This window comes from Chelonia mydas, chromosome 6 (genome assembly GCF_015237465.2).
Source record: "Chelonia mydas isolate rCheMyd1 chromosome 6, rCheMyd1.pri.v2, whole genome shotgun sequence".
NCBI classification, from domain to species: domain Eukaryota; kingdom Metazoa; phylum Chordata; order Testudines; family Cheloniidae; genus Chelonia; species Chelonia mydas.
In genome coordinates, this window is record NC_051246.2 from 17,929,888 (window position 1) to 18,000,234 (window position 70,347).

A 70,347-nucleotide genomic window follows, 5' to 3' on the forward strand; every position below is an offset into this window, starting at 1 on the left:
TAAGCCAAGCTGGTCGCCTGCCATATTTACTATTCTTTCTACGCATCGGGATGGTTTGTCCCTGTAACCTCAATAAGGATTCTTGAAAATACAGCCAGCTCTCCTGGACTCCTTTCCCCCTCATGTTATTCTCCCAGGGGACCCTGCCCATCAGTTCCCTGAGGGAGTCAAAGTCTGCTTTTCTGAAGTCCAGGGTCCATATTCTGCTGCTCTCCTTTCTTCCCTGTGTCAGGATCCTGAACTTGACCATCTCATGGTCACTGCCTCCCAGGTTCCCATCCACTTTTGCTTCCCCTACTAATCCTTGCCGGTTTGTGAGCAGCAGGTCAAGAAGAGCTCTGCCCCTAGTTGGTTCCTCCAGCCCTTGCACCAGGAAATTGTCCCCTACACTTTCCAAAAACTTCCTGGATTGTGTGTGCACTGCTGTATTGCTCTCCCAGCAGATATCAGGGTGATTGAAGTCTCCCATGAGAACCAGGGCCTGCGATCTAGTAACTTCCGTTAGTCGCCAGAAGAAAGCCTCGTCCACCTCATCCCCTTGGTCCGGTGGTCTATAGCAGACTCCCACCACAACATCAACCTTGTTGCTCACACTTCTAAACTTAATCCAGAGACACTCAGGTTTTTCTGCAGTTTCATAGAGGAGCTCTGAGCAGTCATACTGCTTTCTTACATACAATGCAACTCCCCCACCTTTTCTGCCCTGCCTGTCCTTCCTGAACAGTTTATATCCATCCATGACAGTACTCCAGTCATGTGAGTTATCCCACCAAGTCCCTGTTATTCCAATCACATCATCATTCTTTGACTGTGCCAGGACTTCCAGTTCTCCCTGCTTGTTTCCCAGGCTTCTTGCATTTGTGTATAGGCACTTGAGATAACTCGCTGATTGTCCTGCTTTCTCAGTATGAGGCAGGAGCCCTCCCCTCTTGCGCTCTCCTGCGCATGCTTCCTCCCGATATCCCACTTCCCCACTTACCTCAGGGCTTTGGTCTCCTTCCCCCAGTGAACCTAGTTTAAAGCCCTCCTCACTAGGTTAACCAGCCTGCTTGCAAAGTTGCTGTTCCCACTCATTGTTAGGTGGAGACCGTCTCTGCCTAGCACTCTTCCTTCTTGGAACACCATCCCATGGTCAAAGAATCCACAGCCTTCTCTCCGACACCACCTGCGTAGCCATTTACCTGTTTGGACAAGAAGGAGCTTTGGTCCCCCCACATGATACGGCTATAGATGGGGTGTCTGTTCCCGCTTTTGTGTGGGTGGCAAGGCCCATCCCCTGCCCTGGCTTATGAAGCTAAACCCTGATGAGAGAGCGCCTGGCAGCAGAAGGCTCAGCCACCCCCAAAGCAGTTGACGGATGGTGGGGGAGTGTGCCTGGGGGAAGCTGAAGGCAAGAGAGTGCTGCCTACAAACCCATCACTTGTTCCCGGGGGGTACCGCACACTGTGCAACATGCACCAGGACGCAGGCGAGAGCTGTCCCCAGGGGTGGGCCGATGTCTGTGCTGGAGTACAGAGCCCCTGCTGTACCCTGAGCGGACAACTTGTTTCTGGCGCTCCTTTGTCCTGCTTCTGCCAGCAGGCGGGAGCGCGAAGCATAACACACATACCCGCCCCGTGTGGGGGAAGCTCTGTCCTGCAGCCACCAGGGTGACGCTGCTGAACTTCTGGGCTTGGTCCAGCTCCTGGACACCTGCAGAGAGAGGGAGACTGAGCCCAGGCTGCTGTTAGACCCCGGGAGGGGGCAGCGGGGACATGGCACCACCTAGAGGAGTTTAATGAGCAGAGGAGCAGCTGGTGCCATCACCGCCCTTGGAGAAACCAGGCATTGTTCCCACAGGGTGGGCCCCAGCCCAGCTCCTGCCTCACAGGAGTCCCCATCTAAAAAACTCCAACCCCAGCTGTGCTAACCGCCTGTCCTTGGCAGCCTCAGCAGAGCGGCATAGTCGGGCCTGCCCCTCTCTGCCCAGAGCAGGTCCCCCTGGGCAGGCTGGTGAGGGGCATTGGCAGAAGGTGAAGCAAGAGACGTTTGATCTGCAATCAGTTCCATCCCCTGGCTGTGCGTCCGTCCGTGGGGCTGGTCCAGTCGAGCACCCCCTTCCCACCCCCTGCGGCCTCTCCCTAAACTGCTGTCCCAGGTCTTTTGAGCCTGCAGAGTCTGAACAGAGCTCAGACACTGCGGTCCCTCAGCACACGCTCGGGGCGCATAGCCTCTATTCAGCACCCCATCCTGAGAGCTCTGACCATGCAGCCCCCTGCCCAGCCCCTAGAACAGTGGTCTCCAAACTTTTGAGGGTCACCCCACCCCTGTCCTCATGTTCGTGCCTCCCTTCCCCCCCTTCCCCCGAGCCAGGGCCAGGAGCAAGGCCAAGGCTCTTGGGAGGGGAGAGGAAAATGGATGCAGACAGGTGTAAGGGGGCCAAGGTTGGGGCTACAGCTGGGCATGAGTCTGGGTCCAGAGCCACAGCCAGCGACCAAGGCTGGGGACGAGGACAGGTGCACGGCTGGGAGCTGGGTCTGCGGCTGGGGTCGGGGCTGGAGCTGAGCTGGGGGTGGGGTGGGCCCTTCCTGGGTGGTGCTCCCTCCTGCCCCCCTCTCCTCCCTGGGGACTTGGGTTCTGAAACATGGATCCGTCTCTCCTCCAGCTCACCCCCTAGGGCTGGCCCATCCCCTTCCCCTCTGCTGTCCAAACTCCCTATGTGTGCCTCTCCAGCCTCCCTCAGGAGTCCATTTATAACCCCCAGCTTAGTCACCCCTCTCTCTTTGTCCTGCTTGGGGAATTTCCGCTCCCCAAAACCCCAGCCTATCGACTTATCCAGATTGGTTTCCCAATGCGAGCACCCTCATTAGCATAACTATTGCGTTGTCCGAGCACAGTTGTTAGAGTTAAGAACTCCCCATTGCCCTTGGTCTGGTGTGGATCCTTTCCACAATGGTGAATACTAGGGCTGTCAAGCGATTAAAAAAATTAATCGTGATTAATCGCACAATTAATCACACTGTTAATAATGGAATACCATTTATTTAAATATTTTGTATGTTTTGTACATTTTCAAATATATTGATTTCAATTACAACACAGAATACAAAAAGAACAGGAGTACTTGTGGGACCTTAGAGACTAACAAATTTATTTGAGCATAAGCTTTCGTGAGCTACAGCTCACTTCATCGGATGGCATGCCGTGGAAAATACAGTGGGGAGATTAATATACACAGAGAACATGAAACAATGGGTGTTACCGTACACACTGTAACCATAGTTACACTTAAGGTTACACTTAAGGTGAGCTATTACCAGCAGGAGAGCAGGGGGGAAAAAACCTTTTGTAGTGATAATCAAGGTGGGCCATTTCCAGCAGTTGACAAGAATGTCCCAGAACATTCTTGTCAACTGCTGGAAATGGCCCACCTTGATTATCACTACAAAAGGTTCCCCCCCCCAACTCCACCCCCTGCTCTCCTGCTGGTAATAGCTCACCTTACTTGATCACTCTCATTACAGTGTGTATGGTAACACCCGTTGTTTCATGTTCTCTGTGTATATAAATCTCCCCACTGTATTTTCCACTGAATGCATCCGATGAAGTGAGCTGAAGCTCATGAAAGCTTATGCTCAAATAAATTGGTTAGTCCCTAAGGTGCCACAAGTCCTCCTGTTCTTTTTGTGGATACAGACTAACACGGCTGCTGCTCTGAAACCTGACAGAATACTAAGTGTACAGTGCTCACTTTATATTTATTTTTTGTTACAAATATTTGCACTGTAAAAAACGAAAGGAATAATTGTAGCAGAAATATGCCAGAATAATGTAGTGGGCGTCCAAAGGAAGAGTAACCAGCTGAGGACAGTTAGAATAGCACTGAGCACAAAACAGGTATTTAATGTTAGATGCAGCTACATGCGGCAGTTTGGTCATACAACTGAAGAGAAGGGGGAATTCCAGAGAGCGCTGGACCATGTGACAAGTGCCATGTGATGGGTTCGGTCACAGAGACCCCCTTGGGACTGTCACCTGATGTGCTGCGTGACTGATGTGACTACCTCTGAGCCCATTTTCTTTTCCAGCCTGGTACTCCAGAACCCTGCCTTGCTGAGACAGACACCTGAGCCAGCTGCAAACACAGACCCAGGTCTCGTCCACACCCCCAAAGCTGCAGACTTTAACCAAAAACTGCTTAGCAGGTGTCATAAATATAAAGGGAAGAGTAAACACCTTTAAATCCCTCCTGGCCAGAGGAAAAACCCTTTCACCTGTAAAGGGTTAAGGAGCTAAGACAACCTCGCTGGCACCTGACCAAAATGACCAGTGAGGAGACAAGATACTTTCAAAGCTGGAGGGGGGAAACAAAGGGCTCTCTCTGTCTGTGTGTTGCTTTTGCCGGGACCAGAGCAGGAATGCAGGTCAGAACTCCTGTAAAAAGTCAGTAAGCAATCTAGTTAGATATGCGTTAGATTCTGTTTTGTTTAAATGGCTGATAAAATAAGTTGTGCTGAATGGAATGTATATTCCTGTTTTTGTGTCTTTTTGTAACTTAAGGTTTAGCCCAGAGGGATTCTCTATGTTTTGAATCTGATTACCCTGTAAGGAATTTACCATCCTGATTTTACAGAGGTGATTCTTTTACTTTAATTAAAATTCTTCTTTTAAGAACCTGATTGCTTTTTCATTGTTCTTAAGATCCAAGGGTTTGGGTCTGTGTTCACCTAGGCAAATTGGTGAGGATTTTTATCAAGCCTTCCCCAGGAAAGGGGGTGTAGGGCTTGGGGGGATTTGGGGGGGAAAGACGTTTCCAAGTGGGCTCTTTCCCTGTTATATTTGTTAGACGCTTGGAGGTGGCAGCAATAAAGTCCAGGGACAAAAGGCAAAATAGTTTGTACCTTGGGGAAGTTTTAACCTTAGCTGGTAAAAATAAGCTTAGGGGTTTTTTCATGCAGGTCCCCACATCTGTACCCTAGAGTTCAGAGTGGGGAAGGAACCTTGACAGCAGGTCACCTATCTCCAGCACCCAGACACCCAGTTCCCAATGGGGTCCAAACCCCAAATAAATCTGTTTTACTATGTATAAAGCATATACAGGGTAAAAATTGTCCGCCCTCTATAACATTGATAGAGAGATATGCATAGCTGTTTGCTCCCCCAGGTATTAATCACTTACTCTGGGTTAATTAATCAACAAAAGTGATTTTATTAAGTATAAAAAGTAGGATTTAAGTGGTTTCAAGTAATAACAGACAGAACAAAGTAAAAAGAAAAGGAGTACTTGTGGCACCTTAGAGACTAACCAGTTTATTTGAGCATGAGCTTTCGTGAGCTACAGCTCACTTCATCGGATGCATAGCATATCGTGGAAACTGCAGAAGACATTATATACACACAGAGACCATGAAACAAAACTTCCTCCCACCTCACTCCCCCGCTGGCAACAGCTTATCTAAAGTGATCATCAAGTAGAGCCATTTCCAGCACAAATCCAGGTTTTCTCACCTTCCCCCCCCACACACACACACATACAAACTCACTCTCCTGCTGGCAACAGCCCATCCCCCTTTGAAACCCCTCTTTATAATGCGCATGATAATCAAGGTGGGTCACCTCCAGCACTAATCCAGGTTTTCTCACCCCCCCCACACACCCCCCTTTTTCCAAAAACCACACACACAAACTCATTCTCCTGCTGGCAACAGCTCATCTTACAATGTGCACAGCAATAATCCAAGTTTAACCAGAACGTCTTGGGGGGGGGGTTTGCAGGAAAAAAACAAGGGGAGACAGGCTACCTTGCATAATGACTTAGCCACTCCCAGTCTCTATTCAAGCCCAAATTAATAGTATCCAATTTGCAAATGAATTCCAATTCAGCAGTTTCTCGCTGGAGTCTGGATTTGAAGTTTTTTTGCTTTAAGATAGCGACCCTCATGTCTGTGATTGCGTGACCAGAGAGATTGAAGTGTTCTCCGACTGGTTTATGAATGTTATAATTCTTGACATCTGATTTGTGTCCATTTATTCTTTTACGTAGAGACTGTCCAGTTTGACCAATGTACATGGCAGAGGGGCATTGCTGGCACATGATGGCATATATCACATTGGTGGATGTGCAGGTGAACGAGCCTCTGATAGTGTGGCTGATGTTGTTAGGCCCTGTGATGGTGTCCCCTGAATAGATATGTGGGCACAGTTGGCAACGGGCTTTGTTGCAAGGATAGGTTCCTGGGCTAGTGGTTCTGTTGTGTGGTATGTGGTTGTTGGTGAGTATTCGCTTCAGGTTGGGGGGCTGTCTGTAGGCAAGGACTGGCCTTTCTCCCAAGATTTGTGAGAGTGTTGGGTCATCCTTCAGGATAGGTTGTAGATCCTTAATAATGCGTTGGAGGGGTTTTAGTTGGGGGCTGAAGGTGACGGCTAGTGGCGTTCTGTTACCAAGCAAAATAAAACAAAACATGCAAGTCTAAACCTAATACATTAAGAAACTGAATACAGGTAAATCTCACCCTCAGAGATGTTCCAATAAGCTTCTTTCACAGACTGGACTCCTTCCTAGTCTGGGCTCAATCCTTTCCCCTGGTACAGACCTTGTTAGTTCCAGCAGGCATCTTAGGTGAAAAGCAGGGGATTCCACATGACTGGGACCCCTTTTTTCTGTTCCACCCCATTTTATAGCTTTGGCACAAGGCAGGAATCCTTTGTCTCTCTCTGGGTTCCCACCCCTCCTTCTAAATGGAAAAGCACCAGTTTAAGATGGATTCCAGTATCAGGTGACATGGTCATATGTCCTGTGAGACCCCAGCCTTCATTCTTCCAGCGCTGACCTGCACGTATCCAGGAAGTTTTGCAAGTAAACAGAGCAATCTACAACCAATTGTCCTAGTTAATGGGAGCCATCAAGATTCCAAGCCACCACTGATGGCCCACACTTTGCGTAATTACAATAGGACTTCAGAATAATACTTCATATTTCTAGTTTTAGATACAAGAATGATACATACATACAAATAGGATGACCACACTCAGTAGATTATAAGCTTTGTAATGATACCTTACAAGAGACCTTTTGCATAAAGCATATTCCAGTTACATCATATCCACACTCGTAAGCATATTTCCATAAACATATAGAGTGCAACGTCTCATGCCATAACCAAGCACTCAGCCTGCGGTATCAGAGACGATCTCCACAGATGTGTGGCAAAACACTGTGAAGGCTCTGACGATGGTCACGGAGGCCGAGGCTTTGGAACAGGAAGCGAAGCTGGTGAGGATAGCTTAGAGTTAGCCAGAGCCCATGGCCTGAGTCTTGCCAATACAGACTCTGTAAAGAGGGAGAAGCTCTTAATTACACACCAGGGTGGTGCCAACACATCCCAGCTCAACAGCTTCCTGACAAGAGGAAGAGATCTAAAAAGCAGGAAACTGTTAGGTGATGCCAGGAGAGCAGATTGTGGAGCGACGTAGACAGCTTGTAATGGATGTCTGGGTGAAAAGTCTAGGGAAGGGCAAGAAACAAGCTGTGGAACAAAGGACAGAGTGATGGAGGTTCACGGATAGCGAAGTTAGTCGAAGATATAAGGATGAGCTTCTGCGGAGGTTGGACAATGACCACAACGATACCAAAGAGGTTTTGGGGGAAAATATCAGATTACAGGAAGTGTACAAGCTGCCTCTGTCCAAAGGAAAGGAGGGAAATTTCATGGTAAGGAGACGTGGCGTCCAACAATGGGCAGGAGGCAGGGAGGAAGAAGAAGAAGTAGGACAGGCAGGCTTAAGCAATAGCAAAAAGTCAGACTGGTGGAAAGTGATGAGGAAATAAGCTGGGAAAGAAAAAGGTGAAAGTGGGGGGGGTGGAAGCTAAAAGTCAACCATTTAAAGGTTTTTATGCAGAACTACTAACAAAGGAAGGGGGGAAGGAATATATAGATTAGCCAAGATTAGGCAAAGAAGCACAGAGCATTTAGGAGATGAAAAGGGAAGACTGCTTGTGGAAGACGGTGAAATCACTAGGCAGAGGTTTTATGAGAAAATGCTCAGTGAAGAGACTGTGAAGAAGCTGGTGAGGGAAGTAGGCTCAAGCGACAGCCTCACAAGACCTGTCACCACGATGGAGACTCAGCTAAAGATGGTGAAATGGGGCAGCACAAGAGTAGGGAGAAGTAACGGCGGCTCCAGTGAGTCATTCGCTGTGGGGGCAAATTATGACTGGGGGAGCACAAAGCTAAAGCACAAGCTAAAGGGGACATATGCCCGCTCCACATGTCTCCCCTGCTGAGTGACCACCACACACACCCCTGCTCAGCCCGGGGCTGCCGCATTCTCCCCACCCCACATTACCTGCAGGGAGAGGCCCCGGGGAGGTTCTGTCTTTCTTTCCCTGTGTCTTCCCCCTCCCCCAGGCAAGTTTGACCCACTCTCCCTGGCAGCCGGGCAGGGAGCGGGACAGAGCTGCTTCTGCATGAGAGAGCCTGGCTGGGAGTCAGCTGGGGCTTGGCTGCAAGGAGAGGGAGTGGGGCTCTGGCTTGCTCGGCCCCTGTCCCTGCAGCAGGGCCCAGATAGGGGGTGGCCCGCTGCCCCCCCAGTTGCCAGGGACAGGGGTGAGCGAGCCAGAGTCCCCTCCTGGGCAGAATTCCCTGTCTCGGTTGTACTGAGCATGCTCACAGGAACTGAGCCGGCTCAGTAACATCTGCTGATGCTGCTGCCCTCACTCTGCCCTTACTTCCACTCTGACTCTGCTGCCTGCTCTTTAGAGGGTTTAAAAAGGGGCAAAGACGGGGGCCAAGTGAGCTGGAGTCCCCTCTTCCCCCATGCAGCCGAGCCCAGGCAGGGAGCAGGCTACCGCTGCCTCCCAGCCTGGCTCTCTCAGGCAAAAGTGGCTCTTTCCTGCTCCCCACCCAGCTGCCAGGGAGAGCAACCAATGGGGGGAGAGGGGGCGCAGGGAGAGAAAGTAGAGCCCCGCCCTTCCCTTGGCAGGCTAATGGGGGGGCACTTGACCCACATCCTGCCCCTGCACACACACACACACACACAGATTGCCTCTAATGGGGTGATGCAGACTTGAGCTGGGAAACGCTTGGACGATGGAATCGAGAGCCAACCTGGCTGCATGGCAACCAGACACGGCAGGGTGAACCCCGAGCTATCATCTCTGGGTACACTGACTCCTTGTAGCAGGGACACTCATTCAGTCCGTATAAAGAGACACAGGCCAGGAGTGCAGGACTGCCCCCATTGCTAGACTGGAGGCTGAAACCAGAGGCAAGTCCTACCGGAGAAAAGGGGATCTCAGTGTTAAACAGGCCCCAGGGCTGTTCCCTGCAGGAATTAATCAGAATTCCCCTATCATAGAATCTCAGGGTTGGAAGGTCTCAGGAGGTCATCTAGTCCAAACCCCTATTCAAAGCAGGACCAATCCCCAATTTTTGCTCCAGATCCCTAAATGGCCCCCTCAAGGATTGAACTCACAATCCTGGGTTTAGTAGGCCAATGCTCAAACCACTGAGCTATCCCTCCCCCCAACCATCCCTCCCTCCATCCCTCCATCCATCCCAGGGTGAGCACTTCCCCCCGACTCACAGCTTTATACTGCAACCCATATCATTCTCCTTGGGTTTCCGTGGCAGCCACTGCCCACGAGGGCATTCAGAAACCCTGGTGCCAGGATACAGGGCACTTTTCTTTGTGACTGGCCCCTGTCCGCGGGCCAGGGAATCCTCACCCCACCCTGAGCGGCTTTATGACTCTGGCACAGAGCAAGCATTTCTCCCCTTGCTCCCCACCCCACCCAAAAACACAGCTAGAGATTTTCTGAATACAGGCAAGTAGGCAAGACACCTGGAAGCCTCCTCTTCCAAGCACAGTGCTGTGCTCTGGGGACACGTACTGGAGATCCTAATGACTATAATCCACCCTCAAGCTGCATGGCTTCAGCCAGACACTGAAGGGGTCAGGAAAGATTTGTCCCCCACTGATGCTCAGCTGTAAACTAGGGAATTTTTCCATCTTCCTCTGAAGCATCAGAGATCTGGCCACTGCTAAAGATGGGATCTTGGTTGGGGTGGGCTGGTGGTTTGAGGTGGTGCAGAGAATCCTCTCTCTAGATGCCCCCCATCAGAACTTCCCCCTCCCCCCAGTGCCTCCTGCCTGCTGGTGGGCCCCACTAATCAACGCCTCTCCCTCTCTCCCTGCACCTCCTGCCTGCCGTAATCAGCTGTTTCTCAGCACACAGGAGGCTCTGGGGGGATGGGGGAGGAGTGAGGACATGGCACACTCTGGGGAGGGGGCAGAAGGGGTGGGAAGAGGCAGGGTGGAGGTGGGGCCTTGGGGGAACGGGTATAGTGGGGGAGGGGTCTGGGGCAGAGCCGGGGGGGCACATTATAAAGTCAGTGCCTATGCAGTGTGTGTCCCCTGCCAGTGAGCTGATACAGGGGAGGCTGGTTGTCTGTGGCCCCCAGGGTTGGGGGCGTGATGACAGCGGGGCTGGCTGCCAGTGGGAATGCCCAGAAACTTCCCCCACACTCCGGGGAGAGGGCACAGCACAGTTTCGGGGGAAGAGGCATTGTGGGGCAAGTCCGTGTGCACTGTGGGAGCTGGCAGTGACCCTGGGAGGAGGTAGGAGAAGCAGGATGGAGTGGAAGAGGGAGGGAGGGAGGGGAGAGTCTGACTTGAAGGTTGGGGGTTAGCTCTGTGTGGGGCAGTAGAAGGGAGGAAGGTGACAGCCCTGGGGTGAAAGTGGGGGGGTGAGCGGTAGCAGGGAGATTGAGGAGAGCTTTTGTGTGAAAGTGGAGGTTAGTTGTGTGGGATGCAGACAGTAGGAGGGATAGGAGGAGAGCCCAGATGTGAAGGTTGGGGTGGGGGCTTGAGGCTAGATTGTGGTAGCCTTGGTGTATGTCTCACTGGCCCTTTCTCCCTGCAAAAAGGGCACCAGCAATTTTCCTCCCCACACTCCTCCCCAGTAACTTTACTGTTTCACTTGAAGTCATGAGGGGTGGTGAGGCAAAGGGAGAAACAGGCTAAAGAAACAAACTTTTTAAAAAGTTTTGTAAACATTATTTACCAAAGTAGAAAATCCAGCTTTCAAAAAATGTATTTATGAAACATAACTTTGGGTGGAGGAGGTGGTGGTGATGGTGGGGAGTTGCAGGTGCAACTCCGCTGACTGCTCCATCCGGGCTTAATATGGCTCATAAATGTGCTAGCTGAGCACTTGTGTTCAGGGCCCCAAGCAGGCCCTGAGTGTTTAAACAAAAAAGACAAAACTAACAAACAACCCCCCTCCCACACAAATAAAACAAATTCAAGAGTACTCTGCATATACTGATGCTAGCCCAGTTTGTTCTCTATGGGCTGAGTGGAGGTCTCAATCAAGTGTGGCTTCAAATATCTGATTTTGTATGAATAAAGGTTTTCATCCCCATCCCCACAGTGCCGGGTATACTACAGCGGCATTGCACCAGGCCCACACTTGGAAGGGGCCCATAATGACTATATGGGGGCCCACAAATATGTTTGGCACCGGGCCCACAAAAAGTTAATCTGGCCCTGTGTGGTTTCCCTTTGAAGTCCCACAGCTGGAGCAGTTTTCCCCACCCAGCCCAGCTTTGATGACAAAACCACCCAGCACTTCTCAAGCTGAATTTTACTTTAGGATCCTGAATTGGGAGCTGCTGCCTGAAGCGTCTGGAAAAGGGGGAAAGGGCAAATGAGGAGACAGGGGAGGAGAGGCAGGCGGAAGAGGCTAGGAGAGGTCTGGAGTGGGGGAAGGGGGGACATTAAACTGCTCTCTTGCCTTGTATCTCCTGAGCTTTGATGGCCCAGGTGCCACTTTCAGCTCTTGTTTCCTATTGAAAAATTTTTCCTCTCCTTCCACTCCGTCGTTCTCCTGTTAGGGACTATTTTTCCTGGAGGAAAGACACATTAAATAAACATCCCCACAATTGTTTTCTTAATTAAAGTATCATTTTTGATTAATGAGCCATATTCTAGTACCCACAAGCTACTTCAAGGGGTAGATGGGCACGATCCAACTTCTCAGGTGGTTAAAAACGAAAGACCAATGATGAAGCCAACCACTAACATATTACGAGCACCTTCTCTATTAGCTTTTTATATATACCTCGGTATAGAACTCTCTGGTTAACAACCAGGCCAGGTGCCCGCAGGCCCCTTTCTCAGATATCCTGTCTGGACAGATCTAGCTTCTACAAGGCTGCAAGTCGTTGTCAGGCCCAGGAGCAAGTACAGCTTGGAAAATAAGGTGGGTTTTTTTTCCAAAGATAATTTTAATTTTCAGCCGCAATTTGAATACCAACACATTTTGTTTGAAAACAGAAGAACAAAACAGCTGAAAAATGAAAATGTTCAATTTGGAAATGTTGTCCCTGTGCATCAGGGGAGTTGTGGTTCAGACACCTAATGCTCCCATTCTCCTCCATAGGCCAGGTCTCCCAATTGGTCTACATCTCCCATGTTGCACCATGATCTCCCCTCATGATGAGGGGAGGCAGTGCATCATGGGAGTCCCTGGCCCTGATGCATCATGGGGGATATAGTCCAACCAGGGAGCACAGCCCATAGAGGACATGAGGCCACAGAACATCTGCTCCCATGAGGCACCTTGGCAGCATTTCTAAATGGCAATATTTCCATTTTTGGCCAAAATATTGTGGTGTTTTTCCAACCCAAAAAAAAAATTAGTTTTTCCATAGAAAGCAGCCACTTTTTGTGGACAAATTTCATTGAGTCAAAACCCCCAATTTTCCATTCAAAACAGTTTCAATGGAAAATTTCCTACCAACCCTCGGTGTACGGTGAGGCAGTCAAACCTGTGGCAGTTAAGCACCCCAGCCCCATGGGGGCTGTGAAGAGTGACCTGAGAAATCCCATGATCCAAGCCAATGAAGAGGGAAAAAAATGTTAGAAAATACAGCAGCACTGGGACTTCCCGCGTCCTTGCTACAGCTTGGGAGAGTCTCTTGGTCATTGCTCTGTTTCTGGGGAGCTTAGTGCAATGCTCAAAAGGCAGCAAGTATAATTACCCAGGTCCCTGGGACTTTGCTGGAGTGGGTGAAGAAAGGTGGGTAAAGTTTATAAAATTGCTATCATTTCAACTGACTGCAGTGAAAAGACCCTATGAAAGTGACATCAGCTAAGATTTGAAAGAGGGGTATGAGACTTTTACATAGACCCATGCTGAGAACTTTCAGCTCAGCTCACCAATATTTAAAGAGAACATTGTTTTCATCAAACAGAGTCACAATAGGGTTAATACTTTAGAGATTTCAAAATGTGTTTGTTTATAATTATGGTGCTGTTCCCTTCTCTCTTGTGCTCAGCATGGGGAATGGACCCAGGGGCATCCACTGCATTAAAGGCTAACGAGCTGCCATGGGCATTGATCGAGACAACAGGCAATGACTGAAGTTACTTAATAGTAAGTTTCCAGACTTGGGAAATGAGTCTCCAGGAGCATTGTTAGGCATCTGGGAGGACTCTGCTGGGGAGAACGCTTAACTCATTGCAATAATGATGTCTGAACTCCTATCCCAGCTCATGCAGTAATATCATTCACCAACACACTCCATTCCTGACCTGCAGTACCCATGCTGATCCAGACCTGCCCCTAACTCCCATATGATGACACTGCTGATTCACCTTATTTCTACCCCTCAGCACCCCGTGCTATTCCAACCCTGGGACCCCCCCCCACCAGCCCCATCCCAGCTCTGCCAATAACCCTATCCTGACCCACAGCCCCCTGCTATCCTAGCCTTGGGCTCCCCATTTTAACTCAGTCCTGACCCACAGCCCCCTGCTATCCCAGCCTTGGGCTCCCCATTTTAACTCAGTCCTGACCCACAGCCCCCTGCTATCCTAGCCTTGGGCTCCCCATTTTAACTCAGTCCTGACCCACAGCCCCCTGCTATCCTAGCCTTGGGCTCCCCATTTTAACTCAGTCCTGACCCACAGCCCCCTGCTATCCCAGCCTTGGGCTCCCCATTTTAACTCAGTCCTGACCCACAGCCCCCTGCTATCCTAGCCTTGGGCTCCCCATTTTAACTCAGTCCTGACCCACAGCCCCCTGCTATCCTAGCCTTGGGCTCCCCATTTTAACTCAGTCCTGACCCACAGCCCCCTGCTATCCTAGCCTTGGGCTCCCCATTTTAACTCAGTCCTGACCCACAGCCCCCTGCTATCCCAGCCTTGGGCTCCCCATTTTAACTCAGTCCTGACCCACAGCCCCCTGCTATCCTAGCCTTGGGCTCCCCATTTTAACTCAGTCCTGACCCACAGCCCCCTGCTATCCTAGCCTTGGGCTCCCCATTTTAACTCAGTCCTGACCCACAGCCCCCTGCTATCCTAGCCTTGGGCTCCCCATTTTAATTCAGTCCTGACCCACAGCCCCCTGCTATCCTAGCCTTGGGCTCCCCACATACCCAGCTCTGTGGTGCACCTCAGTCCTGACCTGTAGCCCCACTGCTACTCCAGTCTTGGATCTCTGCACACAGTCAACTCTGCCATTACCCTTCCGTCCTGCCCCGCAGCCCATCCTCCACACCTACACTCGTCCAGTCCTGGGCCTCAACCATGCCTGCAGCTTCCACTTCCCTTGGGCTTTGGGTGTTGGAGAGAGGAGCAGTTTGGGTTTGTCTGAGCTATCTTGACCTGCGCAAGCTGCCCTGCATTTCCTCAGTTCACTAGGGGCAGGACGTGGAGCTGAGTTCAGTGCATGGTGGTCCGTGCCTGCCGCCCTAACGAGTCTTCCAACGTGTGTGTTTTGGGGAGTGCAAAACCACCTTTGCTTGTAGCACCTAGAGAACAAGCAGCCTGCAGAGAGGAAAGGTGGGCTTGGGGTTAACACACTGACCGAAGACTCGGGGGACCTAGGTTTGCCACAGATGGTGCAGGATTTGAGTTGCTCGCATAGTTTCTTTGCGCCTCGCTTCCCTTTCTATAAAATGGAAATAGTGAAAGAATGCTTCCTTTTACTTCTCTCTTATCTGTCATGCCTTCGTAAGTGTTGTGCCTAGTACACTGGGTGCCTCTAGCGGCTCCTGTGATGATAATAGCTTTCATTTAGTCAAAGTCATTTGCTCACACGTGACAGATCCCTACACTTCATAGCACAGAAGCAATGACAGCTGATAGGGGCCTTGCCCCTTTTCTGCCAAGTGGCTAGTCAAAGTCTGGAGCCTCTGGGCCTAGAAATTGGTGCTACCTGTTAGAGAGCTTATTCCTTCACTCTCCCACTTCCCGGGCCCTTCTCGCATGAACTGAGAGCAGCCATACCCGAAGTCCGAAGGTGCAAACCATTCGATGTTCGTTGGGGTGAACTTCCAGCAAGCTTGAATCCAAGTTCCTTTTTCCTTATTTTCGAATCCCAACTTACTTCCTGTTTGCCCCTAATTTATATAGTAATATTCTTAGCTATACCTTAACCAATCATTCTACTGAAATTTAACTAACCAATCCTAACATATTGTAACATGATTAGCTAACCAATTATATCCCACCACCTTAATTAGTTTACACCCAGCAAAATTAATTATACAGCAGACAGAAACAATCACAGAACCAGACAGAGACCATGCCAATAAACAATAGCAAAGTGGGAACTATAATGACAAAACAATACAGAAGTGAGGATTTCACAACTACATCTATAAAGACATAAGCGTTTCCCAGCTCTGTCTATTGATAAGTGAGTTCTTACCAGACAGAAAACGATCAAACTAAATTTCCTTTTACATCTTCTAGGCTCTTCCCTTTCTCTGGAGGTGATAGATCGGATCACCTTCCTAACAGCCCCAGATTGACTAGTTTGGAATGTGAGGATGTGACCGGTCGCGTCCCAGCTTATGGCTGCCTCTGCTGCTTAGCCAAAGGCATTGCCCTAAGAACAGGGCCTCAGACTGTCACAGTGAGAGAAGGCCCTTACACAGATTCTTTCTTGTATACCTCTATTACTAGCTAAATAATAAACATATACCTACATTCTTAGAGTATAGGCCTTTACAGACAGGCCTGAATATCTATATCCTAACACTCCACCCCTTTTTTTCTTTTGGGATCCTCCTGCCCAGGTATCCCTGGAAAAGCATAGGACATATGGCGACACACTTTCTGATAGGGCCAGGCATCAAGGTGGAAGGTGTCGATACTCCATCTGTCCCACTGCCCCTTGTGTAGTACCATGCCCTGCACCTTCTCTCGTACGGGCATACCACACCTATTAAAATTAGTGTTCCAGACTTCCCAGTATAGTGGGCCCGAGAAGGTTGGGTCCGGGTTGTCTAGTACACTGGAGGGGCTTACTACATTACTTATAGGTTATAATTAGTGGCTGTTCTCTAGGGGATGTGCCCCCCTTGATCGTTTCCATATGCATACTATATAGTTAACAATACATCAGCTGCTACGATAATCCACAGCAACACCGAGAGTCCTGACCACTGCAGTATGGTCCAACATTCTGGCCACCACCAAAAACACTGCTTCTCCTCCTTTGATAAGGTTAAAATTTTGTCAGTGCCATCCTGTAGTGTATTGTAAGTGTGTCCAACTGTTGGCGCTTGCAGCAAGTTGCTCTTGTAATCTTTGTGTACTTTTGTCCATATTGTGTGTCCGTTGAATATCCACAGTGAAATTTGGTATTGTCCAAACCAATTCAACTACTTTGTACAGTATGGGGTAGTAGGTGCTGGTTCGATTGTTTACAACGATTAAGTCCACTGATCCATTGGTGCACCATAGTCCAGGTGGCAGTGTATAGAAGTTCATAATTTGGTCATACACTGGAAGGATTTTGCCTCCTAGGATATGTCTACACTACGAAATCAGGTCGAATTTATAGAAGTCGTTTTTTTAGAAATCGGTTTTATATATTCGAGTGTGTGTGTCCCCACAGAAAATGCTCTAAGTGCAATAAGTGCATTAACTCGGCGGAGTGCTTCCACAGTACTGAGGCTAGCGTCGACTTCCGGAGCGTTGCACTGTGGGTAGCTATCCCACAGTTCCCGCAGTCTCCACCGCCCATTGGAATTCTGGGTTGAGATCCCAATGCCTGATGGGGCTAAAACATTGTCGCGGGTGGTTCTGGGTACATATCGTCAGGCCCCCGTTCCCTCCCTCCCTCCGTGAAAGCAAGGGCAGACAATCGTTTCGCGCCTTTTTTCCTGAGTTACCTGTGCAGACGCCATATCACGGCAAGCATGGAGCCCGCTCAGGTAACCATCACCGTATGTCTCCTGGGTGCTGGCAGACGTGGTACTGCATTGCTACACAGCAGCATCAACCCTTGCCTTGTGGCAGCAGATGGTACAGTATGACTGGTAGCCGTCCTCGTCATGTCCGAGGTGCTCCTGGCCACGTCGGCCAGGAGCGCCTGGGCAGACATGGGCTCAGGGACTAAATTTGGAGTGACTCGACCAGGTCATTCTCTTTAGTCCTGCAGTCAGTCCTATTGAACCGTCTTATGGTGAGCAGGCAGGCGATACGGATTGCTAGCAGTCCTATTGCATCATCTTCTGCCAGGCAGCCATGAGATGTGGATGGCATGCAGTCCTTCTGCACCGTCTGCTGCCAGCCAAAGATGTAAAAGATAGATGGAGTGGATCAAAACAAGAAATAGACCAGATTTGTTTTGTACTCATTTGCTTCCCCCCCCCCCCCGTCTAGGGGACTCATTCCTCTGGGTCACACTGCAGTCACTCACAGAGAAGGTGCAGCAAGGTAAATCTAGCCATGTATCAATCAGAGGCCAGACTAACCTCATTGTTCCAATAAGAACAATAACTTAGGTGCACCATTTCTTATTGGAACCCTCCGTGAAGTCCTGTCTGAAATACTCCTTGATGTAAAGCCACCCCCTTTGTTGATTTTAGCTCCTTGAAGCCAACCCTCTAAGCTATGTTGTGAGTCGCCCCTCCCTCCATCAGAGCAACGGCAGACAATAGTTCCGCGCCTTTTTTCTGTGCGGACGCCATACCAAGGCAAGCATGGAGGCCGCTCAGCTCACTTTGGCAAATAGGAGCACATTAAACACCACACGCATTATCCAGCAGTATATGCAGCACCAGAACCTGGCAGAGCGATACCAGGCGAGGAGGCGACGTCAGCGCGGTCACGTGAGTGATTAGGACATGGACACAGATTTCTCTGAAAGCATGGGCCCTGCCAATTCATGCATCGTGGTGCTAATGGGGCAGGTTCATGCTGTGGAACGCCGATTCTGGGCTCGGGAAACAAGCACAGACTGGTGGGACCGCATAGTGTTGCAGGTCTGGGACGATTCCCAGTGGCTGCGAAACTTTCGCATGCGTAGGGGCACTTTCATGGAACTTTGTGACTTGCTTTCCCCTGCCCTGAAGCGCATGAATACCAAGATGAGAGCAGCCCTCACAGTTGAGAAGCGAGTGGCCATAGCCCTGTGGAAGCTTGCAATGCCAGACAGCTACCGGTCAGTTGGGAATCAATTTGGAGTGGGCAAATCTACTGTTGGAGCTGTTGTGATGCAAGTAGCCCACGCAATCAAAGATCTGCTGATATCAAGGGTAGTGACCCTGGGAAATGTGCAGGTCATAGTGGATGGCTTTGCTGTAATGGGATTCCCTAACTGTGGTGGGGCCATAGACGGAACCCATATCCCTATCTTGGCACCGGAGCACCAAGCCGGCGAGTACATAAACTGCAAGGGGTACTTTTCAATAGTGCTGCAAGCTCTGGTGGATCACAAGGGACGTTTCACCAACATCAACGTGGGATGGCCGGGAAAGGTACATGACACTCGCGTCTTCAGGAACTCTGGTCTGTTTCAAAAGCTGCAGGAAGGGACTTTATTCCCAGACCAGAAAATAACTGTTGGGGACGTTGAAATGCCTATATGTATCCTTGGGGACCCAGCCTACCCCTTAATGCCATGGCTCATGAAGCCGTACACAGGCAGCCTGGACAGTAGTCAGGAGCTGTTGAACTACAGGCTGATGCAAGTGCAGAATGGTGGTAGAATGTGCATTTGGACGTTTAAAGGCGCGCTGGCACAGTTTACTGACTCGCTTAGACCTCAGCGAAACCAATATTCCCACTGTTATTACTGCTTGCTGTGTGCTCCACAATATCTGTGAGAGTAAGGGGGAGACGTTTATGGCGGGGTGGGAGGTTGAGGCAAATCGCCTGGCTGCTGGTTACGCGCAGCCAGACACCAGGGCGGTTAGAAGAGCACAGGAGGGCACGGTGCGCATCAGAGAAGCTTTGAAAACCAGTTTCATGACTGGCCAGGCTACGGTGTGAAAGTTCTCTTTGTTTCTCCTTGATGAAACCCCCCGCCCCTTGGTTCACTCTACTTCCCAGCAAGCTAACCACCCTCCCCTCCTCCCTTTAATCATTGCTTGCAGAGGCAATAAAGTCATTGTTGCTTCACATTCATGCATTCTTTATTCATTCATCACACAAATAGGGGATGACTACCAAGGTAGCCCAGGAGGGGTGGTGGAGGAGGGAAGGAAAATGCCACATAGCACTTTAAAAGTTTACAACTTTAAAATTTATTGAATGCCAGCCTTCTTTTTTTTTGGGCAATCCTCTGTGGCAGAGTGGCCGGTTGGCCGGTGGCCCCCCCACCGTGTTCTTGGGCGTCTGGGTGTGGAGGCTATGGAACTTGGGGAGGAGGGCGGTTGGTTACACAGGGGCTGTAGTGGCAGTCTGTTCTCCAGCTGCCTTTGCTGCAGCTCAACCATACACTGGAGCATACTGGTTTGGTCCTCGAGCAGCCTCAGCATTGAATCCTGCCTCCTCTCATCACGCTGCCGCCACATTTGAGCTTCAGCCCTGTCCTCAGCCCACCACTTACTCTCTTCAGCCCGCCACTTACTCTCTTCAGCCTGCCACCTCTCCTCCCGGTCATTTTGTGCTTTCCTGCACTCTGACATTATTTGCCTCCACGCATTCGTCTGTGCTCTGTCAGTGTGGGAGGACAGCATGAGCTCAGAGAACATTTCATCACGAGCGCGTTTTTTTTTCTTTCTAATCTTCACTAGCCTCTGGGAAGGAGAAGATCCTGTTATCATTGAAACACATGCAGCTGGTGGAGAAAAAAAAAGGGATAGCGGTATTTAAAAAGACACATTTTATAAAACAGTGGCTACACTCTTTCAGGGTAAACCTTGCTGTTAACATTACATACATAGCACATGTGCTTTCGTTACAAGGTCGCATTTTGCCTCCCCCTACCGCATGGCTACCCCCTCAGCCCTCCCCCCTCCCCGTGGCTAACAGCGGGGAACATTTCTGTTCAGCCACAGGTAAACAGCCCAGCAGGAACGGGCTCCTCTGAGTGTCCCCTGAAGAAAAGCACCCTATTTCAACCAGGTGACCATGAATGATATCTCACTCTCCTGAGGATAACACAGAGAGATAAAGAACAGATGTTGTTTGAACACCAGCAAACATACACTGCAATGCTTTGTTGTACAATGATTCCTGAGTACGTGTTACTGGCCTGGAGTGGTAAAGTGTCCTACCATGTAGAACGCAATAAGGCTGCCCTCCCCAGAAACCTTTTGCAAAGGCTTTGGGAGTACATCCAGGAGAGCCGCGAATGCCAGGGCAAAGTAATCCTTTCACATGCTTGCTTTTAAACCATGTATAGTATTTTGAAAGGTACACTCACCGGAGGTCCCTTCTCCGCCTGCCGGGTCCAGGAAGCAGCCTTGGGTGGGTTCGGGGGGTACTGGCTCCAGGTCCAGGGTGAGAAACAGTTCCTGACTGTCAGGAAAACCGGTTTCTCCGCTTGCTTGCTGTGAGCTATCTACAACCTCATCATCATCATCATCATCTTCTTCTTCGTCCACAAAACCTGCTTCCGGGTTGCCTCCATCTCCATTGAAGGAGTCAAACAACACGGCTGGGGTAGTGGTGGCTGAACCCCCTAAAATGGCATGCAGCTCATCATAGAAGCGGCATGTTTGGGGCTCTGACCCGGAGCGGCCGTTCGCCTCTCTGGTTTTCTGGTAGGCTTGCCTCAGCTCCTTAAGTTTCACGCGGCACTGCTTCGGGTCCCTGTTATGGCCTCTGTCCTTCATGCCCTGGGAGATTTTGACAAAGGTTTTGGCATTTCGAAAACTGGAACGGAGTTCTGATAGCATGGATTCCTCTCCCCACACAGCGATCAGATCCCGTACCTCCCGTTCAGTCCATGCTGGAGCTCTTTTGTGATTCTGGGACTCCATCATGGTCACCTCTGCTGATGAGCTCTGCATGGTCACCTGCAGCTTGCCACGCTGGCCAAACAGGAAATGAGATTAAAAAGTTCGCGGTTCTTTTCCTGTCTACCTGGCCAGTGCATCTGAGTTGAGAGTGCTGTCCAGAGCGGTCACAATGGAGCACTCTGGGATAGCTCCCGGAGGCCAATACCGTCGAATTGTGTCCACAGTACCCCAAATTCGACCTGGCAAGGCCAATTTAAGCGCTAATCCACTTGTCAGGGGTGGAGTAAGGAAATCAATTTTAAGAGCCCTTTAAGTCGAAATAAAGGGCTTCATCGTGTGGACGGGTGCAGGTTTACATCGATTTAACGCTGCTAAGTTCAACCTAAAGTCCTAGTGTAGACCAGGGCCTAGTGTTATATTGCAGGATTGCATACATTCCCAACAGAATACACTGTACCCCATATACATTACCCCTAAATGCCCCCCCTTTGCAATAGGCCATTGATCCTGCTCCTCCATAGTCACAGGAGAGGGGCACATCCATACTCCTCCTCTGGATATACAACTGCTTAATGTGATGACAGTCCAATTTACCCCATTCCACCCCCCCACCACCTATTTCCTAGTGGCTCCCAACGCACTCCCCCTTCCCTACATACTCCCATAGGGTTCAAGGGAATCACCTTATTTGCATTTCCTTCCCATGGTATCATAGTAACCATTACACAAGAACTGTCCCCACAGGTCGGGGATGTTATTTTCCAGGTAGATGGGTATGTTTTTGCAATTGTGGATAAATATGGGCTAGCCTCCCGATTTAATACTGAAGGCCATTGTTCTGACCAAGCATCTCTCATAATATCCATTAACATTATTACCTGAGCATTTTGAATACCTACGCACACTTCTCCCCATGTTAGTCTTCTGAAGCCATCCCCTACCCATGTCACCAGGTCCCCTGCCCAACGAGTTAACTGCAAATTTACCTCTACTGCTGTCCACCCTGTGGCAACTGCCGATTGTTGCTGTGCCATTAATTCATTAATTTGTTGTTGAAATTTCATATTTTGGCTTACTAATTGTTTGGTTACCCACTCGTCCCCCACATTCCATGTTCCCCGCTGCCAACAATTCCCTTTTCCGACGACGATTCCAGGTGTGTCCCCTCACCCACCCATTGAATTGTTGTTTCAATCCTTTTATGTACATACTACAATTAGGATGGATTTGGTCCACCCACCATTCCTTGAGGCGTACCACCCATGTAATAGAGTGAAAGGACACGTCAAAAAGTGCTGGCTGCACCTGCTCCCACAATGGCTCCCAGACATTTGCTCGTCGGGGAATATTCTTGGTTCCAGGCTGTGGCCACTTTAAATTTGGATTCTTCCAACTTGGCATCCATATCACCTGTAGGGTTACATTCTGTAAAATGGTTAACTCATCATACACCCAGCGTCCCAAAGGGGATTTTACGCCTAATGTAATATGTACATAACAATCACACCTTCGGGGATTATCTTCCATGGAAGTACCATTGTGGTTACATATGGTAACATCACACCCTAAATGTGGGGCCCTATTTTCCCAAGAGGGTTCATTTGCTCCAGGAGACCAGAGGGTTATATTCTTTGGACCCTCTGTAACAAACCACATAGCTGGGTAACTGTGTTTTCCACTATCATTAATCATGGCAGCACCCAGGGAGTACCATGCGATATTTTCTGATAAATTTGATATTCTCCACCAGGTTGGGATTCCCCCATCTAATCCATAAACTATATACCGACACTGCCAAATTCCTGTTGGAGTATTAGTGGTACGTCTTTCTATGGGGAGATTCTCATAGTCTTCATTAGCTTTATTGTCACAGGTTGCATGTGTAGCCATCCATGTGTTTCCTCCTTTTGACACTTCACATCGTGGGATCTGAATAGAATTTGTAAATGTGACAATTGTGATTAGCACTAGTAATTGTTCCATCCAGGGCCAGGGAATTTTCATCCTTTTCTCCTTTTTGAATTAACCTGTAATACACACATAACAAAATTTACACGTCCCCTTTCCCAATCCCCTGTTTGTACCTTTTTATTTGCATGTAGTGAACCCACTTCCATCCTCCATTCTCTGTACCCAGTAATAGCAGACTGGGCCCTAATTGGTCAAGGACAAGGTAGGGGCCCTTCCTTTTAGGAGCTGGGAACGGATGGTGTTGACCTGGAATCTTGTACATCACTAGATCTCCCACCATGGGTAGATTACGCTCCCCAGGCAGGTCATACCATGCTTTGACTCTTGCTGCTCCTTGCTCGTCTTGCCAGGCCACCACCTGCTGTACTTGTTTTACATGTTCGATTAGAGTTAAAATCCATTCTTGTGTTAAGCCGTGTGTAGTGACTTCCCCAGGTACTGGGGTAAGTAGATTTTCCCACCGTTCCATGGGCCTTCCCATGAGAGCTTCATATGGAGAAAATCCTGTGCCCTTTGATTTTCGGGCCCTTATTCTCATTAAGACAAAGAGCAGTAACTGTGACCAGTTTTTTCCTCCCATTTCCACTCCCTTTCTTAGCTCACTTTTAATGGTGCGGTTCATGCGTTCCACTTGCCCCGCAGCCTGTGGGTGATAAGCAATATGGAACAACTGTGTGATTCCAGTGAGGGCTGATAGCTCCCCTAACAGATCTGACCGGAAAGCTGCTCCTTGGTCTAAGTCAATCACCTTTGGGACCCCCCAGCGAGTGAATATCTCATTTACCAGTTACCTGGGCAGTTTGATACTTTGTGGGGAAAGCTTCCACCCACCTGCTGAAAGCATCCACTACCACCAACATGAATCGGTTTTTCCTGTGATCTGGTGGTAGGGGTCCTGTGTAGTCAATCTGTAGTCTTTCCCATGGTCCCCTTGGGGCTTGTCTCATTAATTCTCCCCTTAGCACCTTGTGAGGTGGGCTGTTCCTGGCACAGTCCAAACAACGTTCCAGATGTGATTTTAAATCAGCTGCCATTCCTGGCCACCAGCAAAACCTTTTTAAAGTTCCCAGTGCCTCCTCAAACCCGGGGTGTCCCCCTGCCAAGCTTCCATGCACCCAGCTTGTCATAAATATAAAGGGAAGGGTAAACCCCTTTAAAATCCCTCCTGGCCAGAGGAAACTCCTCTCACCTGTAAAGGGTTAAGAAGCTAAAGGTAACCTCGCTGGCACCTGACCAAAATGACCAATGAGGAGACAAGATACTTTCAAAAGCTGGGAGGAGGGAGAAAAACAAAGGGTCTGTGTCTGTCTGTGTGATGCTTTTGCCGGAGACAGAACAGAAATGGAGTCTTAGAACTTAGTAAGTAACCTAGCTAGATATGCGTTAGATTATGATTTCTTTAAATGGCTGAGAAAATAGCTGTGCTGAATAGAATGAATATTCCTGTCTGTGTGTCTTTTTTGTAACTTAAGGTTTTGCCTAGAGGGATTCTCTATGTTTGAATCTAATTACCCTGTAAGGTATCTACCATCCTGATTTTACAGAGGTGATTCCTTTTTACTTCTATTAAAAGTCTTCTTGTAAGAAAACTGAATGCTTTTTCATTGTTCTAAGATCCAAGGGTTGGGTCTGTAGTCACCTATGCAAATTGGTGAGGATTTTTACCAAACCTTCCCCAGAAAGTGGGGTGCAAGGGTTGGGAGGATTTTGGGGGGAAAGACGTTTCCAAACTACGTTTTTTTCAGGAACCCAGATAAAGTTTGGTGGTGGCAGTGGAAGTCCAAGGGCAAAGGGTAAAATTAGTTTGTACCTTGGGGAAGTTTTAACCTAAGCTGGTAAAAGTAAGCTTAGGAGTTTTCATGCAGGTCCCCACATCTGTACCCTAGAGTTCAGAGTGGGGAAGGAACCTTGACACAGCTTAAGAAAGCCGTCCAACTTCCCTGAGGGCACAACATTACTGGTCCCTCAGTTGTTAAGACACACCAAATCCCTTCCATTAGTTCCACCTTTGGCACATGCCTGTCCCCAAGTTTCATGATGCCTTCCAGTCCTGGGTCAGATTCCTGCAACTCTCGAATTCGCCCTGCCTGATCTGTATCCACCCCGCTCCTTGTTAACACTGCTACAGGCACACTCTCTTCTGGCTCCCAGGGCCATGGGGGTGCCTCTGTTGCAGCCTGCTTGGCCTCTACATCAGCCAGATTATTTCCTTTGCTTAGGGGTCCTGTTTTCTTGTGTGCCTTCACCTTTATCACATTGATCCTGTGACTGAGCTCCTCCACTCGCTTCCACCAGGTAGCATGCTTGATTGTGGAGCCGTCTGTTGCCCTGAAATGATTATCTGCCCACCATCTCAGCATTAATGTGGCACCACGAAATACATAATCTGAATCTACCACCACCCAACATTCTGGCTCAAATTTGGGATCCACTTCATTTAAAGCTGTTAGCAAGGCTGCCAGTTCTGCCTCCTGAGCTGATCTTGCTTCTAGTGAGAAACCAATGGTGCTGACTGTCTCATTGCCTCTGATTCCCACAACAGCTAAGCCTGCAGTTTTCCGTCCCCCTTGATACCTACAACTTCCATCCAAAAATCATACCAGTGTCCCTTCCTTTACCTGATTGGGGTTAGCCTCCCGAAACACCTGATGTTGGGTTTTACCTGGGCTGGCTTTACATTGGTGTGGGGTGCCAGCCAGATGTAATCCAGCTACCCAGACTATGGGTTCCTTTAACACTCTGCTTTAATGTTTTCTGCCTGTAGAGCCAGCAACCATTGGGCAATATGCTGCCCACTCACTTGTCCCTGTAACATTGTGTGCATGTTTAACAGCCGCAGGGGGTCATGATGAGATCGGACTATTACTTTCTGCATTCCCGTAAGGTATTTAAATTTCCCTACCCCCCAGTAGGAGCACAACAGCACCTTTTCACACCATCCATACTTCAGTTCCACAGCACTCAAAAGTCGAGAGGCAAAGGCCACAGGTCGGTCCTTTGCTCCATACTCCTGTGTTAATGCACAACCAATGGTAGTGTCCGATACCAAAGGGTACAGATAAAAGAATTTCTCCCCATCCGGGGAGGCCAGCACTGGAGCACTGGCCAGGTTTTCCTTTAGCACTCTCACTGCCTCAGTACACTCTTCTGACCATTCCCAAGTTGAGGCTCGGGTTAGGTCAAATAGAGGCTGGGCTATTTCTGCATAATTGACCACAAAATCCCTGCAAAATCCAGTTAGACCCAGAAAACTTTGCAAGCTTTTAACATCCGTAGGCAGTGGCAGGGACTGGATCAGTTGCACCCGTCCCTTATCGATTTCCCTTCCCATCTGAGACACTTCCACTCCTAAGTAGGTCACTCTTGTCTGTCTCATCTGAGCCTTTTTCCCATTGACCTTCAATCCTGCTCTTGCCAAAGCTTGAAGGACCTGCTCGGTTAGTTCCCTGTCTTCTTCCTCTGTCCCTGACATTAACAACAGGTCGTCTACATATTGTATTCACCTTGCTGAATCCACCCTCTCCAGAGCCTGTCTCATGTATCTGTGAAAAATTGCAGGGGAGTTCCTATATCCCTGGGGTAGGACTGTCCAGCAGAATTGTCTGCTCTCCCATGTGAATGCAGTTTTATACTGACACGAGGTAGCTAGTGGCAGAGACCAAAACCCATTAGCTATGTCCAAAACAGTAAAAATTCAGAACTGGGGTCCAATACGGGCAACAGCAATGGAGCCATAGGAGGCCAGGATGGTGGAGATGGTGGCCACCAGGTTGAAGTCCATGACGAATAAGATGTCAGACTGAGTGGGCCGTTGTTACTTGTGAGACCTGGGCGGGAAATGGTTTTTCCACCCTGCAAGTATTTTTCAAGAGTTAGAAATTTTTCCCCATCTTGAATCAGGACAAAAAGTTGTAATCTCAAAAAAATTTTGCAAACAGAAAAACTAATTTTGTGGGAGGTGGTCAATTGAAATGTTTCAATAATTTTGAAACAGTTCATTGCAATTTCAACTTCTTTTCTTTTCAGTCCAGTTAGCTTACATTTAAAAAAACAAGTTATTTTGAACTGGAAAACCAGAACTTTTCATTTTGAAAATGTGGAAATGTTTTGACAATTTTGAAATTTTTTTCCTCCACATTTTCTCAAGTTGGGAAAGTCATCAAAGCCAACCTTGTTTCATGAACAGTTGTGATGAATTAGCATTTTTCCATTCAGAACCAATTCTTGGCAGCATCCAAGCACTTCCAGCAACATTCTGGATGTTCCTCAAGAAACAGAGCCAATACCTCTTCTCCTGTGGAGGACTGAGCGGTGGTTATGATGGACCTTAATGAGGATGGTCCAGCAGTGGGTTTGGAATCTGACATTCTCCCACTCACAGTGGAGGTAGCAATTTGGCATTCCTGTCATAGAACTTCCACTGTTCTTGTCTCCTGGTATGTAGCTCTTTGGTAAACTACTTCAGCGTTCCTTGATTATGGCTCAAGAACTTTTTCATATGTTGGTGCTAGGTTTTTGTCCTTCTGCCCACAAGTATCTCGCTGGGGATCCAAATAAAGCAGTGATAAATGGGTTGCAATATTCTGACAGTACTAAGTTTGGGATCCACTGAATCTGCCACTTTTTGTTTTCATCTGCTCAAGTTTTTTTGCTATTTGTACTACTCTTCTGCTAACCTATTTGATTGTGCATCGAAAGGATGTGACATAACGTGGCTGAACTGAGATATCAAAGGGAATGGTTAAATTGAGCTATTGGCTTTCAAAAAACTTGACAATGTCGTACTGAGATCAACTACCTATTATGCTGACCAGTATTTTCTCATTGTTTCCTTGTGCTCCCCTACCTGTCTGCATCCATCTGTTGTCTCTTGTCTTGTCATATACTCACATTGTCAGCTTTCTGGGGCAGGAACTATCTGTGGTGTTTTGTACTGTGCCTGGTCCACAACTGGGGCCCCTACATGTTACTATAATAAAAATAATTTGTGACTTGTGGGCACCTTTATCTGTGATTCTTCTGGAATCACATGATGAGCTACCTGCAATTCACAGTGTTTGTTATTACATTGCTACTTGATGTGTTGTGCAACATCTCAATTTTTTTTTAATTGAGTAGTTGTCCACTAATAATGGAGGATCATTCCCACTTAATTCAAACAGATCTGTACCAATTTTAAACCAAAGGCAAACAGAGGTTCTTGTTTCCTCACCTGACTGCAGATTCCACACTAGGATACCTTATCTTCAAAGGAGCATTCCTGCCTGGCTGCAACATGGCATCTCGGGCTTTGTTCTTACACTTCTCCATACCCAGAAGAGCACTGTGGATAATGCTTAGTATTTGTGATCTCACGCTGTGTGGCATCATGACAATGGTGTCCTTTGGACAGAATCCCATGAGATGCAGGAATTCCATCACTGTATTCCCAAAGGGATTTTGTGTTTGGAAGGACCTGGGATTTTTTACATAGTCCATCCTTCTAGAATTACTCTCGCAAGCTCTGATAAGGTTGGCTCATTTATCTGTGCCTCTAGGCTACTGAGCTCTGCCCTTGGTTACTCTGGGTCAGAGCTAGGGCTCTTCTTAAAAGACGCTTCACAAATCACAGACCTTTCTGCCCCTGAATCAATTTTAAATCTAACAATAGTACTGCAGATTTTGAGATTAACAGCCCAGCCTGCTCATGATGCTTTCTCTGGACACAGATCTCTGGAAAAAAAACCAAGGGAAGGTGAGTGAGGTCATCTCCTTAATTCCTTTGTTGTACAAACATGTTTTCACTGTCATTGTTTCTTGGTTTTCTTGCACATTTCTACTAGCTGAGCAGACCTCACTTGCTCTGAGTCTGCCTTTGCCTCACCTACCCCCTTTTTCCCATGGGAACTCTGCGCTCTTAAAATGATGCTTCCCTTTTCCCCCTGGGAATGTTTTCTTTCCTCCTTCTCACATCTGCTGCCACTATTTTCTTGCTGGGTGATTTGCATCCACTTATTGTGGCACCACCCTGACTGAGCCATTTCTAGTGGCTATTACCAGTTCCAGGAGGGCAGAGTTAAGGTTGTGTGGGGAGGGTGTCATGTACCATAACTCTTAATTTCTTAGTTTTCAGAGGTTTAAATTTAATCTCTCTCCATGATCTTGAAGGGCACGAGGCACTACTGGGCAACCTTAACACTGCAATAGCAAAGTTTTTTGGCAGTTAATTTTCACTAGCTCACGTTGCCGTGCCGGTTAGATTTGCCTGGTCCAGCGCTAGCTAAGATATTGGCTGTTTGTTCTGAAAGCTCCTTGCTGAAAATCCCAGCTATTAGACAATCTCTGCTGCACAGTGTCCTTGATCGTGGATGCCAAAGCCACAATGCTCTGCTTGTTCATGTAGAGCTTGGACAAAGGCTCCCATGTTTTCTCTGCACCCTCTTGTGAAACCTCATCTGTTTGCGTACAGAGTTCCTTTTAGAGAATGAAATGCTTGTCCGGCTTTTGAAGAAGGATGTGACACATATTCTTATTTCCTTCCTTGCAAAGGCAAATGATTTTCAGTCCCCATTGCATAAGCTAAAACTGATCTTAGTGTTACCCTTCTGTGACACATGGCTAGAAAGGGTTAAACATCCTGCAAAATAAATAACCCTCAAAAGACATGTGGGGAGATAATGTTTGTGTTTTTACATATGTATGAGCAGGGTCTGACAATGTAATCAACAGTCCCTGTCTATGCTGTATTCTGATAATTCAGAGGTCAAAAGAAGATCCTTGCATTTAAATTTATTGTAAACATGGGATATCTCGGTATTCATCTCTCTTTGAAATGTACTGTGAATGGCCTTATGTTAATTCATATAGCTAAGTACTGGTGATGGACCTCCTTCAAAGTCATCCTAATTACCTTTTGTTCCCTGAAGAAATCCCAACTTGTCAAAAGACATGAAATTGTATAAAAGATCCTTGGGTCCTGATTCTGTCATCTCTGCTTAGGCTTCACCAGGGGAAGTTTGAGTCACAAGACTGAAGTCCCCGTTATGCTGGTACACCCTGAATATGAGATTTGGACATTGGACTATGACGTATGAACTGAATTCTAAAGGAACTCTTGCAAAGCTCACCATCTCTGCTGTGAATCTGAACCTCAATGAATTGAACTCATGTCTATATTATTGTACATTCCCCCTGAGGCTCCACAGAACTGACAGTCGAAGGGCCTGGCCCAAAGCCTGTTGAAGTCAATCGAAGAGCTCCCACTGACCTCCAGAGTCTTCGCATCCTGCCCTAAGAAAGCTGAGGACTCCGGGCATTGCCAGAGCTGCCTCACCACAGTGTTCTCAGGGAGACCTGAAAGGGGCTGACAGACAACCAGATTGTCCACATCACATGGTCCGTGTCTAGAGCAGACAAAGGGCAGCAGGCCAAGGACTTTCTCCCTGAGCACTGGATTTTGCCTGCTGTCCTTCACCAGCCAGGAAACTTGAGTCCAACCCTCAGATCATAGCCCTATGCTCCCTCAGCAGAGGCTGAAACTCAAGCAGAGAAGATCTGGCATTTCGTCCCTCCAGACCTTGCTCTGCCTTCATGCCGGGAGATTTCTCAGTCCAGATCTGAGCTACCCTATCCACCATATTACATGGAAAATCCTCTCGGCAGGACACAACTGGATTAACCCAATGGAGATAACTGAATTAGCCCAGTCCCCATGTCAGGCCCTCCCTCTGGGATTTGCACCATGGCTTGCCGGAGGTAATTAAATCCTCTCTGGCCTCTGTTACAGCCCTGGCTGAGTTCCCTTCTAGTGGCTGATCACCAGTCAGCTCTATTGGACCCAATGTCAGGATTCCCTGTGCTTTCAAGCCTGCTGGCTCTGAGCAGCCTCCTGAAACCTGTCTCTAGCTTTGAGTTCTCACGCACACTCCCGGGGTGCAGATGTCCTCTCTGGTGCCCATTTCGGCATGTGAGATCCCACAGTCCTACTGCCCTCCACCCCGAGAGCAGTGCTGAGCCCCCCAGGCCTCCCACCCATAGTTTATGCATGTTGTCCCCAGAGCTGTGCACTCAGAAGTTTAACTTTTAGAGGACACATGGCAGATAAAGCAAGGAATACAAGCTTTGCAAAGGAACTTCTTAAACACAGACCCTGTAGACAGCACAGGAGAAATTCAGAAGTAGACAAAACAATGAACATCTGAATGCAGTTCACCACCTTCACCTCCTTGGAATTCTCATCCCTCCTGAGAGTCCTTGGGGCTTTGGCCAGTGTCCTAGAGGAACAGCAAGTTGCTTCTTGCCCCGATGCCTCCAGCTATGTCTTGTCTTTCTGGCAGTGAACTGGCTCTCCTTCCTTAGAGAGCAGGTCTCCTTTAAAAACAGACTTTTCCTGACACCATGTCAGGTGGTCAGCTGGAGAAAATTGCAGCTCTTTAAGTCGTGGGCCGAGATTGGAGAGCGGGGAGAAGGAAGAAATTCCAGCCTCCCCTCTTCTCCCCCTAAAAAGTCTTTGGGAAGAGGTAAGTCCATTCAAAACCCTATTGTTCAAACAGGGAACTCCACTCACTGCTGATGGGGCCAGAGGGCCAGAGCAGCCTTGATTGCCCCATTTCCCAAAACATAGCTTCCTCCTCACACACCAGATGGATGATCTAATTCACAAGGACCATTACAGTCACAAATCGTGGTCATAACACCACAGCAAAAGGTAACTGGACACAGACATATTCCCTAGAGCTGGCTGGAAAATGGAAATCCCTTTCAGTGGACAATGTCGCATTTTTGAAAAATTTCCATACCAGGAGGAAAAGACAAACATGTGACATTGTTTGCAGGAAGGGATCTCAAGTAAAATTCCTTTGGAGCTTTTCAACTGCCCATCTGCAAAACACTTGTTAGTTTCTGAAAGTGAAACTGACAAGAGCCTTCCCACCTAGCTGCAACAGATAAAGAGCCCCACCACTCACCCTGGCACCTGGCTCTGGCAGCCCAGCCACTCAACCTTCCTGGTTCCCCCATCTCTGAGAGCCAGAGAAGCAGAGAGCCAGTCAGGGCATTCAGCCTCCTCAGCCCCAGAGCTGGGGAGGAGGTAGGGAGGCTGAGAGCTGGGGCAGCACAGAGTCAAGGCACTACAACTGGGCACCCCCTCTGGGAGGCTTTTGTCAATTTCACATTCTGAAATTCAGGCAGTGAAACTGACATGAGTCTTCCAGGCTGGCCAGCCAGGGAGAGGTCCTGCTGAAAACTCTGGACTATGCAAAAAGGACATTTTCCCACAGAAAGTTCCCGAGCATCTTCCCCAAAACCCCACAGCTTCTGCAGGAGATTCTGGCCATTGTCAGCCACAGGCCACTGGTGCCATGGTGCTATGAGGAGATGAGGCTGATGACAAGGGCATACAGGAGTCCCGCTCACTCCCAGAGCCAGCCATTCCTTCCAAGGCAGGGCTGAGACATGTTGTCAGGGCTGTGTGAAGGAAGTGTGCCTGTCACACAAGGGTGAAAGCACCTTGCTATCACCTGCCCTTAGCGTGAGGGAGCTTTGTCTGTGCCTGGTGGAGGTCAGCTCCCCAACTCCATTAGCCACAAGCAACACAATCACTCCCCTCTAGACCTCCCAAGCCCTGCAGGCTCTCTATAGGCTAGCAACAGGCACCCTCCAAGCATCCCACTGGAGTGCCCACCCCCTGGCCCTCTAGACACTCACAGACTTCACCAATCTGCTACTTCCAAAGAAGCCATATGGCCCAGCTTATCAGTTCCACCTCAGACCACCACTCTGCTCAATTCATACGACTTCGATTTGTTTATAGTGAAATCAAATACAAGTTTATTTACCAAAGCAGAGAGATCCAAATAGTAGCAAGTGGAAGTACTGGAAACAAATGACTACATATAAAACAAAATCATAACATGCATTCTAGAGCTTAGACTTAATTCACAAGATACTCTCATGTCTTGTAGAATATTGCTCACCCAAAATCCTTGCAGAGTTTTACAGCCAGGCTGGCTGGGACCCTCCTTTCATGAGAAGAATACAGTCAGTTGGCCTCCTTGGTGAAGAATTCAGCGTGTCTCTTGCACACAAAGATATACCAGCCAATTCTTTATCTTTATTCATCAACAGGCCACCCCCACCCCTGCTGCTTCTTTCTCCCTATAGATTGCCTCTCTTGTACAGCCTCTCAATTTAGACCTGGCTCAGTTTGCAAATAGACATCCACTGAGAGGCGCACAACACACAAATGGCCAGACAGGGAAATAGGTGTCTATTACCTCCTGTCTGAAAGGAACATCTCCGAGGTATGTCACTACCTGGTGACCGGCCTTAACTAAAAGACCGTAAGAACATAATTTTTATTATAGATACATGACTCTTTAAATATTACCTGTATGTACATTTCACAATGACTGTGACAATCAGTAGGCTACTGGCTCTCGATAGAGACCTCACATGCCACCCTTCGGTGAGCTATTATGCAGGTAGCCAACCCAGGGAATCCTTATGCTGCCCTGTGCCCTCTGCCAGCTGACATCAAGGGCTCCCTGGGTCACAGGGCACATGCTGTATACAGAAGATATACTGGGGATACAGAGGGGCCTTCAAGTGCCCAGGGCTGTGCATACTTTATGAAGATACAGAGTAATTCACATTATTTTCTCCCTGCGCATGGTCTCTGTCTCCGGTCCATGTTGTCTCTCTTACAGGCACCCAGATCCACAGAGGTGGACTCATCCTCCCTCTCGCCGCCCCCTTTCCTCCCCGGCTCTGGGAAACAGGCCAGAATGGGAGACTTGGGAAACAGGAACCCTCCCAAACGTCCACAAACAAACTTCCTGTCAGTGCAGAGCTGCCAGAATGGCAATGAGTTCCTCTGACAGGCTCCCTGCATTCCCGCCCACCCTTGGACTCTGGCCAACAAGCTGGGGAAAGCTGCCAAGGCAGAGAGAACCCGAGGCTTGCACAACACAACACACGGCGTCCCACTAGCCAGACAGCTAGGCAGAGTAAGTGAAGGCAGCGGGTCAGCCCCCTGCATTCCCCCTGACAGACACTCATTGAGGCAGGGAGACCCTGGGGATGGGGGGCTGTGGGGAGTGGGAGATCCCCAAGGGGCTGGGGGGAGATTGTTAGATTGATGGGGGAGAGTGGGAGATCCCCAAAGAACTGGGGGACGATTGTTAGATTGGTGGGGGGGGGGCTGTGGGGAGTGGGAGATCCCCAAGGGGCTGGGGGGAGATTGTTAGATTGGTGGGGGGCTGTGGGGAGTGGGACATCCCCAAGGGGCTGGGGGGAGATTGTTAGATTGATGGGGGGGAGTGGGAGATCCCCAAGGAACTGGGGGGCAATTATTAAGTTGGCAGGGGGCTGTGGGGAGTGGGAGATCCCTGAGGAACTGGGGGTGATTGTTAGGTTGGGGGGCAGGGGGAGGGGAGTGGGAGATCCCCAAGGAACTGGGGGGCAATCGTTAGATTGGCACTTGCATTGTGGTAGTTTTGAATCCATCAAGAGTTCTGAACAGCTGGAGTCAAAATGTGTCTCTGCCAATTTCCTTCTCTCTGTTTCTTTCTGAGTCCATCATTTCATTTCTTCCTCCATCCTCCTTATTCCCCTGTGAGCTTCTCTCTTCCCCCTCCCTCTTATCTTTCCTCCTCCTCCTCTGCATCTCTTACTCTATCCCTCCCTCCCATAGGGAGCTCGCCCTGGGATCTGGTCTCCTAAATACTTTGTCCCCCCTCCTCACCTTTTGTCCTTCCCTTTGTTTCCTTCTCCCTCCCTCTAGCTTTTCTACTGTATCTTCCCCTCCACACCAATTCTGTTTTTCCCTCTCTCACTCTCTCTCTTCCTGTAAAAAGAAAAGGAGGACTTGTGGCATCTTAGAGACTAACAAATTTATTTGAGCATAAGCTTTCGTGAGCCACATCTGATGAAGTGAGCTGTAGCTCACGAAAGCTTATGCTCAGATAAATTGGTTAGTCTCTAAGGTGCCACAAGTCCTCCTTTTCTTTTTGCGAATACAGACTAACACGGCTGCTACTCTGAAACCTCTCTTCCTGTTGTTTCATTTCTCACACTCTCCCCCGCCCCCATCTCTGTTTGGTTCTGTTGTTTCCCAGGCCCTGCTTTCTCCCAGCAAATGGGGGGTGTCCTCCTTCCCTGCTTTGGCCTCCTCTCTCTCACCCCCACCCACTCCCTTATCCTTATCCCCTGGAATTTCTTCTCCCTTTGCCAGGCAGGGGGAATGTCAGGAAGTAACCCACATGCTTGGCATGGAGCAATCTTTGAGTGTGTCCATGCTGCTGTCAGAGGTCTGACTGCAGCGCTGTGGCATACCCGCACTAGCTTTCATCGAGCTAGTGTGGAACAAAATTGCAAAGATGTGAGCTGTCCAAGCCCGCCCTGGATCCTAGGGACCTACTCATATTGCTAGTCCACCAGTCTTCACAGCAGTCTACCCAGTGCGGGGTTACTTGCCCCATGACTCCTTCCCCACTCCCTGAAGCCTACAGCCTCATCACTTCCAGGTGCCTGGGACGTGACAGGGGCCAGGATCTGTCCCCACAGAATGCAGCCACAGGACTGGCCTCAATGGCCCCGGCACTGCCTTTCAGTGGAGCTGGGATTTGCCCCTCCCCCAGCTCCTTCTGGAAACCCTAAGGGGTAAATCACTGGGATCATTGTACATCGAATATCTATGGGACTTCTCCCTGGGGATCCCATAGCAAGCAGACCCCTAGGATCTCCCCTAGGATCCCCCTAGTTAGCTCACCCCTGGGATCTCTCCCCTGGGATCCCCTTGGCCAACAGGCCCCTGGGATCTCTCCCATGGGGTCTGCTTAGCAAGCAGGCCCCTGGGATCTCTCCCCTGGGATCCCCTTGGAGAACAGGCCCCAGGGATCTCTCCCCTGAGATCCCCCTCATGAGCAGGCCCCTGAAACATCTCCTACAGGATCCCCTTAGCGAGCAGGCCCCTGGGGTCTTTCCTCTGGGATCCCCGTAGTGAGCAGGCCCTTGGGACGTCTCCTCTGGGATCCCCCTAGCAAGCAGGCCCCTGGGGTCTTTGCTCTGGGATCCCCTTAGTGAGCAAGCCCCTGGGGTCTCTCTCTGAGATTCCCCTAGCAAGCAGGCCCCTGGGGTCGCTCCTCTGGGATCCCCTGAGTGAGCAGGCCCTTGGGACCTCTCCTATGGGATCCCCTTAGCGAGCAGGCCCTGGGATCTCTCCTCTAGGAGCCCCTTAGCCAGCAGGTCCCTGGGATCTCTTCCATGGGATCCCCTTAGCGAGCAGACCCCTGGGATGCCCATAGCAAGCTCACCCTTCCTCTATAGGCTATTTGTCTGAAGGGATTCCCCAGCTAGGAAGGAGTCGGCTGTCCCATTCCATTGGCATGAAGTGGAGGATTCTCCTCTGCCTGACTCCCGCAGTGGGGAGCTGCCATTCCTCTGCCCCGGCCTTGTCCTGCTACTGACCCCAACTTCCCCATTCTCTCCACAGCTGGCACCGAAATGGCAGCAACAGTGACAGAATCCGGGGGGATGAAGGTCATCACAGAGGTCGTCCCGCAGACTGACCCCCGGGCTGCACAGCTGGACTCAACGGCTCCACAGCCCAGCTCCGCCCAGGTCAAAGGCTTCAGGAAGGCACAGCCCAAGGCACTGGGGGTGAGGGTCTGACATCTCTGCTGGATGAACGAAGGGGAACTGAGAGTGACCCACCCCCGCACAGTGCACTTAGTGAGGGGCAGCGGGGCTCTTCCCCTCGGGTCACTAGGAAACTAACGGACTCTCCTTCCCTTCACTTGCAAGGATGCTGTGGGTGAGGCCTAGAGGAGCAAGAATTAACTCTTCACTGGGTGTGGGGGGGGTGGCTTAGAATTGGAACCCGCGCCTGCACATTCAGCCCTTGCCTGGCTGCTGAGGTGGCCCAACAAGGGGCCCAGCTAGCGCCAGCTGAACTGTAAGCGTCACCCCCCACTGGATGGTCACGTAGCCCCTTGCATCCCTAAAGATTCCACGCTGCAGCTCCAGCCGCTGAAATGCAGCCACCTCTGGGGTGACGCACAGCAACTGTGCAGCAGCCATATGCAAGTGAAACAGCGGGAGGGAAATTTGGGGAAGGCAGTGAGTAATTCCATGAGCCAGGATGCCACAGCTAACCTCCCCCTTTGGCATCTTAAAAGACCATGTGTGACCTCAGTCTTATCTCTGCTCCAAAAGGCAAGTGCCCCACTTACCCTAGGGAGCCGGTCTGGACCTAACCCCAAGTGAAGAACCCCCCTATTGCATCACCAGCCTCCCACAGTGCTATTAACACAGCCTGCGCCCCGTTTAGCTGGCAAGAGCTGGCAAGAGCACACCACGGAGTGCTACAGCTGCAGGGTTTCCTAGCTTAACAGCTTCCTGGCATTCAAAGGCATAAACATCTCCCCGTATGCCCAGAAAAATGCTGGCCAGCCAGCCAATGTAAGGCAGAGAGGATTATCGCCATGGGAGGATTTTGGTGCCTCAGCCCAGTTGATTTCCCCCATCTGCTCTCATTCTGCTGATAAGTTTAGGGTCAGGGGCTAACCTAAGGGCTGCCGCTGAGCATGTGTGTCTCAGACACTGTGGGTCATCAGGAGACGAGCTCCTCCAGGAACGGAGATCTGAAGTGGCGATGTGAGGGGAGTCGCAATTTGTTCCCCGGGTGGGGTGGGGGGAGAATAAACAGAAAATAATGACAATGGCAGAAGTGGGGATGCAGCTGCTGTTCATAACGGTACTGGGGATGGTAAAGACGATGGTTAGCATTGATGGTGGGGGTGATGGCAGTGATGATGTTGGCAGGGTGATGGGGCAATGATGATAATGTTGGTGGGGGTGGTGGGAGTGATGATGATAATTGCAGGGTGATGGGGTTGTCAGAGGTGATGGTGGTGATGATGTTAGCCGGATGATGGGGTTGATGATGTTGGCAGTGTGATGGGGTGATGATATTGATGGGATTAGTGATGGGATTAGTGGGGCTAATGGTGAGGGTGATGAGGTTGGTGGGGCTGATGGCAGTGATGATGTTGGCAGGGTGATGGGGTTGATGGGGTGAGGAGGTTAGTGGGGGTGATGGCGGTGATGGGGTTGACGGGGTGATGGGGTTCGCAGGGTGATGGGGTTGGTGGGGCTGATGGCGGTGATGATGGTGGGGGTGCTGAGGTTGGTGAAGGTGATGGCAGTGATGGGGTTGGCGGGATGATGATGGTGGGGGTGATGATTTTGGCAGGGTGATGGGGGTGATGTTGGCAGGATGATGCGGTTGGTTGGGCTGATGGCGGTGATGATGTTGGCAGGATGATGGGGTGATGGGGTTGGTGGCTGTGATGACATTGGCAGGGTGATGGGCTGATGGTGGTGATGACGGTGGGGGTGATGAGGTTGGTAAGGGTGATGGCGGTGATGGGGTTGGCGGGGTGATGAGGTTGGCAGTGATGATGATGGTGGGGTGATGATGTTAGCAGGGTAATGGGGTGATGGCGGGGTGATGGAGGTAATGATGTCAGTGGTGATGGCTATGGTGATAACAGTGATGCCATAGATCATGGTAATGGTGCTGCACATATTGTGTATAAGTGACACCAAGCTCCATCTCCTCTTCCCCTCTAGGCCATACAGATCATATCTGGTTTCACGCAGATCTCCTTTGGGATTGCCTTGATGATAACTGAATCCCCAGCCCCAGCCCTCACTGTGGCCAGCGGAGTCTACTTTTGGATTGGCTTCCTGGTAGGCACAGCCAGCTCCGGGAGTGAGGAGCTCAGCCCTTTAATCCAGTTTCGGGGGCGGCAGGGGGGTGTCTCAACAAATCTGCTCTGGGATATGCCCTGAACTCCGGCACAGAAGGCGGTGAGCATAGCCAGGCAGGCTTTCAGAATAACAGGGAGTGTGCTATGCACTGAGCCCTTGGGAGGGGCGGAGAAGGTGGTGGTGACCCTGCAAATGCTTTCAGGGTGGCCTCACTCCCCCTAGGATGGGTCCGTTTACTCAACCTGTGGCAGCTCCATCGGGCCCCCCATGGTGCAGGGTCACGGCATGCAGATGTGCATGACCCTGGGCCAGCATGCCATCATCAGCGCTCACACACATTTTGGGATGCAGACCTGCAAATGAGGCTCATGGAAACGTGGGCGAGACCCCTGAACGCTGGGGCAGACTGGCAACCCTACCCCTATGACATTGCTCCGCCCCCATCCTGCCCCAGATCAGATCCATCCCCCCACCCCCACACTCCTCAGGCTGGTGTGAGGGTGGGGTTCAGTCTGCTAGTTTTCACCCCACAATCACCGCTCCAACGGAGAGGCCCCAGCTCTGGCAGGGAAGAACTCTCGGATATGATGGAAATTCACCCCTACATTCAATCAGGCTCCACTGTGTATACACCCCAGTCTGGGAGATGGTGGATCTTTGCCTCCCACCAGTGGCTGCGCCCCATAAGACACTACTGAAACTGATGCAGCCATCAGCAGGGGACTAAATTGGCCCTTATTCTTAGATCAAGAGGCTCATGCAATTCTCTCTCTGAGTCCCAAGCTCAGGGTCAGTTACCTGTGCATACAGGCTTTAGGCTTCTGTCCATCTGTCAGGGAGGCAATGGATCCACGTGGTGACATGGAGGGAAAGCAAATCCTACCTGGAGAATTTTACAGCTACCCTGCCATACGGAAACGCCCAGCAGATTGCACTGTGGCTCTGGACAACGAGCCTTCGGCTTCTGAGAATTTGGGAAAATCCCAGCTCCTCTGGGCTGCTCTGCAGTGGGATAAAAGGAGAGGGAGTCCCATGAGATGGGACTTGAGAGCCTGTGAGACCTCAATCCCACCATTAATCTCCCGAAACCTGAATTTGGGTCTCTTTACACCTTGATCCTAGTGACAATCTCGTGTCATCTTCTGGGGCAGGGCTTCCATGGCCCATAATCCTGTGGGGTTCATTCCACCCAGTTCCAGCGTGTGCGTGATTTTGAGTGGGATGGGAACCTGCCTATAACTCTTCCCCATTTGCTGTTCCCTGGGCAGCTCGTGTCCTCGGGATCCGTGCTGGTGGAGACTGAGAGAAGAGAAAGCATCTGGCTGGTAAATATCCTCCAAGCATTTTTGTTCATGGGAGTGGGACTGGTGCATGGCTGCACTCCAGCTAGCCACAGTGGCTGATGGCACCTAGGAGGCCCTACGTAGCCTGGACGCAAATTTCAGAAGCCCTGAGCCTGCTTTAACTCAGGCCATTTCTACCCTGCAGCTGGGAGGTGGGATTCCCAGCTCAGGCATGTGAACATGCGCTAGCTCTGCAGTGTGGCCATGGCAGCATGGGTGGTGGCCCCGAGTACAACCCTGTCCAAGATCCTAAGTACGTACTCAGGTTACCTGGCTCGTGCTGCTGAGGCCAGCACTGCTAGTTTTAGGTGTTAGCTTGAGCAGAGCTTGCATGTGCATGTCTACCTGAGCTGGGAGTCACACCTCCCAGCTGCTATGTAGATGGACCCTTACACTAGGGGCTGGGATGTGTGAGGGTGGCTTTAACCACATTTGCCCAACCCTCTCCATTCCTGCATCCGCCTGAATGAAGATTTGGGCCCATGGACTTTGCTGGGAGTTGATGGGGCTCCGAGCATCACAAAATGGGGCCCTAGGACTCTAATACCACAACCGCATAATGATTCAGCCCCATCACCCCCTGCTGGACCAGATACTCTGTGTCCTCCAAGGCAACGTGCTCAGACTCCATAGGACCAGCACAGGAAATCCATTCCAGACCCCAGAGCTGCCCCACGTAGGCCACTCAGCCACAGCTGTTTCATCCCATGGACTATTGGCTCAGGTGCCTCAGCTGATGGGCCTTTAGAGATTACACCCATATTATAAATGTGCCATGAGGATGGCTTTTTAGTTAAGGCTTTGGCCTGGGGGGTCTGGAGAGCCGGCTTCTTTTCCCAGTCCTGCCACAGATTTGACCTCAGGCAAGGCATCGAATGTCTCTGTGCCCCAGTTCTACACCTGTAGAACGGGAGGCGGGGGACGGGGGTTATAACAGTCCTTTCTGCCTAGTCTGTTTGGACGGTAGGACCTTTGGGGCAGAGACTGCCTCTTGCTGTGCCCATGGGGCCGCCATCGCACTGGGGCACTGATCTCGGTGAGTGCTGTAACGATTGCAGATGTTGTGCCCTGCTCTCCTCTAATTGGCTGTGATTGATCCAGGTGAAAGTCTGCTACATTATCAGCGGCCTGGTCATCCTGGCTACCCTGGCGGCCGTGATCATTCACAGCGTGGAGATCGGTCAAGACATCCCGTGGTGCAGCATACTTGAGGGCAGCAAAATGACGCTGCTGAACTGCTCCCAATCTGTCTACGTGGGTACCTCTTCCACGCCGCCTGCTCCTGCAGCAATCCACAGCCTCTTTGAAGGGGTCTGACTGGGTCTAGCACTCCAGGGGACCTGGGATCATCCCTCTCAGGACCCACTGGCTCCGCAGCGTGGGAATAGAAACTCAGCAAGGGGCAACGAATCCATCTGTCCACCTGATTGGGGGTGGGGGGGGGGGTTCAATCAAACAAGAGTGGCGGGAAGCTGTAGTAGTTATTCATTAGACCAGGGTGGGTCAGGAGACCTCAGCTCTGTCACTGACTTGCTCTGCAACCCCACTCTGTGCCTCAGTTTCCCCATCTAGGAAATGGGGCTAATAGTGCCTTCCTCAGGTGGGTTGGCCATCAGAATGTTTGTGAAGCCCTTTGAGAGGCTCAGATGCAAGCGGTGCTGCCAACTCTTGCAGATCTATTTGAGTTGCACAATATTTGGTGTTTTTCTTAAAGCCCCAGCTCCTAGATTAGGCTGATTAGGTAAGACTCTCAGCTGCTGTTTAAAACCAAAAAAAAAGTAAGATTCCTCCAGCCTCCTGGCCATGGGGAACCAAAAGGCAAATAAAATGAACCCCACGTTTGTTTTTGTTTCTGTTTTAATCTCATGATTTTTACACCAAACTTGCAACCCTTTGAGGCCTGACTCATGATTTTTGCTTGCTTGAGACTGGCAATAAGTAGGGTGAGGTTCTTTAATGGGGTGCCTCCACAACAGCAGCATTGCCCCAGAGCTAGGTGGGGCCCACACTGAGAACTGGTACAACTCAGCACCCTGAGATTTAAAGAGACTAGTCTTTCCTTGGCCGGCCAGTATAACGATACCATCAGTATGTAGCCCGGAATGGGGACTGGATCGCGCAGGAGCTGTACAGCCTTATGGGAGGAAGCTCAGGAGTGGGTGTAGGGTCAGTGTGTGGGTATTATGGGTCCCCATAGCACCTGGTGCACAGCAGCTACTGGCTCTTTAGCTCAACCTGTAAAGACTCAATAATTTAGGTCTTGGGGTCCCTGGTTCAGTTCCCCAAGGGGCTAGCCAAGATGGTGGCTGATCCCCTACAATATAAAGTGAGTGCTTGTAATTTTAACACCGTTTCCAATACACCACACTCCAGAGGCTCCAAGCTCAATTCCTGGTGCGCCAGCCAAGATGGCAGCCATCACAATGGCCGTAGTGAGAGGAACAGTACAGAGACTATGCTTTTAATGCGTGGCCTTTACGGGGCCCATATTGTGCCATGATAAGCTGCAGCCCCCTTGGCCTGCCCCGATCCAACACAATGCTCCCCGCTTCCCCCTTCCTGCCCTCCATCCTGTTGCCAAACCCCCTTCCCTCAAAAACGCTAGGTGGGTCACTGAAATCTACCTGGGACACCATGGGTGTGACCTGGCCCAGGGCCCTGCCAAAACTGTGAGTGTCTCTGGTGAGCTTCACAGAGGAAGTGAGAACAAGGGGCAGGAGAAGAGCCAGAGATGAAGGAGGGACAGGGAGCTAGACTCTGAAACAAGATAGGCTCTGCCCAGCTCAGCCCTGGGAGGAGAAGGGATTCCCTTTGGCTGTACTGGGAGAGTCACTGCCTAATGCAGCCAATTTGAGTCCTAGCTAGTGCCACGCAGGACCCAACACATAGTATGTCTGTCCACTGGATGGCTGGGCCCCCTTGCCATGCCCTGCCCCCTATCAGGGCATGTGCAGAGAGGAGAGCTCAGGCAGTCCTCACCCGCTCGCTGTGTAGTAATGACACTTCCCAGCTGGGGGACAGGCCTCCCCTGGGGCGAGATGGCTCCATGCAGTGGGGTTGCTGGATGACCTCACCTGGGCTTTCTTCCCCACAGATTCTGAGTCACGGGATTAACTCAGTGTTCATCCTGCTGTGCCTGCTGGAGCTGTGCACGGCCATCGCCGCCCTGGTGTTCGGACACAAGGCCATGAAACAGCAGGACTACACACGGATGGTGAGGCTGGAGCCCAGACACACTCCCTGCCGCCCAACCCTGGAGCAACTGCGCGCAAACCGTGCTCCTCACCTCAGGCCTGATTCATAGCCCATTGACATCAGCAGCAAGACTCCCATTCCCTTAGCCCTGGAGAGACCTCCTGCCCCATTGCTCTGACAATGGAGCCACCAGCTGAGCCCTCATGGACGTCAGTGAGGGTTTGTCCAGGGATTTCAATTGGAGCAAGGTCAGATCCCCTTGACCCCTTTCCTTGGGGAAAGGGGAATTCATTGCCCATGTTGGATCAGTCCAGCGCTTTACCTCTATGTTGATCCACCAATGGATTCTAATCCTGCCCTGGATGAACCACGGTCAGAAAAGGCAGAGGTGGGGAGGGGCCGAATGCCGGTTTTCAGAGTGATCCTGATGAGATGGGAAAGTAAATTCTGTTCTCTGATTATTCCCCAGGTGCTGTGATGGAACAGAGGCCAGCTCTGCTCCTCCCACCCCCAGGTGCACTGAGAACATGACAGAGATTTCCCACACTGGAGCCACAGCGACATGGACCCTTGGCCACATCTTCACTGTCCCAGGCAGGATGGCAGAGGGAGCAAACTCTGAGCCCCAACATCTCCTGCAGCCCACCTACCTCCCCTCCCCAACTCTTCTGTGTCTAGGGATAGCGGCGAATGCTGAGCCAGACACCACTATTCCTGAGCCCCCCAACTGAGAGATGAGAGCAGCTTTAACGCTCAAACTATCCCCTGACTTTCCCCAGAAACTCTCCTGTCTGTAACCTACTGCAGCCCATGACCTCTCTCAGGACCCTACTCACAGAATCCCCTCATGGACTCTGATCCCTGAACTTCCCCCCTCCCTCCTGACACTAGGAGGCAGGAGTTAACTCTGATTTTCTACACCCCAAAACCCTCCCCTGACTCCCAAAAGCTCCAGCCTGTATGGGGATGGTGAAAATAAACTGACCCCCACACACCTTCCCTGGCCCCTCAAACTCGCCAGTCAGTAATGGGGGAGGAGATGGAATGAGACTGAACCCAGGGCCCCCTCTCCCCTCAAATCCTCCTATGATCCCTGGAATTCTCTGCAACTAGAGCAAAAGACAGCAAACTCCAAAGCCACTCCTTCCGTCCTGCTCACGCCTCTCCCCCAATTCCACAAACCCACCGGTCTGCACAGGCAAACAAGATGGATGGGGAAAGCAGTGGGAGTCAACAGGATTATGGAGTAGAAGACGACCTTTTTCTTGGTCTTTGCCCCCTGGTTCCCTCACACAACTTAATTGCACCAAGACAGAGAGTGGGGGTCTGTTTAATTTTTTTTATTTGTGTTGCAGTAAAGGAGTACAGTAAGCAATGGGCTGTGGATAGAAGGTAACAGATTTTGTAGCCAGATATAAACACGTCTATTACGTGATGGAACATACAGGGCAGCGCGTGATATAAAAAAACCAAACCACTAGAGACATGACATCCTGATTGTCCCAGAACAGAGCAGTGATGCCATGATCTCCATGTAAATGCCACATTCAGCCCTCATGTAGCTCCTGATGTCTTGGGCTTCCACCAAGAACTTGGCCATTTTGTCTCCTGAAAATCCTCACTTGTTCTCCCTTCATGTTGTATTATCCATCCAGACCACATGTTTTATGGACCAGCCCTTAGCACTTGAGTTCTTTGCTGATTTCCAGGTCCTTAGAATGATTTCTTCAGCCACTGCTGATGCTCTCAAACTACATATTTCTGAGGGAAAGTCAAACCCTTAGCAGCCTTCAGGACTTATAGAATAAAGTTCTTAGGACTGCCAGGGTTACTGCTGTTTAGAATCACATTCACTCACCCCCTAACTTCTTTCCAATCTTCTTTGGCTTTATGGCAGCTCTTTCATTCTGAGGATCATGTCATAAAAGAAAGATCTTCTCACTGATCCCCCTTCCCTTCCAGTATCCCAGTTGTCTTCCAGTACCTCACCTCTCCCATTGCTTGGATCTTAAAATGTCTCATTTTGTAACCCCCCAGGAAGGATTCAGTAGGCCACAGTGGGAAAGCCACACCTCTAGGGCTATATAAATGTATCAGGTTTCCTTGTTCCCTTCACAGCTCCAGCAAGAATCCACCTCTTGTGTGTATTGCCAGGTTCATTCTCCTGGGTACCATGCAAATGCTAAAGATGAATTTTTTTTATTTTTTGCTATATTAACCTGAGCTTACAGTATTATTATAACAAATGTTCCCACAGAATGTTATGTCTATCTACATCCCTATCTGTCCATTCGAAACCAAGCTTACCTCTCGAATTTGAGAAGTGGTGGCTAGAGGTTAGAACCTTACCAGTCTGGATTCTGAGTTGTACTGACTAGAGCTGGTCAAGAATTTTTCAGCAAAAAAAATTTGTGTGCGTGTGTGTGGAAATGCCAATTCACTGAAACCAAAACGGTTTGTGGGAAAAGGGTGGTTTTGAGGAACTTCTTGTTTTGAAAAATTTTGGGACAAAAGAGTTAGAATTTTATTTTTGAAACAAAAAAAATAATTTTTTTCAATGCAAAACTAGTTTTTGTTTAGAAATCTATGCTAATGATAGGGGGGAAAAGTTAATTTAAAAAGATAAAAATCAAAATGAAATGTTTTGATCGATCCAAACTAAAAAAAATTTCAGATTTTTCAGTTTGCAAAATTTTTTGAGATTTTGACATTTCATCCCAATTTGGGCCAAGAAAAATTTCAAAATCTCAAAAATTTTATCCAGATGGGAACTGTTTTCTACCCAGTTTTACTAATCAGTACTCACAGTTCTAGTTGACTGCACTGGGCATTGCAGATATTCAGCGCTGCTTAGGGTCAGCTGTTAGGCAATGACAGCAGAAAAGTATTATATAGACTGGATCAGAACACCAGAATTGTCCCATGGAACTTTCCACAGGAAAAATTGTGTTTTGAAATTTTCCCATTGGAAAATGTTGGTTTTCTGTGGGGCATTTCAAAACAAAATTAGTGTGGTTTTTTTTGCTTTAGTTTTGAAATGCCACTTTGAAACAAAACAAAAGAGATTTATTGTTGCATTTCAAAATGTAGATTTGAAATTAAAAATTTCAATGTATTTCAATTTAAACTCTTTCATTTCAGCTTTTGAAAACTGGAGAAATTAGGGTGGTTACCCCCCCTCCCTTTTTTCACTTTTTCCAGTGAAGAAAAATGGGGAACAAGTTGAGCGAAGTAAAAATAAAATGAAACACTTGTTCACACTTTTTTCAGTTATAAAAGAAATTACAAATTAGAGAAAGTAGCACTTTTAATGACTTTTTAAAAAACTTTTTTCACATCTTTTCAGTTCAAAAAAGCTAAAAAGTGTGAAAGAGCTTTTCACTTTTTTAACTCTTCCAAGTTGGAAGAAGTTTAAAAAAGGGGGCGGGGGGGGGGGGGGGATTTCAACAACTGTTTTGCTTCCTCCATTGAAAAAAACAAAGAGGAGAAAGTCACCGAATGAGGAACTTCCAAAACATCCCCAAACCCAAAGGAAAACTGAACTTTTTCAGTATCCGAAACAAAACAACATTTTAAGTCAAAAATTAAAGAATAAATGTTCCTTTAGTTGTGGAATGTCAACAAAAAGGCTTATTGCAAAATGTCACTTCAAAATACCCTGGACATTTATTCCTTAGGAAAAGGCTTGTTTACATAAGGAAACTGACCAGAATAATTATTTCAGAATAGCTCCCCATCTGGACATTCTATTCCAGAATAAAAGTCACTTTACTCCAGAATGTGCTTCCAAAGTGGAGTAACTTATTCTGGAATGAAATCACTTTTATTCTGGAATAGAGCGTCCAACTATTCTGGTCAATATGGTGCTGACAAACTGTAACATAAGAGAATCAAGAAAGTGGTTACAATGCAAACCGCTAAACAGTTTTACATACACCAGTACAGAGGAAACTGTGTGAACTTCTCTGGCCTATGTTCTATAGAAGGTCAGACTAGAATGGTCTAATGGCACCTTCTGGCCTTAAAAGCTATGAATCTCAATCTCTGGAAAATGAGGTCCATGGGACACTCTGCCTTGTTTAAAATGGTAAACGGGCAGCTTCAGGATTCTGCTTAGAGCTCACGCCTTTTCTTGTATCAATCACACAATGAATGTCTTTTCTGCATATAACCAGCACATGGCAATATCAGCGTTAGCGCTGAAGAGAATAACTGTATAATGCTGCTGTTCTGAACACCTGTGTTCTCATTTCAGTATATACCAGCCTCTCCCCGTGCCATTCCCTTTTCAGATTAAAAGTGATATTCTGTGAAATGCTTTGTTCCTCCTTCCCAGCAATGGAGGGAGGTGGCAATGGAGGGAGAGAGAAAGAGGCATGGATGAAGGTGGCAGTGATGGAGGGGAGGGAGGAGGTAGGGATGGAGAGGGTGTGACGTTCCCCTCTGGTGTTATCCAGACCGGTGATCTGCTAGGTCACCCCAATCCTTGACTCTGAGAGCCAGCCTTACTCTGCTCTGCTTTGAGAACCCCCACACATGAGCTGTTCACACACAGCCTCTGGCATGTCAGCTGCTCCTTGGATTGTGCAACCAAATCACACTAGCCAATATCTCCAGTCCCAGACACAACCCTAGGAACCTCCATCTTGCAGAGTTCAGTTATGCCCGCTGGACACTGCAAGCTTATATGAGTTCGTCAATTTAACAAAGAAATTGATATGCACCAGGCTTGTTATCCCAAGGGGAGTCTCTGACATGCTTCAAACCAAACGCACTGCTTCAGATAGAATAAATTAAAAAAATGATTAACTTCAAAGATAGATTTTAAGTGATTATAAGTCAAAGCATGACAAGTCAGATTTGGTCAAATGAAATAAAAGCAAAACACATTCTAAGCTGATCTTAATGCTTTCAGTGCCCTTACAAACTTAGATGCTTCTCACCACAGGCTGGCTGGTTGCCCTTCAGCCAGGCTATATCCTTTGATCAGCACTTCAGTCGCTTGGTGGTCATGTCTGTAGATGGAGGTGGATGAGAGAGGAAGAGCATGGCAAATGTCTCTCCCTTTTATCATGTTCTTTCTTCCCTCTTGGCTTTGCGCCCCCCCCTTCAGGGTCAGGTGAGCATTACCTCATTGTAGTCCCTAACTGACCAAAGGAAGGGGGGTGACTCACTTGAGAGTCCAACAGATCCTTTCGTTGCTGCCTAGATCAGTGTCCTTTGTTCCTGTGAGGCTGGTCTGGGTTTGTCCCATACATACCCTGATGAGGTTTGAACTGCCCCTCTGCTCTTGGAGAGTTTTACCTGGGCCTGTTTTAAGCCATGAGGACACATTTTCAGCCTCATAACTATTGTTATGAATTATACCTAATTGGTCACACACACAAACTGCTGCGAATTATACCTGACAGGTCACGCACACAAACTGCTGCGAATTATACCTGATAGGTCACGCACAAGAACTGCTACGAATTATACCTAATAGGTCACGCACAGTTCGAGTCTAGGCTGAGGCACACGAACAAAGTCCACAACTGCAGAGTTCCCAAAGATACTAAGTTTATTATGCTCAAGCGTGGTGCCCCCCTGCTAATTAAGAGGGGACCCCCCGCATTCAGGTTATACAAAGATTATATACCTTTTAGCAAAGCATGTTGTCCTTGTGCATCAGAAACCTTAGCCAATAGACAAACTCTTCCCTTATTTACCATTTATTCCTGCTACGTACATTCCCCGTGCTAAACCATTACTTTAACTACATTACATGGTTCTAAAGCAATGCATCAGTAACTTTTCTTATTAGGATGGGAGGCCCACATCTAGGCCAGGAGGCAGGGAGTTAGGAACAGACAAAGAACAGAAACCGGGAGTCGAGACAGGCTGGAAACAAGGGGGAGGGTTTTCACAGGAATGCAGTATCTAAGGAACACTCCTCCTGGTGCATGATGTGCTTGCTTTTAGACAATGATGGGCCCCAAACGAAAATGGAGTCACATATGCTAACTTTTCGTTAACACTATATACATGAAATTACAACCTATAATATTACTATGACAACAATTACTGTAACATCTCTATAACAACAATGTTCAGTGCATCATGAGCCTGCCGAAGACACCTGACATAACAGACTTTGCACTGGATACCGCACAATCATTTTATAAGGATGAACATGGGAGTGTAGGATGTTCCCACAATGTACACAACGTCACAGAGGGCTGATGGAGAATGAAAGTAGCTGTGATAAAGGGGAGAACAGAGGCGCAGGGATGGAGGTAGGCTGGATGGTACAGAGGATGCAGAGATGGAGGGAGGATGGACGGGGCAGGGGTGGAAGAGGCAGGGGAGGAGGGAACATGGACAGGGCAGGGGTGGAGGAAGCGAGGATGAAGGAGGCAGGGGTGGAGCATGGAGGAGTCAGGGAATGGGATGGATGGAGGAGGAAGGACATGGGGCTTTGCCCAGTATGGCTCATCATCCAGCCCACTCTGTTCCTCTGTGGGTGTCACCATAATAATGGGGGCCAGGGTCAGTTTTGGGGGGTTGCTCCCCGTTTCAAGGAAGTGTCGATGTCACACACTGGCCTAGCAAAACAATACACTGTGTGCCCCTCACAAACATGGCAGACATGGGGAAGGGGGGGCCTGAGAGCCCATCACAAGTATGGCGGCTGGGGTAGAGGTTTGGGGAGGGTTCCCTCCTTCCCTTTCCTGTAGGGTTGCCAGATGTCCAGTTTCTACCAGAACGCCTGGTCGAAAAGGGACCCTGGCAGCTCCGATCAGCACTGCTGACTGGGCTGTTAAAAGTCCACTTGGCACCAGCAGGGCAGGCAGGCTACCTGCCAGGCTCTCTGCATATCCTGGGAAGTGGCCAGCATGTCTCGCCAGCTCCTAGGCATAGGGGTGCCCATGGGGGCTCCGTACACTGCCCCTGCCCTGTGCACCGGCCCCACAGCTCCCATTGGCCGGGAACGGCAGCCAATGGGAGCTGTGGGGGCAGCGCCTGCAGGCACAGGCAGTGCATGGAACTACCAGTGGCCGCTATTCTGCCTAGGAGTCGAAGGGACACGGTGCTGCTTCCCGGGAGCCGCCTGAGGTAAGCGCCACCTTCACCCCCCAACACTCCCACCCTCTGCCTCAGCCCAGAGCCCCCTCCTGCCCCCCAAACTCCTCATCCCGGCCCCACCCCAGAGCCCACAACCCAGCCAGAGCCCTCAACCCCCCCCACGCTCCCACCCTCTGCCTCAGCCCAGAGCCCCCTCCTGCCCCCCAAACTCCTCATCCCGGCCCCACCCCAGAGCCCACAACCCAGCCTGAGCCCTCAACCCCCCCCCACGCTCCCACCCTCTGCCTCAGCCCAGAGCCCCCTCCTGCCCCCCAAACTCCTCATCCCAGCCCCACCCCAGAGCCCACAACCCAGCCAGAGCCCTCAACCCCCCCCCCCACGCTCCCACCCTCTGCCTCAGCCCAGAGCCCCCTCCTGCACCCCAAAATCCTCATCCCGGGCCCACCCCAGAGCCCACAACCCAGCCAGAGCCCTCAACCCCCCCCCCACGCTCCCACCCTCTGTCTCAGCCCAGAGCCCCCTCCTGCCCCCCAAACTCCTCATCCCGGCCCCACCCCAGAGCCCACAACCCAGCCTGAGCCCTCAACCCCCCCCCACGCTCCCACCCTCTGCCTCAGCCCAGAGCCCCCTCCTGCCCCCCAAACTCCTCATCCCAGCCCCACCCCAGAGCCCACAACCCAGCCAGAGCCCTCAACCCCCCCCCCCCACGCTCCCACCCTCTGCCTCAGCCCAGAGCCCCCTCCTGCACCCCAAAATCCTCATCCCGGGCCCACCCCAGAGCCCACAACCCAGCCAGAGCCCTCAACCCCCCCCACGCTCCCACCCTCTGCCTCAGCCCAGAGCCCCCTCCTGCCCCCCAAACTCCTCATCCCGGGCCCACCCCAGAGCCCACAACCCAGCCGGAGCCCTCAACCCCCCCCCCCACGCTCCCACCCTCTGCCTCAGCCCAGAGCCCCCTCCTGCACCCCAAAATCCTCATCCCGGGCCCACCCCAGAGCCCACAACCCAGCCGGAGCCCTCAACCCCCCCCCCCACGCTCCCACCCTCTGCCTCAGCCCAGAGCCCCCTCCTGCCCCCCAAACTCCTCATCCCGGCCCCACCCCAGAGCCCACAACCCAGCCGGAGCCCTCAACCCCCCCCCCCCACGCTCCCACCCTCTGCCTCAGCCCAGAGCCCCCTCCTGCCCCCCAAACTCCTCATCCCGGCCCCACCCTCACCCTCTGCGTGGTGAAAATGGGAAAGTGAGCAAGGTTGGGAGAGAGAAAGGGGGGAAAGGGCGAGGCCCCGAAAAAGTGGTGGGTAGGGGCGGCACTTCGGGGCAGTGGGCGGAGCAAGGGCAGGGGCAAGGGTGTTCCGGTTTCTGCCGTTAGAAAGTTTCCTTCTGATGCTCCCTCACAAACATGGCGGACGGGGGGCGGGCTCGTCACTGGTTCCCCTCACAAACATGGCGGACAGGGGGCGGGCTCGTCACTGGTTCCCCTCACAAACATGGCGGACGGGGGGGGTCGTCACTGGTTCCCCTCACAAACATGGCGGACGGGGGGCGGGCTCGTCACTGGTTCCCCTCACAAACATGGCGGACGGGGGGCGGGCTCGTCACTGGTTCCCCTCACAAACATGGCGGACGGGGGGGGGGTCGTCACTGGTTCCCCTCACAAACATGGCACCTGACGTCGGTCCGCTTTGATTCTGAGCACGCGTAGATTTGCGAACGGTGCGTGTCGCGCGCGCCAATGACGTCGCTGGCCGCTGCCCTCGCTGGGAGGGACGCGGCGGGAGGCTGCCGCCGGACACGTGGGGATGGAGCCGGACCAGGGCGCCAGGCGGCTGCGGAGGAGCCGGAGGCTGCAGGCGCTGGGGCTAGAGCCGGCGCCCGACCGTCCCCGGGAGGAGCCTCCGGCTCCGCCGCTCGGCCCCGAGAATGGGCAAGCGGGTGCCCCCGGGGAGCCCGGCCGCGGCGAGACCCTGGGGGCGGCCCCGGCCCTGCAGCGGCGGAATCCGGGCAAGGAGGCGCCGGCGGTTCCCAAGGGGAAACCCAAATCCGGGCGGGTGTGGAAGGATCCCGGCAAGAAGCGGTGAGCGCGGAGGCCGGGCGAGAAGGTGGGGTGCGGGGGGGGGAGCCAGGAGCAGGCCCATGGAGCCTGGGGGCTGGCGGAGGGAGGAGACGTGGGTAGGGTGGGGGTGGCGTAAGGAGGCTTGAGGCGCTGGCAGCGAGGATGGCTTGTGACTCCCCCGTGATGCGTTACAAACAGACGCAATTGGAGATGGGCGCTAACGCTAAATGGGCACCCGGGATAACGCCTCTCCCCCTTGTAAAAGTGCTCTGGAGCCCGTTCCTGGCCTGTTGCTGTGTGAAGCTGTCTCAATGCAAATGCTCGCCTCTGTGTGTTGGTGGCTGATGGGAATTCTCTCTCCCCCCCCTCTTTTTCAGGTTTTCCCATATGATTCAGGACAAGCCCCTCCACACCACCTGGGAGCGAAAGATGAAAGAGCGCCAGGAGAAGAAAATAGTCAAGGATTTTGCCCGACATCTTCAGGAAGAAAAACAGAGGGAGCGTGAGGTAATGGGAGGGGATGGTGCAGCACAGCTCATTGCTCAATTATCCCAAACCGGTGTGTGTGTCTCCCCTTCCCTGCACCCACATGTTATCACAGTGGTAAACTAGGCTCCAAGAGGAGGCCTGCATGAGTTTATGAACCCCAAGATCTTATGGTATCCTGATGTTGGAATTGCCACTCCTCTGTCTGTTGTGATCAAGTAACCTTGCTGTTCTGTCTCAGTTCCTTCAGCTCTAAGTCTCCAGTGCAGAAATGCTTCTCTCAGGCTAGAGAAGCCTCCCTCATACACCTCAGCTCTAGTTCCCACTTCAGCTTGCCTCTTGTTTGCCTCTAATGTAAGCGTTGTTCTTGAGCCTGACCTCTCTCCTCTCCACCTCCCTCCTCCAGTGTCTGGGACCTTGTTTCCTCCGTTGCAGCATTGCCTATGCATGCTGCTGCTTTAGCTCCACCCCGATCTTTGGCTCTCCTTCCTATGATTTCCCTGTGTTCCTGTTCTCCACATTCCTCTTTGTGGGATAATGATAAATATGAGGGGATACAAATATGAGGTATCAAGTCTGCTGTGTCAGGGTATAAGATGACCACTAAGCGCAGCCTGGGTTCCAGGGGAAACTTCTGTTTGCTGAGATTGTTCCATAGGTGGGTTGTTTGCACCTTCTCCGCAGCATCTGGTGTGGGCTGCTCTCAGAGACAGGATATTGGGCTGGATGGATCTCACCTTTTATCTGGGGTGGCAGTTTGCATGTGCAGACACCTACTGCCATGTGCTGATCCCAACCCTTCCGTCCTGAAGCAATTCTACTGGTTTTCTGTTAGGTTCTTGATCCAGTTTTGTTTAAAAACCTGCCACATCCTAGCTCCAGGCTACCACCTATCAGGCTGTCTCTTCCTTGCTCTAGCCACCTTCTCTCTTCCTTCATACCATACAACTTATTGTATGGCCTCTTCTTCTGACACCAGCGTCACCCCTCTGTTGGATGGTAGCAAATGTCTGGGGCCTTGCTGGTTATTTTTCCAGTAGAGGAGAAATCAGAGACACAGTCTGGGTATAATCCAAGTGTGACTTTGGTGTATTTATGCTATACATAGGTTTGGAATAATTCAATTTTTATCATTTTGATGGATAATATCAATGTTTATTTTTAAACATTGTTTCTGTTTTTTTATTTAAATTTTCACAATTGTATGAAATTATGAGGGAGGGGGGTCAGACAATAATTATTTGGTGTTTAGTCAAACACTGGGATTCAAAGAGCTAAAGCTTTATCGCTGTTCAAACACAAATTGTCAACATCATGTCAAAATATGTAAAGTAAATAGCTTTAACTCAAACCCTAATAAGTTCTCAAGCAGCACTTTTCTTTCTTTGCCATCTGTACCTTTCAGTTACTATTGCTGGAAATATTTTTTCATCAATTTCAGCGTGTATGGTGAAATCAGCATTTAATGATAAATATCTAATACTTCCAAGCTTACCCATACACCAGTTCTGGAACAGAGGTGGTCAAATAGCATACAGGGCAAATCTATCCTTCCAGGAATTTCTGAACAGCACTAGAGCCTGATTCCCAGCGAACAACTCTGCCTCCAGAATTGACTGATCAGAGCAGTGAGCAAACTCCCACCACTGATGTGGCTTCCTCCTTCCCAGGATCACTGCTTCCAGAATCTTGCATAACCCAAAACTAAATGACCCAGCATGTCTGTCTAAGAGTCACGCTGTTTAAAGGGATGCTCTCCAATTCCAGTATGCTACACTTCAAGCCACTCCTTGATCTTCTCTTTGAGTCTGTAGGTACCTGCGTAAGGAACAGAAATTTGATAGAGGGCTCTTTAACCTAGCAGACAAAGGCATAACAAGATCCTATGACTGGACATGTAAGCTAGATAAACACAGACAAAAAAGAGGTGAAAATTTAAGCTCAGATTAGATGACCACAATGGTCTCGTCTGACTTTTAAATCTATAAGACTTGTGCACTAAGAAAAAGAACTTGGGAGAGTATAGAACAGTGCCACCTGCTGGAACCGCTTCAAGGAATTAAGCCCAATAGTTGGTACATAAGCTCCCTCTGGTACATAATGCAGCAGCCCTACTACTGAGTGGCACAGGTCCCCACAAACTCATCACCCCAGTTTCCTGACATTTACTGTCTTTTCTGGCACCCCTTTGGATACAGAGTGCAAAGCGAGCGGTGTGTCCTGCTGTTCAGAGCCCTGTGTGGGACTGTCTCTGGCCACCTGAGATCGCCTTTCCTAACTGCAAGTCCAATCCCAGCATTCTACTGAAGCAGCGAAACCACCTCCCAGTGGGAGAGGCTTATGAAAGGAGTCAGAACTTCCGTAGCAGAGGTCCCTAGATTATGTAGCTCTCACCCACTCATCATGTTGACTCCCCTGTCTCCCAGGAAGGATCTCTACACACAGACACGCAACTAATTATTAAAGTACCTAGAGAGAATCTCACTGGGCCTGGTGCAAGAGCCTTCTCCTCTGCAGCTCTTGCCCTCCCTGTCCTCTCTTGCCTCAGTGATTCCATCTCTTCCAATCTTTGCTGGGGACCCCTCTCACCTTTTCTGCCTCTTCCCCCTTTGCTCCCATTCCTGGGCATGACCCTAGAATGCAGTTTCCCTGAATAGCAGGATATAAAATCAAAGCTTCACTCTGCTGTTTCTGCAGGAGAAAAAGCAGCGCCGGGAAGAGAACTTGAAACGACGCCTGGAGAACGAGCGGAAGGCGGAGATCGTACAAGTGGTGAGTGTCTTGGCTTTTTAGCCTCTCCTGCAGGGAGACCCAGAACCCACCTCTCCAACATGAGACGGATTCATTTGGGGGGCTCCTCCTCCCATGCTCACTGTGTCCCGGTTGCTACTTGGGAAACCATATTTGTATTGAGGCCTGACATATGCCAGATTTTCGTAAGTTTCTGGGGTCCACCCAGTTTTTCTCCCTGCAGAGACTGGTTCTTGTTGAATGCCCAAGGCAGGGACAAGAAGGTGAAAATGAACTGAGAGAGAGAGAGAAATCCAGATGGATAGTGGGGAAAACAGCCTCATACTGGAATCTATGAGCCTCTGGAATAGTCTTTTGTTGCAGGGGGAGCCCGTCACTAAAACTATTCAGGGCTGGACTAGGCAGAGCCCTGCTGGCCATACTTTAGGGAACAGCCCTGCTTTGGCCCTGAGATGCATGACTTGCCCCAGTGGCTGAAAACTTTCCACTGAAACTGTTTTTGACTGAAAATTGGAGGATTAACTTTTTTTGTGAGAGTTGTCTTTTTATTTGAAAAACTGAAATGCTTCCATTTGGAAAAGCTGCCGTGGTGCCTCCTAGGAGTTGTAGTCGAGTTACCTCATGCTCCCATTCTCCTCTCAGCTGGACTCACCAGCCAGACTACATTTCCCATGATGCACCACAGGCAGGCCTGCCCACGATGTACATCTTCACGAAGGGACAGTGCGATACATCATGGGAGACGTAGTCTGACCAGGCAGCCCAGCCTATAGAGGAGAATTGGGATTATGAGGCACTTGAACTACCCTCTCATGAGATACCACAGCACCATTTTTTTCTGACCAGCTGTCTCCAATAGGTGTGTTGTCCTTGGTCTGTGTTGCTCCATGGCTGAGGTTCACAGCTTTTCTCTCTTGCTCCACCCCTGCAGATCCGGAATCCGCTCAAGCTGAAGCGTGCCAAGAAGAAGCAACTGCGCCGGATCGAGAAGCGGGATACGCTGGCACTATTGCAGAAACGCCAGGCGCAGCGCAAAGAGGCCAAGGAGTGAGGCTGCAGAGGGGAAGGGGAATAAAGCTCAGGGCAGCTGTTTCTCTGGGGTCCATCTGTCCTGACACTGCTTTCCCAGCTATCCTGCCCATCGCCTCCTTATGCCTTCGCTGGGGACTCCCCATCACCTCTCCTCCCTGCAGTAGGCTGATCAGCTGCGCTGAGTACACGCTGGCTCACTCACGAGGGGTTATACAAACTCACGGGCCGCACGGCTGCTCTTAAATGGAAACCTGCATTGTCTTCTCTTGCACCAGCGAGGCAGGATGCTGCAGTCCACAGCGCTGGGAGGTGTCATAAGCCCTAATGAGACAGGGATGAGGTGTCCTCATACTGCCTGACTTGGGGCAAAGAAACCAAAGACCGTGGCAGCTGAGCCAATGTGTGAACTGGAGCCCCTGCTGTTAAAGGCTCTGAATCCTCTTAAGCAGCGCACGCTCACTGGCTTGTGGAGCTGGTGGGAGCAGGGCTGGAGTAGGGAGCTGCTTCTGGTGTCTGTCTTGGCCTGTGCCTCAATAATTTGATCTTCTGTTAGGAGGAACCACATAGAAAAAGATTTGGGTTTGTAGGGACCTAGGTTGTGGACTGGGTGCTGTCTGTTGCTGTCTTATATTTGTAATGGTCTGTCACCTTGCTCTGTGGTAAAGGACAGAAGTCCCAGCTGCCCAGAGTAGGCCAAGCTTCTCTCCCATCAATCAGCCTCTTCCCCAGGTTTGAGGTGGGTGTTCATCCTTCTTGCCTTATCCAATTGGCCTTTCTGCTGAGACTGACAACCAGGGGCCTGATTATTAAATGAGAGGGTGGGTTTTTATTTTGCTGGACTCTTCCTGGAAATCTGCCACAGGTGACCCACTAACTCGTTGAAGAGGTTCCTGGCAACAGCTAGGAGAGGATGACGGTGGGTTGCTCCCAACCACATCAGGGCTGTATGTGAGAAGGGATTTGTTGATCCATCCATGTTTGCTCTGGCCAAAGAAATGAAACAGAAGGAAAAATACCAGCCAAGCCTGTGTCCTGCTCGCTCCTTTCCATCCAGAGGAGTGTAAGGCGCAGGGAGTGTCCACAACAAACACTGGTGGGGATGGCGGGAGGGAGTCAGACATGCTGTGCAGGAGCCATTCAGCATGGGGTGAAGGCTTGCGGCCCTGAAAGGGGCAGCGGGTAGCTGTGCGCTGCCTGCGCCCACAAGAGCTGCCTGGCAGCTCCCATTGGCTGCAGTTCCCCCACCCCAGGGGCTGCAGAGACATGCCAGCTGCTTCCGGGAGCAGCGTGGGGCCAGAGCAGGCAGGGAGCCTGCTTAAGCCTCTCTGCATTGCCACTGGGAGCCACCTGTGGTAAGCGCCTTCAGGCCAGAGCCTACACCTCGCACCCCGTCCTGCACCCCAGGCCCCAGTTCAGAGCTGCCTCCTGGCCTCCAAGCCCCTGCCCCAGGCTCGTCCCGGAGACCCCTCCCACACATAAGGAAGCAGGGGGGCGCTTGTGTGTAAAGTGAATTGCTGGGAGGGGACAGGATGGAGTTCGGTGAGGGGTAGATCTGTAAAAAGAAGGATAGAGTGGTGAGGTGGGCCTGAGGTGAAAGGGGATGGTAGTGAGGATTAAGGCTGGGCATGAGGGACACTTAGAGGTGTGGCCAGACGTGTATATGATAACAGGGCCTTTGATTGATACCTCCTGCCAGGCCGATTCCTGTAGCAATAGATCAGCCCATCACCTGCAGTTGGCAGCCCTCAGTTGCTGGACTTCTGCCTCCAGCCCTGCCAGGCCCAAGCGGTGCATCCTGTCGCCTCGCTGCACCAGCAGGCCTAGCAACCCGCTGAGCTGCTGCATCCATCCCCCAAGGTGAGTCCTGCAGCTGCCACAGTAACAGGCCCATGTGGAAGAGCCTGCCTGGCCAGGTTCACTATGGTAAAAGTAGGTGGTGGAGCCCATAGCAGAGGGGCAGGATGCCCACTGAGGCTTAGCTGCTGCTTCCCCAGTGGGTGAAGGGTGGATATGGCAGCAGCCATGGAATTCTGCCCGGCTATGCTGGTAACCAGTCCCTCTCTCACTGGGCATTCACGTGATAGCAGGGAGTGTTTGGCAATTGTGTGAGTGCCTCTGTCCCTGGTAGATGCTACGCTGCCAAGGATCTGACTCACCTGCTCCTGGGTAGGAATGGGCGGCCAGGAGCACTGGGTGCTCTCTGCGAACAAATATGGGGCAGGAAGCACCACAGCTGGGTTTTATTCCCAGTCCTGCCACTGGGCCTCTCATTATCTCCCTGTGCCTGGAAGGTCTGTAAAACAGGCCACCTGCAAGGCCCAGGAGAGGGGTTAATGCAGTGATTCTCTGACAACAGTCTAGAAGGGCTGAGTGGGAGTGATACATGAGACAACCCTGACAAGCTCCCTCATGGACCTTGCGCCATGGAACAAATTAAGGTATTGGGCAAGTTCACAGGTCCTCTAACCAGGAGTACAATATCCAGTTGGTTGGCTAAAATGTCTGATATACCTGGGACAACAGGAACAGATGTCTCAACCATGGTTGCAAAAGAACTAAATAACCCTTGCATGTTTGAGTTAGAGGAATCTAAAAGGTTAGAAGATTCCTGAAGCCAGGTTCAGCAGTTGCTTCAGTAGCAACTGGAATTTTGATGTAGGGAGAAGGCTCAGCTTGAGAACTCCACATTACAAGAGAAAGGTTTAAAGGTTGAGCTGAAGATTAAATAGCTGTAATGCACTTGTGATCAGCAATGGCTTGAAATATTAAGGGAGCAAGATTGCTGTTTAAGGAAAATGGCCACAAAGGCGGCAAGCAGTAAATGTGGTTCTGAACTCTCAACACCAGCAGACTTTGGCTAACCATGCATATTGCCAACAGGAAGCAGCTTGCTTATAGGAAGAGCTGCAGGCTATGAAGGTAGTAAACAGTGCAGCTCAGGGAAGCAGTGCTGTAGTGAGCATTAAGAAAGTTGTGTTCAGAAAATTGGAGGAAAAGAACAGGGTTAGCTCTCCTACGAGTTCAGAAAACTTTTTCTGGACTTCTTTATGGAAGTAATATCAATAACCTGAAAAGAAGTGAAGTTTTTCTTCCCAGTAGGGGATTCTGATTCTGTAGAGAAACAATGGGTAAAAGAAAAACCAGAGTCATGTATGACTTGGAAATTAGTGCATGGAAATCCCGAGTTGACTCTGGATGGGAAGGTACCGTGTGATGTAACACAATCAGAAGGAACATTAGTGTCACAATTTGGTTTAACAATGAAAACAGCAGTAATGTTTAATAATTCATATACTGCTTTAAACAGTCTAGGAAAAGTTGTAGGTAAAATACAGAAAGGATGGCCACCCCCAAAGAAAAAACCTCAAGGTGCACTGCTGATAACTTTCCCCAACAATGGGCCACAAGGAAAAGAGGAACCAGCAAAATAAAATAAAGGGGAACCAAGGAAAGAAGAGGGCAAAGATAAAAGTCTTGCCCCTTGTGAAAAGAAGAGAATTTCTGATCCAGGCAGAAATTGGCTTTGGAGAAAATTGCTACAGTATGAGCCTCTGGATCAGATTGATAGGCTACCCACTGAAGAATTGTTTCCGAGATTGGCAAGTCATGAACAAACCTATGGCTCCCCCATGCTCCAAAGACCAAGTACAGGCGGCGGTCCGCCTCCTTAGCTCCCCATTGTCAGCAAACGATCATGCTGACCTAGTGGCACGTTTAAAATGGGTTGAATGGGGAAGACCCACAGTTTATGTGGTGATTAATAGCAGAGCATTCAAACAAAATATGTTAGTAGACACAAGTGCCACTTTTGGTACGGGTAAAAAGAATTTATTTGGACCACCAGTAGCAATAAAAAGATTGCAAGGATTTAATGAAACAGAAAGTAAAGTGCCATTTAGCTAGCCAATATGTTTTTGGTTAGGAACAAATCAAGGAATAGGACAATTTGGCCTGATAAATTTGGATGGCAATGGAATAATAGGAATAGATATGTTGAATAATGGTAGCCAACTAGTCATAGGCACTGACTTCCCCTTTTTCCCCATGGGCCCTCAACCCCCCTCCTCTGCCCTCAGCTCCACCCCTTCCATGAAGTCCCGCCCCTGCCCCACCCCGCCCCCATTCCAACACCTTCCCCAAAGTCCCTGCCCCAACTCCTCCCCCTCCCTGCCCCTATTCCAACTCCTTCCCCAAATCCCCACCCCGCCTCCTCCCCCTCCCTTCCGGAGCGTGCTAATGTTGCCAAACAGCTAGGTGGGAAGTGCTGGGAGGTAGGCAGAGGAGTGAGGATGCGGCGAGGTTGGGGGAGGGGGAGGAGAGCTTGCCTGCCAGTGGGTGCACAGCACCCACTAATTTTTCCCTGTGCGTGCTCCAGCCCCGGAGCACCCATGGAATCAGCACCTATGCAACTAGTATTAATGGACGAAGTGAACGCTTATAGGAGAAACCTTGAAAGAGCTCAGTAGAATAGCAAGGCAGATGAACAGGCTGAGAAAGGAACCAAGGGGGGGATAGTGTGGCAGCCACAATTCCGATCAACCCCAATAGCAAAAATAGAAAGAACAAATTGATTTAGTAGTGCTTCAGAACAGGGATCCTGAGATAAAGAAATTGGGAACAACATAAAAATAGCAGGGATGAAAGATTTGGCAGAATGAAACAGGATTAGTGTTAGCTACCAAAACAGAAAATAACATGTTTGTATGGGTTGTGCCAACAGAAGTTAGATCTGAAATTATAGCCTTAGTTCATAATAATGGACATTTAGTGATGGATAAAACTCTTACTTGGCCACATCCTGTTGCCTACTATCAGAACAGATGTGGAAGAATATGTGAACAACTGCCTACCCTGCGCTGCCAATAATGCAGATACCAAGATAGTAAAAGGGCCATTGGGACATCAAAGAATAGAAGGCCCATGGGTCAGGTTACAGATTGATTATATTGGTCTGCTTCAAAAACTGCAAGAGGAAAACAGTATTGCCTGGTAACATGGGATCTTTTTATAAAATAGGCAGGAGAGACCCCCTAACTGATGTCAGTATAGACAGGGGGAGAATTTGACGGGTTTGTTATGTGGATACTGGATCCACATGTTCCATCTTGCTTACCATTGGAAATCCCATAGAATTTATACCATATATTTCAGCTGATGAAAAAGCGATTCAAGGTATTCACAGAACAGAGGGCTCAATCCCATTAAGCATCCCTGTAATGATGGAAATAGGAAACAGAAGAATGGCAGGAATTAGAGTGGTACTCATGGAAATAGGACTAATCAGTTTTGGAATAATAGGAAGGGATATTCTTACACAAATGTAATGCACAGTTGATTTTGTCAATGGAGTTGTGTGGACCATAAATTGAAAAATAATTGTAAACAAAACAAAGTAAAAAGAGATCTGCTACACAGAGCTCTGGGAGGGGCAGGAACAGGTCTTGGAGTGTTAATTAAATGCAGTAGGACAGTACTAGGAGCTTTGTCTAAACCCCTTAAAATAACTTTAAATGAGATAAGCACTAGCCATCGGCTGATAGCTAGTTTGCTCCCTGGATGGGAGAAGCTACAAGAAGTGGATCACTTACCTCCACTGGTCGTAATACTGCTATTACAGAGCAATGTATCTATGGCATTAGCTTGTATACAAGCACAAACACGGACTAATGATGTGGTAAAGGACATCATAAGGGATGGAATGAGTGGGATTTTGCCTTTAGAAATAAGAAGCATTATGTAGAAATATGCTACTATCTCTGAACAAAAATTGTATTCTTGGTAGAAAATGATAAATTTTACACATGATGTACAATTAAATCAAATTACCAGCTATATAGTGATGATGTCTGATGCTCAGATAGAATGGATTTTGGCATTAGGATTAAATGTTAATGACGGTTTAATGCAGCCAGTGGAACATAAATTGTGGGGCATGAAACAAACCTTTGTATGGAAAACTGGAATTTGAAGCCTGCATGGAAGAGTGTGGGTATTGGATATGTTTGCAGTTATGATACTATACAACCATATGATATATGTTTAAGATATCATTACCAACTAGATCCTTTTCCACTTAATGGATCTGTAGTTGTGTATTTAGGAAATGTGTATGTACTGGAAGTTGGTGTAACTGGTTTAAAGTTAATCGTTTGTTTATCATAACACATGATCCTCAGGAAAACCAATGTCTATGCAATATAACTACTATAATAGGATGTGATTTTAATTTTTCATTGCCTGAAAGAAAAAGTGAAGACATTAAAGATCAGTTTCAGATATATATCAAGATTAACCCAATACCATTGGGAATGAACATAAGTCTAGTTAGGTAGCTATTAAGGCATTCTGACTTACAAAAACAATTACAGATAGCTCAGGAAAGTACACAAAAAGTCATGATCATTGCACACCACTCTAGTGATGAACAAGTTATGGAACGAATACAAAAAGATACTAAACATAGGTGGTGGAAGATACTTTTGGAATGGTCTCCCACAGCAACAGGATTCTTTAATGCTATTCTACATCCTTTAGTAATAATTTTGGTGTTTCAGGTTTTGGTGGCAATCACACTTATCATTTTGGTGTGCTTGCCCAAAGAGAAATTTAAGCAGCTGCAGCATATACTGTCCACAAGTCTTAAAAGAGCTATAATGGTGCACGAGGTGTGCAGCCTTAGTGAGGCAGAATCAAGGATGACAAGATATTGTGCCAGCAAGAAGAAATATCTGTTTGGTCTCATGGAGAGCCTTGAGCTAATGCTGGACAAAACTGAACATCCACTGAACTCACGAATTAGGTGTTGGATTGATAAACAAGCATATCACGCAATAAGGAGGGGACTGATACAAGAGATTTTTCTGGCTGCCCTATTCTGTGTGGAAATACAGCACTAGAAGCACTGTCCAGAACTAAAGGTGCTGACCTGTTACCATTAGTTGAAGCAGGGAGAAATTGAGATTTGGGCTTGTTTGAATTAGTGAAATTGGAGTGGTGACAGTGAAACATAATGTTAAGATACATATACATGTATAATTTGTTTAATAATCATGAGGATTTAAATAGTTAATAAAGATGGTTTTAAGCGGTTATGGCGGCTGCAAGAAATCAAAGCTGGGAAAACCAAACTGGAGGCCTTAGAATGATCTGGCCAAGGGCAAGCAGGCGGGTTGGGGGTGAAATAAAGGTCACTCCAAAAACCTGAAGAGAGGGGTCAGTTAGGTAGAACACAGGTCTTCAAACTGGTCCAGCCTTAATAGCACAGGTTTTCAGTCAGGTCCAGCTTTGATTGACAGGTGAAGGCCTTGAAGCTGATTGGTTCTCTTTTAAATCCCAATCATTATCAGCCAATCAGGATAAGCTAAAATCTGTATATAAGGCAGAGAACTGACAGGCTTTAGTTAGTTTGTCTGCCTCAGTGTGAGTGGAAGGAGTTGGAATGAGTGGGAGAAGAAAAAGAAACTCAACTAAAAGAGTTGAAATCATAAGAAGACAGAGAGCAGAAACAAAGTAGCAATGACAACATTAGGTCTGACAGATCAGAAGGACCTAGACTAGAGGGAAGGAAAACCAACAGGAAAGTAAGCCCATAATGAGAAATAAACTGAGTGAATAGGTGTGTATGGGATAATAAAGCTGGATATTTGTGTATATATGCTTAATGTTTAAGAACTTGCTGTCAGCATCCTATATGTTATTAGCCACTGCATATAGAATGTAACCACTTAAAGCTATTTTCCAGTTGTAGGATATTGTAATTTTGAGTACTTTAATGTGCATCTGTGCTAATAGAATTCTATGCTTTTGTTAAGAAAATATGAATGTATTTCTTTTAATATATTTTAAATTTGCTGTTTTCTTAATATGTTTTAGATTTACTTTATTAGGAAATATTGTGTTAAATAAAGATTATTTTTGTTGTTGAAGGATTACTGCCTGAGGGTCAATCCTTTGAGCAGAAGGGTATCCATATCCTCCACAGGTTGGAGGGAAGCCCCCTGGTAAAACCCTGGCAGTTCCTCTAGGGTATGGCACCCCATTTCACTTACCAAAACCAAACAAATTGAGGATTAAGTTGTGAATATAGGCAGGCTCTTGTAGGAGTGCCTGGAGTCCTATTTTAGGGGTAATAGGAGCAGCTGGCTGATAAATAAGGGGTTCTGTGGGCCACAGGACAATTGCCTACCTTCTAGATGTAGAAAGACATAAATTGGCTTTTTATTTTAAAAATTCTGTTTGTCTTCCCACTGAGCCTGAGAGGCAGAAATCCAGTCCCAGTTTCTCTGCAAGAAAAGTCATTTTCACACATCTGGGAATTCAGACTGGTTCCTTGTCTCCCCACCCCTGCTTCCTCATCAGGCTGAGCAATGCAGCTATCATACCCTGTTCCCCTGGGGGCCAACTCAGGGATCTTTAACCCTTCCCGTACTGCCACTGTCCAGACTGCTAAAAAGGCATAGGCCAGAAGAGGTGGGGCATCCATTGCTGCAGACTCTAAGGCAGCCCCTGTGGCTTAGCAGGAACAGGTTGTGGAGCCACCAGAGGTTTATTATGGGTTTATGTAGATATAGATGTATGGATTGTGGAAGGAAAATCTCCCTCATAGGTTATAGACACCTGGGCATAGTTTAAAAGCTCAGCCATACATCGAGATCAAAGCAGCACCTCCCAGCCAGCGGTAACAATTGGAACTTTAAGCCAAAGGAGGACAGCTGGAGTGGGAAGGAAGTGGAGGCTGAACAACTGGGAAGGGGTTTAGAGAAGCTGTTCAGAGTCTGGGCTTGTTTTCTATTAATTCTGGATTCTGCAACTAATGAATGTTTCGGAGAAAAAGTCTTGCAATGGCCTCAGCGCGGAACAACCTGCAGCTGCTCCAAGCCCAGCATCACCTCTGGCTCCAGGCACTGCGTTGGCTCTGCAGTGGGCGGTGAATCAAGTCTGTGGTAATAGAGCTGGGGTAAAAACTTCAACTCTATTAAAGTCAGTGAGGGTTTTGCCATTGATCTTGCTCGAGTCAGGATTTCTCCCTGACCTTCAGTGCTCAAGGCAAGCCAGGCCCACGGCTGTGCTCAGCAGGAACAATGGAGCTGCCTGTAACAAGAGGCTGGTGGGTTAGAGGCAGGGCTTTCTCAGGAGCCAGGCTGTGGTTGTGGAGCTCCCTGCCCGGGATGATCATCCGTCTCAGTTCATGCGGCTCTAGATGCATTGTCAGCACAGTAGCCGCCAGGGTTTGATTAACCTTTTGTGGGCCCGGCTCCAGACATATTTGTGGGCTCCCAAGGAGGCAATGGAGCATGGTGCAGGGAGGTCAGCTACAGGCAATGGGGCATGGCAGGGGTGGCTCTGCTCTGCCCAATGTGAGGGCACTATTTACAAACCAGCAGTTGCCAGACGCACAGTGGCCTGCCTGACCCTGTGCTGCCAGCGTATCCCTTTCCCTCAGGGGCAGGCCCATGCCACACCACATGGCCTCCCCCACCTAACACCCCCTGACTCCCTGTGGCCAGAGCCCCCCTGGACCCACCCACAAACACACAGTGCCCTGCACAACACCACCCCTGCCCACAGCCCCACCACAACTGCCCAGCACCCTCCACAGAACCCCCACTCCCTACTGCCCCAACACACACAGATCTTCCCTGCCCCCTCACAACCCAGAATCCCCACACACACGCCCCACAGACCTACTCCGCCACATCCTGCTTCTCGGCTGCACTCACTGGCCTTGCTGGGAGGTGACTGTGTCTGCTGGGCTGAGCTGGCAGTGCAGCCAGGCTGGTCCCAGGGCAGGGAATAGCTCTGGCCCCTCAGGAGTGGTGCGATCAGCCAGGCCAGGACCTGCCCCGGCCAGGGTCCCTCAAGATGCGCTTGCCTGGAGGGGCCTAGCCAAGCCTACCACACTGTTTCCCCCCAACCCCACACACACCTGGCTGAGACTGGACAGGCTTCTGCACCAGTCCCAGGCAGCTCAGCTCTGGGGGGACAGGTGGGGCCCCACAGGTGGTGGGAAGCAGAGACTGCCCAGAGCCGGAGGTGCACTGGGGTCCAGCCAGGGGGCTGAGAGGAGCAGGGGGTGGGGCTAGGGGGTGGAGCGGAGTCCTCGGCTAGCCGCTGGGCAGGCCGAGAGGAGCAAGTGGTGGGCGAGGGGAGCCAGCGGGGTCTCGGGGCGCAGTGCAAGCAGAGCAGGCTGGGGCCTCTTCTGAGCATAGGCCCGGCTCCATGGAGCCACTGGAGCCATTGTAAACCCGGCACTGAATAGAGATCCTGCCTGAGATCAGGGTACACACAAGAGACAGTCCCTACTGTGCAAAGCTAGTATTGCTTAGTGGATAGCTCACTAGACTAGGACTTGAGATCTGGAGTCCATTCTTGGCTCTGCCACTGGCCTGTTGGGTGACCTTGGGTAAATCATTTCACTGCCTTGTGCCTCACTTTCCCCAGCTGTAAAATGGGCATGATGATACTGACCACCTTTGTGTGCGATATAAAGAACTAGGTATTATTACACAGACAAAAGGTGGGAACTGGGGAACAAGGCAAGGGCCTTGGCCAAAATCACACCGCAGGTCAGTTGTAGCAGCGGGAATAGAAGCACAAATCTTGGTCTGATGCCCAGTCCTGTGCTCGGTCTGCTAGGCCACACTACCTTGCAACACAGAGAGTTTTCCTCTGCCCTTGCTTTCTCTCAGTAAGGAAACTCTTGCCTACTAATGAGCCCTAGGAACCGGGACAGACAGGGTCCTATGACAGTGAACCAGCCTTTATTACCTTCCTATGGTGTCCCAGATCCCATGGAGATAAGCACAGTATAAAGTACCTGGATGGATAGAGAGATTAGATAGAGGAGAGCTGCGTCATAAATGATTCAGGCCAGGCTGGTGCAGGGGAGAGCAGCAGGCTCTGAAGTAGCCAGTTCCTTCCACCGTTAGGGCCTTGAACTTCACCCTGGAGCTGGCTGGCTGTGGAGCACAGGTGTGATTGCTCTCAGGCTAACCCCTTGGTGGTGGGATCAAGGGGTTACGTGGGGCAAGCAGCTTTTGCCAATCCCACTAGGTGCCTGGCTGCAATTGTAAGCACCTCAGACCTTGGAAAATGTGGTGCCTAGTTCATCTTTATTTTTAGATGAGGGTAGCCGTTGGGTGCTGAATACACTCCTAGTGGGAGACAGAGCCTGCCCTGAACAGCCAGAGAAAGGATGAGATCGGAATGGCAGGGGGCACTGAGGGGCTATGAGTTGGGATTGAGAGGCATTGGCAGCCAAGCCCAGGGGCAGCAGGGGATTGGGGGGTGGGAGGTAACCCCACACTAAGATAGCAGGTAGCTCTGGGTCAGGATTGAGGGGCACTGGCAGTGCTGACAGTGGGCAGTCCAGGGCTGGAACAGCAGTGGGAGCTAAAGGTTGGGATTGAGGGGTGTTGGCAGAGCTGGGGGGAACACAGGGCTGGGATAGGAGGGGGTTAAGTGGGGCAAGTCTGAGGTTCATTGGCCCCTCAGTCACGGTGCAGTGCCCTCTGAGACAGGGAAATATTTCCAGCTTTGATTGTCCCTCCGGGTTAATGATTATCTCCACTATTGAGCACAAAGGGCATCCCAGGAGGGCGGGAGATATAAAGCGAGAACAAGAGGTTTGTGGGGTCAGATGAAGAGTAAAGTCCTGGATCTCTCACACCCTTCTCTCTCCTGCAACTCTGGCCCATTGCAGACACACCAGGGGGGAACCCTGAAAACTGCTCCATCTCGGTGGGAGCCCTGGAGATTTACCGCAGACTCAAGGAGCTCACCTTCATTCCTTCCTGTCTGGTAAAAAGACCTTGATTTTCCTCCTGGGCTCAGGGAACGCTCTTACCCTGGCCTAGCTTCTGGAGCCTATCACAGCGGTATCTGAGCTGTCTGGTGGCTGGAGTTTTCAAGCCGTGGGGAGCATCCATTCCCTTGAGTTGGGCTGGGAAGGGAGCAGGCTGAATTTGGATGGGATCATGGGCATCCCACAGCAGATTTCCCTCCCTACTGCTCCAGAGGTGCCAGAACAATTTGTATAGTGGGGGTGCTGAGAGCCATTGAACCAAACTGTAAAACCTGTATACTTCCAGCCACAGACTGTGGTTATACCCCTAATTCCAGCACCTATGTACTGCCCTGTCTTCCGAGTTCAGACTCTGGGGAAGTGGTGGGGGTGAGAGAGAGAGAGCTGAGGAAGGTGGGAGTCGGAGCGGGGGTGGAGGGGTGACATGCTGGCTTAGCACAGGGAATCGGGTCTCCTTTAGCAGCTGTGATAGCTGACTACTTAGTGACAATGTGCAGAGTTGGTCCTTTGGCTCAGGTGGGGTGCGTATGAGATTTATGGTAGGGATGATGACAGGTTTGATCCCTGATGTTGGCTACATTCGCCTCAGCGTGGGTTGGGTACACATGGAGTTGCTGCGTCAGTGACCGCGTGGGCCCTGATCTAGACCCAGTTCAGTCAAAAGGTACTGGCCTGACCAGCGCCAGTGTGAAGCAGAGACAGACCCTTTGTCCCTGCTCTGCCATAGACTCCCTGTGGACCTGGGGCAGATCACTTAGGGCTAGAGTCACATGTTGCTCAGAACGCACCTACCAGGCACCAGCTCCAGCCTAGCAGGAGGGTGCAGTGTGAATGTTCAAAGGCAGAAACAGAGGCACCCAACAAACCTGTACTGCAAAAATGTAGGTGCGGAGTGAGTTTAGGCTCCTACGGGGTTAGCTGGGCAGGTGACAATCCCTTTTTTAAGCTTGATCAGTTGGCAAGAGCAAACGAGACGAATGCCCACTTTTGTCAAAAAAATGAGGTACAGAGGAACGTGCGGGGGGGGGGGGGACAGGTGACTGCCGATGCCAGCCCCATGGGGGGGATGCAGGGCTTGGGAGGGGGGCAGACAGGGCTCAAGCAAGCAGCAACACCAACCCCAGCCTTTGGGAAATACTGTCACCCTATCTAACATGTGCGTTGCTGCTTGCCCAAGCCCTGCCTGACCCCCCACATGGGGAGGGGGCTTGGGCAAGCAGTGGGGGGGGGCTCAGGTGAGTGGCTTGAGCCAGCCCCATGGAGGGGAGGGCTCGGGCCAGCCCCATGCACGGCCCCTGGCGGTGGGGGGAGACGGGTGCCGAGGGGCCCGGGGCCGGAGGGAGAGGAGGGGGTACCAAGGGGCCCCAGGGCTGGAGGAAGAGGTGGGGGCACTGAAGGGACTTGGGGGGTGGGGGCAGGGAGCCCAGTTTTTAGATCCCCGAGTGTGGGACTCGAAGCTCCTGTTAAGGCGCCAGCCTTGGAAAGTCAGACCCTGTGGGGTTTGGGGGTCTGCCATTGGGGGAGCGGGTCAGGGAGCTAGGGGTAGGGTTGTGTGGGTGCCGGCTCTAACTACTCCCTGCCAGCGTCACCGGGGGAGATTCTGGTCTTGCAATCGGTTCCCCACCCCAAGCCCAGCCACCCCATTTTCTGCCCCCTGGGAGGCAGGGATACCAGGGGACAGAGGAGGGACAGCTTAGTGCTGC

At 50.0% G+C, this 70,347-nt stretch overlaps 3 protein-coding genes and 1 long non-coding RNA gene across 4 annotated transcripts in view; 3 read left to right on the forward strand and 1 right to left on the reverse strand.

The window, feature by feature from the left end:
- Nucleotides 1–27,380: 27,380 nt before the first annotated feature.
- LOC122466358 lies at nucleotides 27,381–33,960 on the reverse strand. The gene is made up of 2 exons (XR_006291786.1): nucleotides 33,116–33,960; nucleotides 27,381–28,874 (listed from the first exon to the last, which is right to left on the reverse strand). It is a non-coding gene; the product is annotated as an uncharacterized LOC122466358 (long non-coding RNA).
- Nucleotides 33,961–33,970: 10 nt separating this feature from the next.
- Nucleotides 33,971–47,768, forward strand: LOC102930605. The gene is made up of 7 exons (XM_007070082.4): nucleotides 33,971–34,147; nucleotides 36,634–36,800; nucleotides 38,775–38,894; nucleotides 40,184–40,240; nucleotides 41,360–41,512; nucleotides 43,353–43,472; nucleotides 43,923–47,768. The coding sequence occupies exons 2-7, from the start codon at nucleotides 36,645–36,647 to the stop codon at nucleotides 43,929–43,931; spliced, it is 615 nt and encodes a 204-aa protein (XP_007070144.1). The 5' UTR covers nucleotides 33,971–34,147; nucleotides 36,634–36,644; the 3' UTR covers nucleotides 43,932–47,768.
- Nucleotides 47,769–52,168: 4,400 nt separating this feature from the next.
- On the forward strand, nucleotides 52,169–64,769 carry CCDC86 (coiled-coil domain containing 86). Its single transcript, XM_037899398.2, has 4 exons — nucleotides 52,169–52,593; nucleotides 52,950–53,079; nucleotides 55,756–55,830; nucleotides 56,741–64,769. Exons 1-4 carry the CDS (start codon nucleotides 52,319–52,321, stop codon nucleotides 56,858–56,860), a joined length of 600 nt encoding a protein of 199 aa, XP_037755326.1. The 5' UTR covers nucleotides 52,169–52,318; the 3' UTR covers nucleotides 56,861–64,769.
- Nucleotides 64,770–68,477: 3,708 nt separating this feature from the next.
- LOC102947935 (acyl-coenzyme A amino acid N-acyltransferase 1-like) overlaps nucleotides 68,478–70,347 on the forward strand; it is a 5,723-nt gene continuing 3,853 nt past the window's right edge. Inside the window, exon 1 of the mRNA XM_007070074.3 lies at nucleotides 68,478–68,640. The gene's annotated coding sequence lies outside the window, so the exon portion shown is untranslated. The remainder of the gene's footprint in view (nucleotides 68,641–70,347) is intronic.

What these genes read in the sequence shown, in the direction of transcription:
- LOC102930605 (XM_007070082.4), top strand. Translation starts at nt 36,645, where the DNA reads ATGGCAGCAACAGTGACAGAATCCGGGGGGATGAAGGTCATCACAGAG. An exon ending in CACAGCCCAAGGCACTGGGG is followed by an intron (nt 36,801 to 38,774) that starts GTGAGGGTCTGA and finishes CTTCCCCTCTAG; the next exon opens with GCCATACAGATCATATCTGG. An exon ending in GAAGAGAAAGCATCTGGCTG is followed by an intron (nt 40,241 to 41,359) that starts GTAAATATCCTC and finishes TGATTGATCCAG; the next exon opens with GTGAAAGTCTGCTACATTAT.
- CCDC86 (XM_037899398.2), top strand. Translation starts at nt 52,319, where the DNA reads ATGGAGCCGGACCAGGGCGCCAGGCGGCTGCGGAGGAGCCGGAGGCTG. An exon ending in AAGGATCCCGGCAAGAAGCG is followed by an intron (nt 52,594 to 52,949) that starts GTGAGCGCGGAG and finishes CCTCTTTTTCAG; the next exon opens with GTTTTCCCATATGATTCAGG. An exon ending in AGGCGGAGATCGTACAAGTG is followed by an intron (nt 55,831 to 56,740) that starts GTGAGTGTCTTG and finishes CCACCCCTGCAG; the next exon opens with ATCCGGAATCCGCTCAAGCT.